General features: G+C 37.0%; 2 protein-coding genes across 6 annotated transcripts; both read right to left on the bottom strand.

The window, feature by feature from the left end:
- Positions 1-3,968: 3,968 nt before the first annotated feature.
- On the bottom strand, positions 3,969-11,145 carry LOC105056688 (3-oxoacyl-[acyl-carrier-protein] synthase II, chloroplastic). 5 transcript variants are annotated; one of them, XM_010938982.4, is made up of 13 exons: positions 10,521-11,145; positions 9,234-9,448; positions 8,870-9,073; positions 8,646-8,756; positions 8,436-8,531; positions 8,311-8,356; positions 8,110-8,189; positions 7,641-7,709; positions 7,461-7,545; positions 7,190-7,344; positions 7,042-7,122; positions 4,626-4,685; positions 3,969-4,365 (listed from the first exon to the last, which is right to left on the bottom strand). In XM_010938982.4, exons 1-13 carry the CDS (start codon positions 10,879-10,881, stop codon positions 4,249-4,251), a joined length of 1,680 nt encoding a protein of 559 aa, XP_010937284.1. In that variant the 5' UTR covers positions 10,882-11,145; the 3' UTR covers positions 3,969-4,248. The 5 variants fall into 5 exon arrangements, with proteins under 5 accessions (XP_010937284.1, XP_029123834.1, XP_010937286.1 ...); XM_029268001.2 differs by having other exon boundaries at positions 7,190-7,338; XM_010938984.4 differs by having other exon boundaries at positions 9,234-9,442.
- Positions 11,146-31,868: 20,723 nt separating this feature from the next.
- Positions 31,869-45,647, bottom strand: LOC105056687 (protein PHYTOCHROME-DEPENDENT LATE-FLOWERING). Its single transcript, XM_010938981.4, has 12 exons — positions 45,282-45,647; positions 42,699-42,777; positions 42,536-42,600; positions 42,309-42,386; positions 40,581-40,661; positions 36,656-36,817; positions 36,459-36,557; positions 34,975-36,368; positions 34,139-34,359; positions 33,910-34,043; positions 33,791-33,829; positions 31,869-33,672 (listed from the first exon to the last, which is right to left on the bottom strand). The coding sequence occupies exons 1-12, from the start codon at positions 45,408-45,410 to the stop codon at positions 32,227-32,229; spliced, it is 3,927 nt and encodes a 1,308-aa protein (XP_010937283.1). The 5' UTR covers positions 45,411-45,647; the 3' UTR covers positions 31,869-32,226.
- Positions 45,648-72,089: the final 26,442 nt, after the last annotated feature.

Raw genomic sequence — 72,089 nt, 5'->3', positions numbered from 1 at the left:
TTCTGATGATGATCCATACTAAATGAATATTGAAGAGATTGGGTCCATAGATTGCTATAGCCTCTTTTTTTTCTATCCATATGATGTGTTAAAGTTGATGGATATCGATGGATTTTACTTGCTATATTCTTATAGTTGCTTTTTTATTTTTTCTGATGATAATTTAAACTTAATTAATAAATATTGAAGGGAATGGCTCCACAGATTATTATGGGCTTTTTTTTCTTGTTCCTATATGATGTCTCAAATTTGATAGGTGCAATAGATTTTGGTTACTATATTGTTATGGTTGTCTTTTTATTTTTTCTGATGATGATCCATACTAAATAGATATTAAAGAGACTGACTTCACTGATTGCTATGACCTCTTTTTTTTCTACCCATATGATGTCTTAAAGCTGATGGATGTCGATAGATTTTGCTTGCTATATTATTATGATTGCCTTCTTATTTTTTCTGATGATGATTCAAACTTAAGTAATGGATATTGAAGAGAATAATTCCACAGATTGTTATGGATTCTTTTCTTGTTCCCATGTGATGTCTTAAAGCCGATGGGTGCCAATGGATTTTGCTTGCTACATTCTTATGCTTGTCTTCCTATTTTTTCTAATAATAATCTAAACTTAATTAATGAATATTGAAAGGAGTAGCTCTACAGATTGCTATGGCCTCTTTTTTATGGTCTCTTTTTTTTATTCTCATATGATATATTAAAGCTAATGGGTATCGTTGGGTTTTGCTTTTAGCTTACAGCAGTGAAGTTCTTTATAATCAAAAGCAAAAATAGTACTATCTTATTACCTCATTGGTTCTATATATTATATTCATATCACTTCCATTGCAGCAGATAATACTTTGAAAGATATGTCGGCTAAGCTGTCTAACAAATTTGAAGACAGCCCATGATTATGATACATTTGGCATGAGGTATGCTAAACAAATGATACATTTAGCACGAGATATACTATGGGTTCTTTTTTTCTGTTTCCATATGATGTCTTAAAGCTGATAGATGTCAATGGATTTTGCTTGCTATATTCTTATGGTTGCCTTTTCATTTTCTCTGATGATGATCCAAACTTAATTAATAAATATTGAAGGAAATGGCTCTACAGATTGCTATGGGTTCTTTTTCTTGTTCCTATTTGATGTCTAAATGCTGATGGGTGCCGATGGATTTTGATTGCTATATCCTTATGGTTGTCTTTTTATTTTTCTTAATGATGATCCAAACTAAATGGATATTGATGGGACTGGCTCCACTGATTGCTATGGTCTTTTTTTCTTCTTTCATATGATGTCTTAAAGCTGATGGGTGCTGATGGATTTTAATTGCTATATTCTTAAGGTTGTCTTTTTATTTTTCATAATAATGATCCATATTTTGGCCTATTATACTTTTGTTGCTTTTTGTTTCAAATCTATGTTATTTATCTTTAGCATTTGTAGGCTGTGTGATTATTGCTCTTGTATTTTACATTCATCACGACGAGATTTGAGTACATTTTGACTTTTTTCATATTGGACTCTGCTATTTAGGATATTGCTTGGTTTGGTATGATAGATGCTTAATGACATTGCTTGATTCTTTTATTTTTTAATAAATTTATAGATATTGTAACAGAAAAAAAATTAATAACTTTGATTTTTTTTTGTTTATTCAACTTGAGCGATCCATTTTGCGATCGATATTCATGCCAATTTTAATTTAATAATTTTTAATAAACTTTAGTGATCAATATTTTAATTAAAAAATTTAAAAATAATTAGCAATCGATTTTGCGATCGATTTTATTAATAAAAAATATTTTAATAAAATTAGCGATCGATTTTTCGATCAATTTTCTACCTGATTTTAATTTAATAATTTTTAATAAATTTTAACGATTGATTTTGCTATCGATATTTTAATTTAAAAAATTTAAAAATAATTAGCAATAGATTTTCAAATCGATTTTAAGTTGATATATTTTAATAAATTTAGCGACCGATTTTGCAACCAATTTTGAGAATTAAAATATTATAAAAATTAAATTACGACTGCTTTTGAGATCAATTTTTTAAATAAAAAATATTTTTAAACAGTTAGTAATCAAATTTTTTAATTTTCGATTGGTAGATCAGTTGTAAGATTGAAAATAGTATTTTACTTTCGATTGCTAAATCAATTATAAAATTTTAAAATATTTTTTTTATCGATTATAAAATTTTAATTAAATTTTTTTTCGATCGCTAAATCGTTCGCAAAATATTACGATCGAAAAAATCATTCGCAAAATATTTGTGATCAAAATTTTTATAACCAACTTTAATCGATCATAAAAAATATTAACGATCAATTTTTACTATTTAGCAATCGATTTTTCAGCCACTAAATCCCTGTTTTCTTGCTGCGCATCCGAATCAACCCCTATCTGACTCAACCGGCTCCGGTTGCCATCCCCACTGAACACCCGATCGACAAAGGGTGCAAGTGGGTCAAGTTGACCCACTAGGCATGCCGCCCGGCTCAGGACAGACCCAAAACAGTGCAACTGGAAGGCTAGACAACTCATTTTACTGCTCTAATAGAACCAGCGAGAATGTTGATACAAGCTTGCCTTCAATAACCATTAGCAGCTCTGGGAAGTTGACCCAATCCGGACTCAAACCCAACCAGACAATGACTTGGTTAGGCACAGGTCCAAATTTAGATGAATAGATGCATTGAAAATTCTTGGATTTGGATTTAATGCTTTTAGACCCCGACAATCTAGTTTATTTTATATATAATATTAGTTTTATTCGTATATTCTTCAATTTCTAGATTGTTGATATATAAAATTTGTTCTATAAGTTAATGGTGTAGAAATAATAATTAGAACATATCTGGATATTTCAAACATCTCTTAATAGTATTTTTGTTTTAAAAAAAAAAAAGTAGTCGATCATTTTTGGATGTTAATTGTCAAGTATTTGTTGGCCATGATTGACTTTTGGATCATGTAACTGGTTTTTTATTGGTAAGTTCACAGCATAAATGCTTTTAGTTTGATTAATTATTCAAGATGTATAGTTTATTATCCAAAAGGAAACTAGAACAAACCAGAAGACTCGATAGGTTTTATCATTTTCTATTACTTAAATCCACATCCCATCGATGTTTGGAATACAATGTAGACCCAAAACCATAATAATACTATGTCTGGGCTTATTGAAAACCAAATTACCGAAGAGGATAGTACTCCTAAGTGCCGTAAACAAAAAGTATTATAGAGATTATCTGCTTTCCGATCCGATCTTTTTCCTCCTCAGTAATGATTGAGCATTCACTGATGACTCATCAAGACTATCATGAAAAGTCAAGAGCCAAGACCGAACAACCTCATGCCATTGATTTTTGTCTGAACTTTAGCTCGAACAATTATCGACTTCAAGATCAAGATCCAACCAACGATAGCAAAGAGACCAAATAATCTACATAGGCACCGACACATCCAAGACAAAGTCTTGACTTTGTACCGATCTCAAGCCACCAACCTACTGAACAACATGAACAATCCTTAAAACCACCCAAACAACCCTTAGGATGTAAGTATGATCTACATCTAATATCCACGACTAATAATTTTAACCCTCAAATTAGTGGACAAATTTTTCATCCCAACGATTTGTCAAATCGTAGCCTAGCAATCTAAAGAATTTGATCTAACGGCCTACAAATTTTGGCTAATGGCCTGTGGCTCCATCTTTATATAAAAAAATACCAAGACAACAGGAGAAAAGAATAGCACCCCATTACTCTCTCCCTCTTCAACTCTCTTTTCTCTACTGTTCTTAAGCTTCAACTAACTAAGGCATTGAAAGATCCTTCATCGAAAAACCTCCGACAAATATGGACTTTTCTTGAAAGTTTTCTTCCAGATGACGTCCAACTCCAACATTGAACTGGAGACTTGCAGCAATAAAAAAAATGACTTATACTATTCTATAAGCTTATATATAAATTAAGATCCAGTTCCATATAATCAAGATGCTAATGTTGAAGAAAAACACAAGTGCCGGACGGAGCCATTTCAGATACAAATTATCAAACAAGCATGAGAATGAGCTTGATGCTTTTGTTGGCTTGCTCTAAAAAAAAAAAAAAAAAGGGCTAAGATCCTATGAAGAATCAAGCAAATGAACATAAATAAACCAGGGGTACAAGGCCTATCCATAGCTGATCAGCCATTGAGCCATGTCTTCTGAAACTTCGAGGTGTCATTACTGGTAAGGTGCAAACAGGATGGAAGAGTTGTGGCCACCAAAGCCAAAGGAGTTTGATAGCGCCACCTTCACATCCAATCTTTCCTTTTTCGAGCCCACCAGCTTATTCACATCCTGAAACAACATCTTTAAGTCAGACAGCTTCCAAGACATTCCAATTATGACACATAGCTTTTAGGCCTAGTATCATTACACATGGTACCAGAATTTGTCCAAACGATGGTAAAACTTATCATAACATGAGGGGTGATGTCTAAAAAGCAATACAATGTTTGTTTTTCGGATGCTTGTAAGTGAGATTCAAAACTATTTTTGAGTACCAGCTAACAAATGCTACTAGATGATCGAAGGATCCAAAGATTAAGAGAGCATACCACATTCTCTTCTGGATTGTCTAGATTAATGTTTGGGTGGACCCACCCTGTTCGAATAGCCTACATGCAAAGGGCATGACCCAGAAAAAAGTCAGAAGAACAAAGCACAGCAGGAGGGATATACGGCACAGAATGTCACAATAAAATAATCTTAAGATCGCATTTACAATTTGTGATATACTTATAGTACTCATGTTTCTTAAGTTAGCTACTGGAAAAGATCCTCACCACATACAAGATAACAAACCCTAAAAAAGGGGTACCTCACTACCTTGTACATTTTATGTAAAGTTCCATGTCTGCAGGCATAGTACAGCTTACAAACCGAAACATCTTACCAGTGGTAGAGCAGAAAAGAGCAGGCAAATAACTTTGCTCACCAAATATAATATAAAGGAATTGGTTTTGAACATTTTTAATGTATTAACCACCATCCTGCTCTTGTGCATTTGCAAGGAAATTACATAAGCTGCATCAATAATAGACGGTAAAGCTTATCCAGCACCAGGCCAGTCTCATGCAATTTTTTGTGAAAGCATAAGCAATGCACAGAAGATGAGTAAATGCACTAGATGAACTAACTTCAAGTTCGAAAAATTATGAAAAAATGATTTCAAGAGATCAAGATCTGGGTTATGCAGCAAAGATGATGGTCTTTTTAAGGATTCATAGAATTTGGATATTAAAAATCAAGAGGGAATTAGATTACAATAACATATATTGATGGGAACTTCGATAATTTTATTATTAAAGATTACGCAATCATTTCATTAAGTTGCTTTTAACCACATTATTTCAGGACTATTACACAAGGAAGATTCATCTTGACAACAAGAATAACATAGGGGAGTTGATATCCAAAACCAAATCATCTGTAATGGCACAAAGATTTTGTCAAAGAATGGTTTAATGAGCTATAATCGACCAATTGCAAAGCAAATTGATCACAGTAATAGAACAAGTGAAATCAAAGGCAGCGTGTACTCATTTCAAGATAGTGTTTGTGTTTCAATTTAAAATTGATCATAAAAGAGCATCTGTTGGTGAAAATACATCAAGTTATTTAGAAGGACAAGTAGCAGGAAAATATTAATTGTGTCAGCTGTGAACTCAGGAAAAGTTCCTAAAATTTTTTTTTGGTAGGACAAGTTCATAAATAGTTACAAGGAAGGTATTGCTCCAGCAGACTGCTATCTCACTATGGGAGAGAAATGGATGTGCCTAAGGTTTGGATATTCCCTAAATTGAACCTGTTACCCATTGATTTTAGAAGTTCTGTTTTTGCTGATCAGACTTGCATTAGACAAAAAAGAAAAAAAAAAAAAGAAGATCTCTAGAAGTGGAAGTGAATGACACAAGAGCAGAACTTCGCACTTATTTCAGACCCTTTTTTATAAAGACTGAAGTATGTTCGCCTTACCTTTCCTAGTTCTACCACAGCTAACACCAGCATCTCATGCACCCTCTGTATTGCCCAAATTGTTTCCAGTCTCAACCATTTTCTTATGGGTTTGCTTGGCTGAAGAATCAAAAGCATGTGAGTCAAACAGCACATTAAAGGCACTGCCCGATTTCATCCACCATATTCCAAACTCTATCTTTCACTCAAGATAATGGATTGAAGCTTTCAAAAGTGATCAAGCAAGGTGGTCTCTTCTATCAGTTTTATTCCAACACTCAGTTCTATAATCTATTTCCACAAACTAGTAGCTTTATATGTACCCCTTTTGTAAGTTTTGATTGGTTTCAGATACTTATTATCTGAAGTTTTCCTACATTCTTTTAAAAATTTATAAAGAAAAAACTTGCTCATGCACATGGTATTTTCAATCTTCTTATTCCATTGTTCTACCCCTATCTCTAAATAACCTGTCTCAAGACAATTACTACATTGAATAAAAAAAACTTCAAGTCACTTTGATGGTTCAAAAATCAAGCTTTGTTCCCCTGACATAGTAAGTAAACCTGGAATTCTGTTATACACTTCCATACGTATGATGAATCAACTTGTTCTCACTTGGCTGCGGCCAAATTCTCCAAATGTTCTTTCCAATTACTTTTAGCAAGCTTTCATCTCATTTTATGAGAACAATAATGCTCTTGAAACTAAGGAGAAGTCTTTGCAATATGAGAAACTAAAGAGAAGAAATTACACCCTTGAAAAAGCAACAAAAACAATGGAATCACAAAGTTGACTACAAACATACAAGAAAACTTAAAACCTTCTGAATAATAATATATATTGATTGCTGAACTGGCAGATACATAAGTCAATTGAAAATTTGGCACTTAAGTAGAACCCCCAAAAAATTATACAAAGGGAACCATAACAACAGAGCCTTGATGAAGAGGAGGAATTCTGAGAAGGTATTAAAACAATTAAGAGAATTCATGGTTTGAGACACCCAAAGCATACCTGTACTGCAGCAATGGCTTCCACAGCACCAGCAGCTCCTAAGAGGTGACCAATCATAGATTTTGTTGAGTTCAATTTCAGCTGCAGAACTTTATTTGTGAGCCTGCTAGATGAAAGAAATACAACATTCCTAAAGTTACTCACATACCTCTGGATTCTGGCCAAAACAATGGATTAGAGCTTGATATTCTTTTAAATCACCAGAGGGTGTTGAAGTTGCATGAGCATTTACATAATTGACATCCTCTCTGGCTACTCCTGATTCTGCCAGCGCCTTCTCAATGCAAAGAATGATGCCTGTTCCTGATTCCCATGTCATCAAAATGAAAATACCAGCATGACTGAGATTGTCAACAAAATATTTTGAAAAAAGGAATCACAAATTTTGTATGTCATTAGTTTCTGTCATGATTCCTTACCTTCAGGATGTGGCTCTGTCATGTGGTAAGCATCACATGTGAAGCTTCCTCCTAGAAACTCAGCATAGATTTCTGCTCCTCTTTGCTGTAACATGGGGGGGAAAAGAAATCAGAAAAAAAAATAAACTGTGAACTAACAAAGACAAGAACCAATCAACTAATTCCATCATCTATCTGGACCTTAGCATGCTCCAGCTCTTCTAACAAAAGCACACCGGCCCCTTCCCCCATAACAAATCCATCGCGACCCTGGCATATGATTGTGGTAAATAAACTTAGATACACCATTTAATACTGCAGCAATATTTAATATCTGCAGATGCTGCTACAAGAAAATCCAACTTTTGAAAATGGCCAACATGCCTCAAGGCACATTTAAACTACCTTTTTCCACTTATGCATTACATTCTATCAGAACTTGATTTTTATCTTACAGATCTTATATTTCAGTTTTAACAACAAATATTAGTAGAAATTTCCAACATGATCACTATCACCTAACCGCATTCAGAGAGGTTTTCATGCTAATATCTTAACCCCGGTCAGCATCAGAACATAGGGCAAGAACTGTCCCATCCAGAACCAAGGTACTGAATCGTTTAGGAAGAATTTAAAGATAGAATTAAGAGGGAACGTGACTGAAACATACAACATCCCAGGGGCGAGAAGCTTTAGTTGGATCAGCATTCCTTTGTGAAAGTGCTCTGCATGCCACGAAACCTCCCAATCCTGCAAATATGCAAGTCCAACACTCAGAAAATTTATGCTTCAGATACAATTCTGACAAAAAAACAATGATTGCAGTGATGAAAGATCGATTCGTTCAGATAATCAAGAACAATGGGACTACCAATTGGTATAATTGCGGCATCAGAGCCACCACAAAGCATCACATCCTGCAAGACTGAAGCAATAAGCAAAATATATCTGTTTAAATTGTTACAAGCCAACAAAGGATTAAAGTGAGTGACTTACGGTTTCACCTCTTAAAATATGATGTGCTGCATTCAGAATACAGAAGTTGCTAGTTGCACATGCAGTAGAAATCGAATAATTTGGACCCATCCAACCCTAAAGTCCACGGAAAAGATTTATACATTGGTAAGGGCTTGATAAAAGGTAATCCAAAATTGTTGAAGCAGCAAGCTCTACAAAAAAGTAAAATTGTGCTTTGCTTTGGCCCACCAGATCCATTGCAAGCATTGCAGAACCCATATTTGTAGCTGCAAATGGTACACAAAAGGGGTTCATCTTTTTGTATGAGATCCTTAAAGCCTCAACTGCATCATTAAAGATCTGTTTGACATAGCACCACAATTAAAATGAAACTTGTTAAATATTTCCAGCAATTACTTGCTTCAGGCATTGATAACCTACTACAGATTTGTGATCAAGCACATAACACCTACCGTCATTCCACCCATTGCAGACCCAATAAGAACTCCACATCTTGCCTTGTCCAACTGACTCATGACATCTTCTGTAACTCCACCATTTTCGAGAGCTTTCTTGCCAGCAGTAAGCATGTAAAGCATAAACTTGTCTATTCTTTTGGAAAATTTTGGTGCCACCCATCCATCTGAGGAAAAAGATTTAATTTCCCCTGCAATCCTCTACAAAAGAGTCTGGTATCAAGACTGGTGAAAATATTTGCATGCACAATCAGTTCAACTGATACTGCTTGCTAGTGGGTCCACTAAATGATTAAATTAACTTTAATCAAAATTTTGATCAAAACATGGAAGGCAGCAAGATGGTCTGAAGAAAGCCTACTGTTGGATAACTTGAACAGTCAAATGTTTCTATTTCACTTATGCCGCTGACACCCTCAAGGAGCTTTTCATAGAAAATATCTGGATCATGGCTGAGTGGAGTCACCACACCCATCCCCGTCACAGCAACCCGCCGCTGTTTAGTTTGCATTCTCTTCTTCTGTGCACCTTCCGTTTCAGGCTGCATGGCAATGGACATGACTTTTTTTCCTGCAACTATAAGCCATATTAGATCAACACCCACAGGTTTCATATAGCGGTATCAGTAGAAATTGTCACTGAATTTATGAGTTCGCAAATCTTCCTGTTCCTGGTTACCATTAGGGTTACAATTACCGGAATAATGAAATCAACAACCTCATGTGATGACAATAACTTCTTGGAAACGACTCGAGGGGTTTGCATGTTGACTTAGCATCAAGTAGAAACAAGATTCCATCAAATGTGGAACATGTGATAATGTGAAGAGAAACAACTCAACCCTGATATTTGGTTCATCAAGATCAAGATACAAAGAATATCAGGAAACCAACCAATAGGAAATTCATAATCTTAACAATTGGATTTTCTTTATGAATTCTGCCATCACTAACCAAAATAAGAAACCTAATCTAGGAGCACCAAGGTTAAAGTTTTTGCACTGGTAACCAAACCAAAACCCTAGACCATTCTCCCTTCTTGGCACCAACTGCAGGGCACTTTTATGTCCATTTGGCAGTCCATTGGATTCCAAACTGTATGGAGCTAAAAAATGGTAGTGTTTAGTTTATTGAGATTGAAGTACAAAGAAACAAAGTCTGGTAAGCCAACCAGACGAATCTTCATAATCTAGAAGGCAGAAAATTCCATCATGAGCTCTTCTACCACGGACAAAAACGAGAAACCAAGCCAAGAAGCATCAAGGTTCCTTGCTCTCGCACTGATTACCATACCAACCACTTAAAACAGCTAGAATTCAAAAGGTCATTGTTTGATGAAAAATTCTTCCGCAATTGGTGAATCTTTGCAAAACATGCGAACAAAACGATACAATCCGAACCACCAAACACTTTTTCTTTAATTATTAAAAAACTGTAAAAAGAAGCAAACACAATATAAATTCAACAACAGACAAAGAGGAGGGAGAAGTCAGTGAGAATCACACAGAGAAAAATTTCACAATTTTTAAGAAACACGGACTAATTTTACTGAATGCATTAAACCATACCTATCAGTATTTAACAAAACAGAATCATTTTTTAATGCTTAAAAAGATATCAAGAACTAAAGAGTTTGTTCAATTGATTACCGGATGAGGGAGAAGAATGGGCAGCCCTTCGCTGCCTTCGAGTACTCTCGGCGTTCCACTGCCCGAACGGAGAGAAGCCATTCTTCCCAACGAACGCCAACCCATTTCTCGAACTGTAGAACTCGGCGCAGGGCTCCAGGGCCAAGAACGAGCTCATCAGCCCCTGGATCCCCGATCCACGTAAGGCCGAGATCAGCCGCCTGGGCAAGCCCCGGCCCTCGCCGCCGGAAAGTGGCACCCGCCGCCGCCACCCGGGGAACGAGCTCCGGCGCCCCAGCGGCCGCTCCTCGTCGCACGCCACAGACATGCAGGCTGCAACCAGCCACGTGCAGAGAGGCGAGGCCACGGTGGCGCCCGCCATTGGAGGAGAACAGAGCAGGGCCGAAACAGAGGAAGTGAGAAGAGCTCCAAGAAGAAGCCAAAAGACGAGCGGCAAGAAGCTAGAAGTAGAGAAAGTTTCGATCGAATTCGAGAGAAAAGAGGAGGCCAGGAAGGGACTCGACGTCCTCGGAGAGAGGAGGAAAGAAGAAGAAGAAGAAGAAGAAACGGGGAAGCGAAAAAGGAGCGATTTTTTAACGAGAAAAGATGCGATTTTGGGAGGGAGGGGAAGGGTTATGGAAGGGGAGAAGAGAGGAGGAAGGGAATGAGAGGTGGTATCGAACTCAGAGGAAAAGGCGCAAGCTTTCGCGAATCGGAGGGGAGGTGGCGGGAGCCATTGCCAACGGCCAAGCGCGCGCGCGCGAGAGGGAGAGAGAGGTGATAACAGCTCCTGCAAACTAAATAAAGAGAGGCCGAGAAGAGGGGGGAAAGAACAAAAGAAATCAGGGCCTTAAAAAATATTAAAAGAATTTTTGAAAAAAATAATCTAAAGAGGGGGAGAAGGAAAGAAATTAGGATACCAAGACTTAGTAGGAAATGAAGATAGTTAGATTATTTAGGGATGATAAAATTAATTCGATCTGATGGGTATACATCTTACTCAAATTTGATCAAATTTGAAAAATAAAATTTGATCGGATTTGGATTCAGATTATAAAATTTGAAAACTGTAGCGCGAATATAGATAGGATATGGATAGTACTGCTTTTTATCCAAATCCGAATCTGAACTCGATCCGAACCTACGGATATGGATAATACTCAAATCCATATCCGAATATATATATTTATAATTCTATTTTGATAATTCTGTTTTGGTTGATGATATGCACAAAATTATTTTGATTATTTATATGTTTTACGTTGAATATGTAATTTTATTTCTATATTTGATTTCTATAATTCTGAACTTATAAATTATATTTTATATTGAATTGATAATTTTATTTTGATTGATAATATGCATAAAATTATTTTAGTTATTTTTTTTTGGATATGGGATAGGCATGTAGCGGGTATAGGTTGGATATGAAGAAATGGATTATCCGTAGGTATCTCCGAATCCATTGGGTATGGAGATGGGTATCTCTTTTCTTATCTGATCGGATATCGGATAGGATTTGAGTATAGAATATTAAGTTCAAATTTGGGGATGGATTGTACAATACCCGACCCAAACCCTACCCATTGCCATCCCTAGGATTATCTATAGGGATGGCAAAATCGACTCGATCCGATGGGTATGCACCCTACTCAAGCCAGTCAAATCTGAAAAATAGAATTTGATCGGGTTTGGGTTCAAGTTCGGATAAAATCCGAAAACTGTAGTACAGATATGGGTAGGATATAGGTAGTGTTATTTTCTATCCAAATTCAAATCCGAATCTGAACCCGACCTTAACCTACGGATATAGATAATATCTGAACCCATATATGAATATATATATTTATAATTCTGTTTTGATAATTCTGTTTTGGTTGATAATATATATATAATTATTTTTATTATTTATATATTCTATGTTGAATTGTAATTCTATTTCTATGTTTGATTTCTATAAATTTGAATTTATAAATTATATTCTATGTTGAATTGATAATTTTGTTTTGATTGATAATATGTATAAAATTATTTTGATTGTTTTTTTTTCTGGATATGGGATAGGTATGAGGTGGGTATGGATTGGGTATGGAGAAATGGATTATCCGTGGGTATCTCTGAACCCATTGTGTATGGGGATGGATATCTCTTTTTTTATCCGATCAGATATCAGGTAGGATATGGGTATATAGTATTAAGTTCGGATTTGGAGATGAATAGTACAATATCTGACCCAAATCCTATCCATTGCCATCCTTAATTATCTGATAGATGGTTATATTTTTCATAATTTAATTATTCAAATATAACTTTTAAATATTTTTTTAATATCTTAATCTTTTATATTATTTATTAAAGAGTGACCACGAATGATGTATTTCAGCAATTATTAAGGGAAGAAAAGAAGTTGTATCAAAAAAAGGAGGGAAAAAAAAAAGGAAAGAAAAGAAAAACAAAACATGGAGTGAAGAGAGGATACGTGGAACTAAGAAAGTTGTTAGGACAATGGCTGTATCCTTTTCTCATCAATTATATAAAGAGATTTGAATTATCCAACTGATATTGCTAATACCTCAATTGGTTATGCTATTCAAAAAAAATCATGCAGAAGAATTTGATTATAAGAATTTTCCCAACTAAATATGATAGATAAGTATGAAACTTTAAATTAAAAAGAACTGGATTGATGGGGATGATAATAATACTTTAAATTAACTAAAAAATAAAATAATTTTGATTAAAATGTAAGTAGAAGAAAAGAAAATTCTGACAGGGGTCTATAGCTACAGTATTTTTTTCCATCGAGTCATCCGGCTGATTTTACTTTAGAAATAAAAATATATAATTTTTTTATATTATCCCATCTAATTTATTTTATTTTTTTTAACAAATTAAAATTACTTATGTAAATCTTTTAAATCCTTTATGACTTTTAAACAAGTACATCAAATAGCAGCACTTGCATGCAGTTTATTTTTTAAGAACTATGGCGCTACATGAAATCTAATAATCATAGTTTACATGATATAATAACCTAACACCATCTTGGAATTCAATTGTTCTATACAAATGATAGGCTAAGAAAATAATTAGATTTAAAAAGGTCATATAAGCATAACAGCAAAAAGACCAATATCTATGCTGGATAACCGTTTAGATAGGCTACTAAAATGTAGTACGAAAAGAAGAAAGGAAGTTCTAAGCTTTCCATTTGGTATTTGATTGCTTCCAATTTGCTACCATTTGAAAGTTAGCATTTAATTTTTTCTCTTCTTTTTGTAAGAAAAGTACATAGATATGGATAAGATCATAATAAGTGAGAAGTATTCTCTATGATATATATATATAGATTATTTCAATTAAGTACATGGAGATTAATCATGATGGTAGAATTCTCCCTCCTCTCTTATATTCGTTTTTATTTCTGTTTCATCTTGACTTTTTACTATTATAATAGAAATTCTTCTTTTCAACTCCATCTCAATTTCAATTTTATTTTTTAATAGCTTTTAGATGCTCTGATTCATTTTATTTTAAAAATAAATATATATTTTTTATATTATGTCATCTAGTTTATTATATTTTTTAACAAAATAAAAATAGTTATGCAAATCTTTTGAATCCTTTATGACTTTTTAACAAGTATACCAGAGAGCAAGACTTACATGAATTTTATTATTAAGAACAAAGGCATTGCATAAATTCTAATATGTATAGTTTACATGATATAATAACCTAAGACCATCTGGGAATTGAATTGTGCTATACAAATGATAGGCTAAGAAAATAATTAGATTTAAAAAGGTCATATAGCAAAAAGGTGGATATCTATAATGGATAACCAATTAGACAGGCTGCTAAAATGTAGCACAAAAAGAAAAATGAGAAATACTAAGCTTTCCGTTCGGTATTTGATTGCTTCCAATTTGCTACTATTTGAAAGTTGGCATTTAATTTCTCCATCTGCTTTGTATAAGAAAAATACATAGATAGGGATAAGATCATAATAAGTAAGAAATATACTCTATGATGTATATAAATTATTGCAATTAAGTATATGGAGATTGATCATGATGGTAGAATTCTTTCTCCTCTCTTATTTTTGTTTTTATTTCATAGCTTGTTTCATCTTAGCTTCTTACTATTGTAATGGAAACTCTCCCTTTCAACTCCATCCCAATTTCAACTTTATTTTTTAATAGTTTTTAGATGCTCTGATTAATTTTATTTAAAAATAAAAAATATATGATTTTTTATATTATGTCATCTAGTTTATTTTTTAATATAATAAAATTAGTTATGTAAATCTTTTGAACCCTTTACAATTTTTTAATTAACAAGTATACCAAATAGCAAGACTTGTATGAATTTTATAATTAAGAACTAAGGCATTGCATGAATTCTAATATACAAAGTTTACATTATACAATAACCTAATACCATCTAGGAATTCAATTGTTCCGTACCAATGATAAACTGAGAGAATAATTAGATTTAAAAAGGTCATGTGAGCATGATAACAAAAAGGCCGACATCTATAATGAACAATTATATAAATATGCTACTAAAATATAGTATGAGAAAAAATGGATTTTTTTTTTTTTTTTTGTGATGAAAAGGGAGGTTAGACCATCCAAAATTTTGCTATAAAAGAGTTAAGATATGCATGTAAGAGGTCTCATCATCGTTGAGTGCTCCAGAAACCCAGAGAACAGGGAAAACACTAGTAAGACACGGATAGTGAAGAGGGAGGAGACGATCTCACTCAAAATAATGTAGTAATATCAAGAGTTCCCATAGAATAGTATGCCTATCTACTAAGAAGATTGGAAAACCGGGGGATGCTAAATAAAGTAAAAATGAAGCTGTCACTTGTGGATGTTGTTCCTTGCTACCATTTGAATGTTGGCATTTAATCTTTTGTTGCGCCCAAGATCCAGTACCCCACACGGTGCAGCAAAAAAAAAAAAGAAATAAAATACAATACAAATATGTAGATCGATCTTAAATCTATTTCTACGGGACGTGCAAGCTTTACTATGAGAGAATAAAACAAAATTAATACAAGAGGAACTCATCACTCAATCATTGTACAAAAGTCTCTCAAGAAAAAGTTTCAAAATCCTCACAAAAATTCTCTGAAACCTTTGTTGAAGTTTGATTTGACTCCTTCTACTGTTGTTGTGAAGGATCTCAGAACGGGGATGGAGATTGCTAGAAGGCGAAAGTTGTTGGCAACTAGCGAACCCGGCAGTTCAGTCGGGTGAGAGGTAGATCTTCCCATAGAAAATAAAGGAATTGCTTCGAAAATAGCTAAAAAGTATTTTCATGAAGCATTTCTATACCTCCAAAATGTCACCAGCTTCCCAACGCAACTAACGGCTCGTCAATTGGAGTTATATAGACTCCAGAAACTCCAAAATACTATAACACTAAGAAACAGAGTTCCAATCAAGTCTAGAATCATCCGTGGCCGTCCGATTGTGACCGGCTAGCACTAGAGCCATCCGATCGCACACATGAGGGCTACTGATCATCTGATCAAACTTGAAATCAACTTCAGTCATCCAATAGTGATCGACTGCGATTTGAACCATCGGATCGGGCAAAAAATAGCCTGAACTATGCACGGACCGCATGTCCGATCCACGTGGCTCTCATGGACCGCCAGCGCCCCGCGGTCCACGGTGGACCGCGTGGGGATGCTGGCTTGGGCGCCCACATGTGCTGGGCCGGCCCATGCATGCCTGCACTGGGCTCGCCCGTGCGCTGGGCCATGCATGCCTGCACGTGCGCGCATCTCCACTGGGCCCGACGGCGCCACCACCGGCCGCCACTGCCTTGTGCACTGTGTCACCATTCTGAACCTTCTTTTACACGTATCTTTTCCATTTGGATTTCGTTTGGACTATTTTTGGGCTCGTTGGACTCCATTCGTCGTCTTGGATCTCGCTGTTGGCTCAATATGGACCGAATCTTAAGACGTATTTTCTAACAATCTCCATCTCGACTAGATATTCGGTCTCCATCTGTCTTTGAGAACCTGTGATCCATCTCACCCCCATACCCTGGGGCATGCTTGCTGTCTCATGGATGGGCAAATATGGAAGTCGAGCCAGGTCGCTCGATCCCACCTCTGTCATGAGCTGTGTCCACTCTGACCAAAGATCTGCTCGGGGTATCATCCTGTAGTAATAGAAATCTCACCCTACGACGTCGTCTCTCGTCCTCCTAAGTCTCTTGTCTAGTGCCCGATCCATCTCCACCTGGAGCCCCACCTCACTTTGGACTCTTCCTAGTTGCTGAAGCTCCACTTCGCACTGAGCTCCCCGCTAGATAGTAATATCTTCTCGTCCTCTTCTTTTCCTCCAGAATAATCCCATCGTTGTACAACACTTTCAAGATTCCTCCACCAGCTACCGTCCTGTAGCCTCTCGAATCCAGTTTGCTTAGTGAAATAAAATTCTGCCTGACATCGAGTATATATCGGACCTCCCCCAATCTCCTCATTATATCATCATGTGTCCTCCAGCTGACCGTCACAATGCCTTTGATCGCACAGCTCGATCCATCCGACAGATAAACAGTGCCCTCACTACTCTTTAGGGAGTCAAACTGCTCCTCTCTGCAATATACATGATAGGTGCATGTAAAATCTAAAATTCACTACTGGGAAGAAGTAGATACCTCATCAGATATCTTCAGAATATCATCCTCTAACTCGTTACTAGCCGTCACTGCAGTAGCCCTCGTCCGATCCCTGAATTGAGGGTAATCTCTGGCTAGATGCCCCAACTCGTGACACCGATAATATCTGATCTTGCTCAAGTCTCTCATCTTGGACTTGGACCGTCCTCGTCATAATCTTTTGTCACTCTATCTACCGCCTCCTGCTCTTTTAGAAACCACCAAAGCTGAGCTGCCGCCTGAGCTCGAAGCTGGGTTCTTCCTCCTGAGAACTTCGTTCTGAAAAATCACCGTGATGATCTCGTCCATCTTGATGATACTTCTCCACTAAAAAAATAGTTACCAAGGACTCATATGAAGGGGGAAGCGACACTGGCAAGACCAACGCCTTGATCTTCTCCTCAACTTTCTCACCAATGTTGAGGAGATCGGTGAGGATCTTCTGAAAGTGGCTGAGATGCTCCTGCACACTCTGTCCCTCAGTCATCTGCAATTGGTAAAACTGCCTCCAGAGGAAGATGGTGTTGGTGAGAGATTTTGTCATGTATAACTCCTCGAGCTTGGATCATAATATCGTCGGAGAAGTCTCGCCAAGCACATAGATCACCACCTCATCCGGTAGATACAAGCGGATCATACTCACCGCCTGCATCTGGAGCCGCCTCCAATCCTGCACTTCTATGGTGGTCGGCTTCTCCTCGCACAAAAGAGCATCGATGGATGAGCACATCCTTCACCCTTGCCTGTCACAAGGAGAAATTGCTCTTTCCATTAAACTTGTTGATCTCCATCTTGATTGTGTTTGTTTTCTCCATCTTCTATCTCAACCACCACCGCTGCAACCTATACTCTGGCACCACCTTGCTCTGATACCAATTGTTGCACCCCGGATCCAGTACCACACGGTGCAGCAGAAAGAAAAAAAAATAAAATACAATACAAATATGTAGATCGGCCTCAAGCCTATCTCCATGAAGCGTGCAAGCTTTACTATGAGAGAATAAAACAAAATCAATATAAGAGGAACTCCCACTCAATCCTTATACAAGAGTCTTTCAAAAAAAAATCTCAAAATCCTCACAAAAGCTCTCTGAAACCTCTGTTGAAGCCTTTTTACACCTCCAAGACGTCACCAGCTTCTCAACGCAACTAATGGCTCATCAATCGGAGTTATATAGACTCCAGAAACTCCAAAACATTGTTACACTAGGAAACAGAGTCCCAATCAAATCTAAAATCATCTGTGGCCATCCGATCGTGATCAGCTTGCACTAGAGCCATCCGGTCGCACACATCAAGGCCACTGATCATCTGATCAAATTCGAAATCAACCTCAGCTGTCCGATCGTGATTGGCTACGATCTAGACCGTCAGATCGTGCAAAAAATAGCCTAAACTGTGCGTGGACTACGTGTCCGATCCACGCGGCTCCCATGGACCGCCAGCGTCCCATGGTCCATGGTGGACCTAACGGGGATGCTGGCCTGGGCACCCATGCGTGCGCTCGTGCTAGGATGTGTGCGTCTTTGCCGGGCCCGATGGTGCCACTATCGGCCTCCACCGGCCACCGTCGCTTCGTGCATCGTGCCACCGCTCTGAACCTTCTTTTGTACGTATCTTCTCCTTTTGGACTCTATTCGTACTGTTCTTGAGCTCGTTGGACTCCGTTCGTCGTCTTGGACCTCGCTGTGGACTCAATATGAACCGAATCTTGAGGCGTATTTTCTAACATCTTTCTTTCTTTTTTTTTGTTAGAGAAGTACGATAAGATCGTAATAATGAGAAACATGCTTTACGAGATGCATAGATTATTGCAATTGAGCACATGGAGATTACAAGTGGAAATAGAGCTGCTTAATATCAAAGAAGAAAGCTGCAACCTCTCAAAGGCTGAGCTAAAGGCTAGGAGAATTCTCAAGACTTCCAGTTCATGACATACATGATAAAGAGCAGTTTTATTAGCATCAGAAGTCAAGGAGACAAGGAAACGACATTCTTTTATGAAGCAGCAGGTACAAGAAAGAGAAAGGAATCATGTTCAATGCTCCATCATGATGACATTAAATTCTATTCGCTGGAGTCCATCTCTTCTTGCTTGCATGATTACTTCAGGAATCTCTTCTTATAAATTGTAAGCTAGAATGCTTCCCTTTCACGTATTTGTGATTGCCTTCGAGTGACAGGAATCTTCAAAAAAAAAAAAAGGTACTGGGCTACCATTACCTCACAAGATAGACAAAAGCTAGCTCGCTGGAAAGGTCGCTATCTGTTTTAGCTCTCCCATCTCACCATATAACAATGTTCAAGCTCTCAAAATGGGTCTTCAATATAATGGATAAGCAAAGGAAAGCCCTGTCCATAGAACGACATCGCAACTGGCTTCCAGTATTTGGGTGTAGAGATGGCAATGAGTTGGATATGGACCGACTCAGCCAATACCTATAGCTATCCTATTATTAAAAACTTCATATCTATGTTGCCAAAAAAAAACTCCATATATATATATCTATCTTAAGTCAGATCAAGCAGAGATCAAGTCGGATCGGATAAAAAACTCATCATATAAATATTATAAAATAATTATAATATTTTAAAAAAATTTAGATTAAGATTATATTGATTCAATTCAGGATAGAGCATATCATTATTCGTACCTGATTTAGACCTCCTTCGCTTTTTTTTTTTTTGTAAAAGTTTTTTTTTTTTTTTTGTAAAGAATCCATACCCGCCTCAAGTTATAATTGAATCGGATAAAATCCATTCCGTTCGGATCTAATCAAATATCCAGTGGGTCGGTTAAAATTATCATCCCTATTTTAGTGAGTTGAAACAATCGCCATAGAACTAAGATGGAAGGGGGATTGGCTGTGCAAAACTTTGGAGGATTACAGGGTCTTATGCGGAGTTCAGAATTTATCTTGAAGATAGAAGAAAACCCTCACTTGAGTTCCTCAAAGTTAACCCACATTTCTTCAAGAAGACTTAATTTTGAGATTATAGAAGTACATGTAGATGAGCCATAATAATTTGGAAAATTGTTTCTCATAGATTGTCTATGATCCAATATTTGATCAATGAAGGTGCTTCTAGCATTCACTTTGTACACATGTCCCACTCCTTTGTTTGACCAAGTACCAAATTTTTGGTGATGACGTAGAACCTGGAGATCCAAAATTATTAGAAATCTTGCTCACATAGTCCACATCATAAGCAACGTCCTACCAACAAAGAAATGGACCGGAATATCTTTACCTATACTATACTAGCGATGGCCCCGACATTAATAATGTTTGAGAGGTGCCTTAGTGTCTATAAGCATAGCATTGCATTAGTTAGTTTCCACATGGATATTGGGTAGTCATTTACCAAACCCAGCTAGCTTCATGCATTCTAAGTAAATAGATAGTCTCAATTGGAGAAGATTGGCTTTGAGGAATTGAGTTCTATCAATCTCTTTTAATGCATATGTATTGTGTAATGACTTAAGCAGCCTAGTGACCCAATAATTTATTCAAATCTGGATCACGTGGCCCAAAAATGCTTTAGCCTAAGTTGTTAGTAGTAGACTATTAAAGTCATTATATACCGATCATTCATTAGTTTCACAACCAATATGGGATATCACAATCTCCCCCAATTAAATTCTCAACGTCCTCGTCAGGGCCCACTTAGCCTCGATATCTCCTCCCACTGCACATCTATGTGAGATTCAGAGGTAAGCCCACCACGTTACTGTCACCGTCCTTGGTGGTCAACCTCCTCCGGCCGGATTGAGGACACATCACCAGGATGCACAGTATGTTCCAATGTGACCCCACACGATAGTATCTCTGGGAGTGGCTCTAATACTATTATGTAATGACCTAAGCAATCTATTGACCCAATAACTTATTCAGACCTGGACCACATGGTCCAAAAATACTTAAGCCCAAGTTGTTAGTAGCAGACTAATAAAGTTATTATATATCGGTCATTTATTAGTTCCACAATCAATGTGGAATATCACAGTCTCCTTCACTTAAATTCCTGACGTCCTTGTCAGGGCCCACTTAATCCCAGTACCTCCTCCCAGTACACATCCATGTGAGACTCTAGAGGCAAGCCCACCACACCGCTGTCACCATCCTTGATGGTCAACATCCTTCCATCGGATCGAGGATACATCACTGGGATTCACAGTCTGTTTCAACGTGGCCCTTTACGATAGTATCCGCAGAAGTGATTCTGATACCATTTTATAACGTCCCAAACAGTCTACTGATCCAACAACCTATTCAGACCTGAAACATGCGGCCTAAAAATGCTTAAGTCCAATTGTTAGTAGTAGACTATTAAAGTCATTATATACCGGTCATTCATTAGTTCTACAATCGATGTGGAATATCACATATAGCAACATAAATCCACTCCTACCCATAACTTCGAAATTAATTATTATTGAGTTGCAATAACCAGGATACGTGCATTGTTGAAAGATTTCTGCCATAGCCCTGTTGGAACTGCAGCTGACATTATTTTCTTGTACTGCCAAAGAAACTAAGTAATTTGTTGTGGTATAGAGAGAGCTTCTTTAGTTCCACATCGATTATGAGTCAAGAAAGAATATAGCTTATATGGATTGAAACCTTCTCTGCCAACATAAGGCACTTTTTAAAGGACAAAACTGTGAGGCTCTAAATGATCAAGGCCTATTGAAGCCTAAAGGCCCATTGAAGCCTAAAGGCCCACTGAAGCCTAAAGATGGTCATGAATCAAAGCGGACAATACCTCACGTATGCAAAAGCGAAGACATAAGTCAACCATCTGAGCCATTCAACCCCTTGACCCATAACCACAACATTAGCGCCGTTTGTGGGAAAGCCTCCTTTCCACACATACTCCTTCTTGACTGGAGGGCTATATTGTGGTGTAGAGATGACTTTTTTAGTCCGACATCGATGATGAGTTAAGAGAGAATATGGTTTATATGGATTAGAACCTTCTCTCCCAACGTGAGGTGCTTTTTAAAGAACAAAACCGTGAGGCTCTAAATGATCAAGACCCATTGAAGCCTAAAGATGGTTATGAGTCAAAACGGACAATACCTCACGTATGCGGAGGCGAAGGCATAAGCCAACCATCTGAGCCATTCGACTCCTTGATCCATGACCACAGCATTATTATTGCGGACAAGAGCTCGGCCTGTCACGTGAGGTATTGTCCGCTCTAGTCCATGGGCCTCACAGTTTTGCCTTTTAAAAGGTGTCTCACGTGAAAAAAAATTTTTCCTCCTTATAAGCACAAGTCCTCTTTGACTCACAACCGATGTGAGACTATTGGTGCCCTCTACATTATTAGAACCACAACAAAGTCTTCCAGTCAAAGGAGACTCTGATGTATACAGTCCGAAGAGCCTCACAGTCAGTCGAAGTGGACCTCAGTCCCAAAAAATTGAGGCGGATCTCGATCCCTATCTGGTGCGTCATTATTGCGAACAAAAGTTCGATCCGTCACGTGAAGTATTGTTTGTTCTGGTCTGTGGATCTCACGATTTTATTTTTTAAAAGATGTCTCATGTAGAAAAAAAAAAAATTTCTTATAAATATAAGTCTTTCTTGACTCATAATCGATATAAAATTATTAATATCCCCTATATTATTAGAACCACAACGTAACCTAACTTTGTTGTGGTCCTACAAAATATGAAGCCAAGGAAATAAAGGCGTAGCACTGATGGCCTGCCATATCAAGTATCAGTTATGCTTGTCTTTAAGTTTCAGTGATTCTTTTCGGGACAAGTTGGACCTTTTTTTCTGAAAAAAAAAAAAAAACAAAAGATACAGGATCTAGAAGAACACCACAAAAAGCAAAAAGTATTTATGAACAGATCGAATATTTTTTAACTAACCAGTTAAAATATTTTGGGAAGTCTGAAGATTTAAGAAAAGGGGGATGCAACATAATGACATGAATGAATATCACTGTTAGGAACTTATACCATTAATTTTTCAGCTATTTATTAATACTTTTTCCTTTGAACAAAATTATTTACTAATGCTTTGCGTTTTCATTTAGTCAATTTCATAAGTTATCACATGTTTGATATAAACTCCAATATTGTTTAATTGAGTTTGTGAGTGGAGAATCTTTGTTTCTCATATCCCAATCACAGGTACATGTACATCAATATAAAGCCTGAGAATATGACTATATAAGAAAAATATATTAAAAAAAATATTAATCATATTAGATAATGATAAATATGCTTAAAAAAGTTGAAGCAGAGTTTAAGCTTGAACAAAATGAGCATTCTATTAAAATTGTAAGGCAAAGCACTTTCTGATCGTAATTCTACCACATTAGAATGAGAAAAAAATATACTTTATATTAGCTTAGACCGAGTTTAGTCCTTTTTTTTTTTCTTTCTTTCTCTCATCACATCATTATTTCAACAAGGTTTATCAAATAAAACTATGAATAAACAAACAGAAAGTATATATATATATATATAGGTTAACTGAAGAAATAGGTAAAGTCTACCAGAGGCGTTAGATTCGCGGTGGTTGCTGTTTTAATGCTACTGAAACCTTCACATGATGATAATGAGAAGGAACGCGTCGACAGCACGATTCGAACCCGGAAGCTTCACGTGGAGGGCAGGGAGGAGGGTTTACGATGCTTCTGTACAGGTAGCAGACCATTAACCTGGGATGGCCCATGCAAGTACGTACCATGCATCTTCAATACCTCGCCTTTAATTGGTCTCAGATGGTTGGTGGTAACTCAACTATTTGTCCAGAGCACTGACCATCTTCATCAAGCCATTAAGACGAATTATGATTTGAAAAAAAGAAAAAACAAAAAACAAAAAGAAACTCTATTCTTGACTCTTTTCTTTTCTTTTGTGAATTCTGACTCTTTCTCATCGACATAAAAATAAGTTATTCTATAAATTTTAGCCTAACAAGAAAAGAACAACTATTGTCGTATTATTATTTATTTTAAATCATGGACGTAATATAGTTATAAGATTTCCCATGAGAGTTCCAACAAGTAAGGTGTTAGTTAAACTTTGCCAATGGAGCCACTGAGGAGACAAGGGACAATCGATGACCAACAAACAAATAGTTCAATTTTTTTTTTTTAATGAACGATTTATTGACCAACAAATATTTCGATTGGTTGTGGCTGTTTTGGATAGGATTTTTCGGTGCGGTTTAGGTACAACTGCAAAGTAGAAACTAACAGTCTCTGCTCCATGTGGTTTCTAATAAGTGGTATCCTTTGGGATTTGATTTTTCTCATCATAGTTTGTGGTGCATTAGAAAACCATAGTGTTGTGCATTGGAAAATCATAATGAAAACTTGATGTCTGTTTTGCAATGGGTTTTGTCGAGTTATTATTTGGTATCTTCTATGTGTTTTAATTGGTTGTGTTAATTTGTTTCCATTTTGTATCTAGCCTTCTCCATTGGTTTCATATATAGCCAAGGTCCTTTGGCCTTCACCTTCACTTCACCAAATAATAAAGCTATCCTTACGGAAAATAAGATAGATTTATGAATAACAGCCCAAGCAATGCCATGATATATTGTAAGCAAAAGGAGAGATAAAACACACACACACAAACACACATATAATATATATATATATATATATATATATATATATATATATATATATATATATATATATATATATATATATATATATATATATATATATATATATATATATATATATATATACATATATGTATGTATGTATGTGTGTGTATGTATGTATATGTATATGTATGTATGTATGTATGTGTGTGTATCTACATATACATACATACATATATATATATATATATATATATATATATATGTGTGTGTGTGTGTAGATGGGGCTCATTTACCCAATGCATAGTTGAATTATTTTCACATAAACAAAGTTCGAACTGTAAAATAAGTGTGAAGGTGTCACATCTATTGGAGCGACGTGGTCCCATACTTAGACCACAACACATTTTATTTCTGTTATTTTAAATAAGTGTGATTTCTATTGAGGTGAGACAAGAGAGGGGATGCAGGTGGACCGAACGCGAGTTTTTTTTCTAATTAATATAAAAAAAATTATTTATTTAAATAATTTAGTGTTTAATTTATTTATCAAAATAATATAAAATCGATAAAATGTCCACGTCACTTCATATTTTTCACATAGACCACATAAAAAAAAATTAAAAAATAAAAATACCAAAAAATATGGCATTTTTAAAAACACCATATTTTTTAACTTTTTTTCTCCCAAAAAAATAAAAAAATGATAAAAAATAAAAAAAAATAAATTTATAAAAAAATAAAAATTTTAATTTTGATAAAAATAAAAATTATCATTTAAAATTAGTATCTTCATTTCAAATTATATTTTTAAAAAAATATCTGAAAAAAATAGGTGTAAAAAAATAAAAATACCATTAAAAAAAGAATCGAAAAGAAATAGAAATTATAATTCTAAAATTATTTAAAAATTAATTTTTTAAAAAAATATCTCAAAAAAGATCTTAAAAATAGCATAAAATAAAAAATACCATAAAATTAATTTTTTTCAAATTAATTTTTTTAAAAAAATATCATTAAAGAAGAAAAAAATTGAGCAAAAAATAAAAATTATAATTTTGAATGAATTTTAAAAAATAAAAATTCTAATTCTAATTCAAATAAAAAAGATAATTTTAAATTCTAATTCGAATTCTACATGGCTTAATTTTTTAGCATTACAGTGCGAGTCATTGGACAACCTCGGTATGCAGTTTCCAGATACGAGGGCGAGAGTTCTGCTGTGCGTCTTTTGATAAGACTATGAAAATTAATTTTTTTTATTTGTGTTATATTTTTATTTTATATTTTACAGTATATTGACTGTTTTATTTTTATTTGTAGACTGATTCTATGTCGAATCTTGTGTTGGACGCTCGTCGTGCTTTATCTACGACTAATGAGGACGAACGGATTCGGATACTGCGTGAGATAGAGAGAACAAGTTTCGGAATATTGATGGCGATTGGTGTTGATCCATATAGCTGTGCGCCTTGGTATGGAGCAGTCGATGCACCAGATATGAGATATACGCCGTCACCATATGTTCCACATATGTCATCACCGCATATTCTGCAGATGTCATCACTAGATGCTGCACAAATGCCACCGCCTTTTGATCCACAGATGGCAGCACCTTCTTCTTCCTACATCCCTCATATGACATCACCGGATACCAGTTGGCCACATGAGTATGATACTTTCTTTTCAGGCCCATCCGTGTATCCAGATGAGAGGGTTAAGCGGGTCGCTCAGTCCATAAATGATCCGACAGCATCCATTATTCCTGAGTAGCATAACCAACAGACCTCCTCCACTGATATAGGGGAGGAGTCATCACAGCAGGAGCAGGAGCAGCCGTTGAGGACCTTCCTGAGAAGGTCCAAGTGACCACGGGCACCACGACGTCCTTGTGGGACTTAGTCTTTTTTAGATTTGTACTTAGTATTTTTGAAACTTTTATTGTACTATTTTTTGTACACTTAATATTTTTATTCTATTTAATATTATTAATTATTGATTTTATTTTATATTATTTAATTTTAAGTGATCGGATATTATGCTTTGTGAATATGGTTACACACTCTAATATGTCTCAGAACATTAGGAGAGAAAAAGTTATGCTACAAGGACTATAAAAATTATAATATAAATAATAATAGTATATTGGATAATTTAATTATGAGATGAATCGGACCGCACTGATACATCTTAATCTGATACGGACACAAACAGCTATGTACGGTGCGGTATTGAAAAAAAATTTAAATTAAATTTTTTATTTTTTTAAATTTAAAATTATAATTTTTATTTTTTTCTCATTTTTTTGATATTTTTTTTATGATATTTTTTATTTTTTAACCCCCATAAATTTTTTTAAGATATTTTTTTTAAAAAATTAATTTTAAATGAAAAAAATAATTTGAATTTATGTTTTTTATTTGAGTTAACATTTGAATTTTTATTTTTTTCTCATTTTTTTTTCTTTTTTTACTTCTTTGAAATATTTTTTAAAAAAAATAATTTGAAATGGAAAAAATAATTTGAAATGATATTTTTTATTTTAATTAAAATTAAAAAAATTAAATTAAAAATTATAATTTTTATTTTTTCATAATTTTTAAATATTTTGCTCTTTTATGGCACTTTTTTTTATTTTTTATTTTTTTGATATATTTTTTTTAAAAAAATTAATTTGAAATGGAGAAAGTAATTTGAAATGATGGTTTTTATTTGAATTAAAATTAAAATTTTTATTTTTTTTAATTTAAAATTATAATTTTTATTTGGCTCTCATTTTTTCTCATTTTTCTTTTTTATGATATTTTTTATTTTTTTAATTTTTTAAGATATTTTTGAGATATTTTTTTTAAAAATAAATTTTAAATGGATAAAATAATGTAAAATTATTTTTTTTATTTGAATTAAAATTAAAATTTTTATTTTTTAAAATTCATTCAAAATTATAATTATAATTATTTCTTTTTTTTTATGATTTTTTTAAAAAATGAATTTGAAAAGGAGATTGTAATTTGAAATGATGATTTTTATTTGAATGAAAATTAAAATTTTTATTTTCTTAAATTTTAGAATTATAATTTTTATTTTTTAAAATTTTTAATGATATTTTAAATTTTTTTTTACATAAATTTGTTTCAGATATTTTTTTAAAAAGATAATTTGAAATGGAGATACTAATTTTAAATGATAATTTTTATTTTTAGTAAAATTAAAATTTTTATTTTTTTATAAATTTAAATTTTTTATTTTTTATCTTTTTTTTGGATAAAAAATATCAAAAAATATAGTATTTTTAAAAATACCATTTGGAATGACGTTTTTAAAAACGCCATTTCAAATGACATTTTTAAAAATACTATATTTTTTGATATTTTTATTTTTTAATTTTTTTTATGTGGTCTATGTGAAAAATAGGGGATGATGTGGTCATGATAAAATGTCATTCAAAATGACGTTTTATCAATTTTATATTATTTTGATAAATAAATTTAAAATTATATTATTTAGATAAATAATTTTTTTTATATTAATTAGAAAAAAAACTCGACCGAATGCAGATTTTGCTGACCAAATCTATCGCTTGTACGGATTTGCTTTTGTTCCCGGAGTGACCCCATGCATCCCTCTTCCTCTTTCCCCCTCACAATAATTGTACTTTTTTTTTTTTTTTACTTAAACCATGTAAAGAAGAAGGAAAGATGAGTGAGACATGTAACTCACACGGTGTTCAGCTCTCTATCAACTGCCTGATCAGTATCATGTGATAAATATGTTTTTTGCTTCCTCGGTCAGGCAAGAGATATGAGGCATGGTAATCAAAATAGCAAAATATTTGTTTTTGAGTATATAAATATTTGTTGTACATCAGATGCTGATCATATACTCACGTTCGTGATGAGATGAGGCATGGTGAACAAAAATATAATTTTAAAAATAAAATCTTCTGCAGTATTCAAAGAGTATTGTATGGTACTATATATATATTGAAAAGTTCATAAAAAAAATGAAAATAATATGATATTTATTTAAATTATTTAAATATTTTAAAATTTATTTTTTTTAATATTTTAACACGCATGCGGTCACTCATATTTTGATGGATGTCTTTGAAGCATACACAATATCTTACGGTATTTTTTTGAGTATCGCAGAGGATCCATTGCCATAATTTTGATGATAACTTTTGGAGGAGCCAAATTTAGAACGGAATCATTTTTCTTCGGTGATAAATTAATAGACTAATTTTACGAACCATACATTCAATTTTGATTTTGATTTTGTATAATATAGTATTTTGTATACAAAAATTAGAGTTAAATAGAAAAATCTTCAAATTAGATACTATTAATTGTCAGTCGAAAAATAAAAAAATCCACCTAGAGGGTGATATCTCTAACCCCAATGGAGAGAATGTTTGCCATCCGACATGGGCTTTGAAGTCATTTTCACATGGTTGGAGTTCCCTCTAAGAAATAAGAAGGTACAAGCTCTCAAAGTATCTAACTAGCACCGACAATTATAGAACACAGACAATCAAAATGCTTGCGTCTACCAAGATGACTTTCCAAGCTTTATTGTTCACACAAGTTGATAACAGAATTCAAGATTCGTTACGGAATCATTAGCCTCCACGTCCATGAGACATTTGATGGAGCTCTCTTTTTAAAGTAATTATTATACTTTGTTTTCTTAAACTATAAGAAAAAAAAAAAAAGGGCTGTAGCATGTCCAATCCTTTTTAATTGTCTCTCCAAGCCATTCTAACAAGTCTTCTAACATCTTCTAAAAAGAAGACCCTAAGTTACATCTTCGAACAAGTCTTTGTGATTTATTGGATTATGACAAAAGTGGTGAGAAAATTATGAAGACCCCTAGTTAATATAGTATTTCATGCAGAAGAGTGGGCTTTTGAAACCTCTATAACAACTTATGAGTTTTTCAAAAAAAATACTTTTACATTAATTGCCCAGCATATATATATATATATACATGACATTTGTTATGGCTGACATAAATTAGTGATTTGGTTATCTGTGATTTTCTTTCAATGATCATAAAATATAACTTTTTGCAAAACGAGTATCATGAAAACAAGAAGACGGCAACGACGACGACGACGACTTATTCTTCGACTAAAACTTTCAGGATTTATGTCCTCTTTTTCATTAACATCTTTCTAAAACTTCTCATTTCAGGTTTTTGAATAATAGATGTCAATTGAACAGTGTGTCAAATTAGATTTTGGGGGCCAAATTGGATGACCTTGGTTGGACAAAAGTATTGTGATACCAAACAAAAAATTGGTATGACGCTCACAAGTTGAACTAAGGAAGACGCAAGTGGGTGGTTGATTAGATGTGAAATTTAGCTCAGGGATTCCTGGTGACTGTAACAACCATAAGGAAATGGATAGTATGGTTGATCCACTGACCTTGCCCACTGCTGAAGCTAAAGATTTCGTGCCGTCATAGAGTGTTGGTATGGTGCTTCATATGGTCCAATACGCAATTTATTTTAGGTCCAGTAAACTCCCATTGTGGTTGGGCCATCTTCACTGGATCTGATCCACTAGAAGAAGGGACAGACAGACCCCCAAGTTTTGGACGCATGGTGTAGGATTGGAGCTTCGGATTGGCATATTCTTCTATTTGCAGGCCTTCGTTTGTAATGCTTCATAAATATTTGGCAAACTATGAGCCGGATTAAATTCAGGCATATTGTAGAGATTAAGCAAGAAACATTTACAATTTTTTTTCATCGGTCGTAACATCAACAGCTTTATGATTGCTGATTTATATCAAGGTTTTTTTTCTTGTGTGATGATTTTGTTGAGTGATAAGGCATGGAATGCACATCTTTACTACTATTGCAGATAGAGACGTTTTTATCAACTTCACCTCCATTTCACACCCAACCCTCCCTCATTGCTGCTTGGCTACGCATATTTTAAAAATTTTAACTTTTTTTTGCACAAGCAAGTGGTCACATCACTGTAGTGTGAGTATAATCCATCAAATCAGAATACAAAAGATCCGCACGGCCAGCAGACACGTCTCATCCTGTTATCAGATCTGATCTCCAAAATACTCCGCAGAACAGGCATTACGATAAAATCACAAAAGACAATTCAAATATCACAGAGAAATGAATGGACTTCCAACTACTCCAACCGATAATGACACAGATAATGCCCTTCCAGACGACACAAGCTTGGCTCCTAAAACAAAAAGCTCCAAAAAAATATGAGCCTCTGCTGCTAACAATGTGGCATTCGAATTCAAAATGACAAAATCCGCACCGCTCCTGCCATTTTTATATCCATTTTTTAATTTTTTATTCGAAAAAAAAAAAGTGAATTCCATCACCCTATATCCATTTTTTAGAGCAAACTCGCCTTTTCTTCTCCCATTCGGCCAATTTGTCTCCGTCCCTCAACTTCTTTGCAAAAAATTACATACATTGCCCATGCCAAACATTATTGAATGTAAAATCAAATATAAGCATCAATTCAATTCCAAGAAAAAAAATTCACCACCATTTTTTTATGTAGATCCAAGGCTAAATATGTTTATCTCCACTACAAAAAATACATATGATGGAAAATGGACCAACACATATTTCCATCATTCTAGGCATACTTGATATGCAACATAATTATCAGCAGGAGGTACATATACCTGATAAGTAACATAATTATCAGCAAGAGGAATACAAAATGACTCGATGATACGTAGACAAGTCATGTTCAGGTCCAAACTACCCTGGGCCAAACACAAGAAATGAGGTCCAGGATGGATCCCATGTTCCATGTTGTTGAGGTTACTAAAAAGAAGAGCGTGGAGGTAATAATTTCTCCTCCAATATACCTATGCATTTACATTACATCTGCTTACACGTATAACCAAACCAACAAGCTCAAAACTGATTTAAGAACAACTCAAAACAAACTTAAAATAGAAAATACTAAAAATCTGTAAACATAACAATCCAATCGAAAAGATGTCTCACGATGTAGCGGTGCCATCCACACGCTGCCAAAGCCAGCAACTCTTCAGACCGGCAGTTCGTGTGAACAAATAAATGTATTTTAAACATATCATATATAATCGACTGCATTAACGTGCCAAGGATCCTTATTAACAAGTATAATCCTTGAAACATAAAGCATCTATTCAATTTACATAACAAACAAGGTTTGCGACATCAGCCAAATCAATAAATAACCTGGAATCTACGTCATACAAAACTAGTTAGATGTTGTGGCTACAAAACTAGATAATGATTTCTTCCATTTTCTACAGATGAAGACACATGCACAGGAACTCACAGACAACTGTTAATGTCAATCACCCACCTTGAAGGACATTCACCTTTGCCCTGGGATAGTGATGCAGGATAGAACTGAATTCAGAGGCCTGGGGTTTCCAACCAAATGTATCTTCCTACCATATCCCAACTTAAACATTGCTGACAGACCCACCTTTGTTTGCACCTTGCAGCTGTTCCATGGGTGAACTCGTGATGCTACCAACTGAACCATGTGTCTGTGAACTCAGCTGAGGGCTAGCTGGCCCAGCCCCTGCATTACCACAGTTGTTAATCTGCTGCAACGCACCAGAGCTCAACTGCTGAGGGCTCATTGCAGGCTGCTGGCCCATTTGAGGACTGATCTGCTGCTGTTGCATTATCATTGCCGGGGGAGAGCCCACCACCGGTGGGGATCCCACCTGCGCCTGCTGCAGCGGAGAGCTTATCTGTTGCTGCTGCTGCTGCTGCTGCTGCATTTGTTGCTGGTGGTGTTGTAACTGCTGCTGCTGAAGCTGTTGTTGCTGCTGCAACTGCTGTTGATGCTGCTGCTGCTGTAGTTGTAGTTGCTGAGGATTCGGGTAAAAGTTCGGCCCAGGGATCTTAGGTGGACCCATAGGCGACATTACATTCCTATGTAAAGGGCTCATGTTGGCCCGGTTCAGTGCATGGCCCAACATAGACAGGCCTGCCGAGCTAGGAAGCATCTGATTATTATTTCCCGCCATACCAGCAATCCCAGATTGAGGACCATACATACCAGCCGTGTTTTGTTGTACCATCCTCAGCTTACTTATTGCAGCAGCTTGCGATATCGAACCTGGACGAAGTGCTGCACCAAAATTGGATGCAGATCCCAGGTTCATCTGGTTCGGGCTAATGTTGCCTAATCCTGGCATGCCCCCCATAGAGGAGGATATTCCCCGAACTCCTCCCATGCCCATGATATTGCTCAGACCACTCAGGCCCATCATGTTATTGCCCATGTTTCCCATGTTCACAGCTGGTCCGAGACCCATCATCACCTTCCTGGGGAGTTGTGATTGTTGTTGCTGCTGCTGTGCTTGTTGCTGCAGCATCTGAAGCTGAAAAGCAGTCGGCTTGCTGTTGACCATGGAATTATTACCAATCTGCAGGTTTGAGTTCTGCCCCATTAAATGAGAGAGCGGATTGGTTGAGAGAAGTGAGGATGATCTCTGGATGTGAGGCAATTGAAGTTGTTGCTGTTGCATCTGTGATTGCACATTTTGCTGCTGCTGCTGCTGCTGAAGCAGAGTTTGATCAAGCTGCTGGGTCCTAGCAGGCATTGCAGCCCCCGGCAAGTATCCTTGCAATGCCTGGCTATTATTTCCAGAAGCCAGCATCTGTGCACCATTGGGAAGATTCTGTGGAGCGTTCAGAGGTCCCATAACATTTGCGTTAGCTTGAGCTGCTACATGAGATGGTGGACCAGGAGCTACTTCTGGGTGTTTCACTTCAGCTGCAGCATTATCTGATGCCATTCCTGAAACTGTGGTCATGCTACTGGAAGGAGCAACCATGCGCGTCGGTATAGGTTGGATGCGAACTTCAGCTGTCCGATATCCATCACGCTCCATCTTCAAAACATAGAACACATAGAGTTCAAAACCTAGATAATGGAATACGATTCAACAGTTTTCTTTTTCCTTTTTTTTTTTTTTTTAAGATTCAAGTGTTATGGAGAACAACACTTACCAGTGCAGAAAACTGAGCTGCAAGCAGATCAGCATAGTGCTGCAAATACACATTCAAGAGGTTAATGAATAGATTCAACTCATTGCAAGAGGTAATGGACCAAGCATTAAGGAACTCACTGTTGTGGGTAACGTGACAAATTCCTGAGTATTGGTGAAATCAGACTCATCAATATCTCCATAGTGCATTGCTACTGTGCCATCGTGCGGCTTCTCGGTCAAGGTCATTCGATAGTGAGCTTTAGGAGGAACAACTGTTAAAAGGTACATTGAAATCAGCAGACTGGAGTTGCCTATCTTCAGTTTAAATATGGCGCATTTAGCTGTGTTTCAGAGAAAAACGACAAACCTGAATACATGCGGTCCACACGCACAAAACTTATTGTTCTGGTCTTACAGGTATTAATAGTTCCACCAAGAACAGACCTGGACATTGGTCTTATTGGGTCTGTGAAATCCTCAGCATTTAATGAATCAGAAGGACATACTGCAAGTTTTTGATTTACATGTGTTACAGGCTTCCTTGCAGGGTAATCATCAACCTTGTTCTTCTTAAGATGGAGGTGGTGTCTGTCAAGTTTCAATGCAATGTACAACAAATGAGATTAAAAACACATGCACACATAACTATGACTAGAAAAAGAGTAAGTTGTTGATAACATATAACTGACATTTTCACAAATCTCACTCATGTAAAATCCTATGAAGTGCCAAAATATCAAAGTTTATTGTATCATGGAAGGAAGTAATGGGCAATGATTAAATGAAAGTACTGCAAATTCAAAGAGTCCAAGTGAAGATTAATAGGAATGAAAATGAAAGCACTTGGAGGCATATGATAGGGTCCCTAGGTGTTGATTTGTATCGACCAAACTGTTTCTTGTAGGATTCTATTATATATTACACAATGTGTCTTCTCAATTAGCTCTGTGCTCACACTATCAACCTTTTCCCTTAATATGTTACACTAATGTGGTTTAGTTTATAATTGCTGAGAAGGAATAACAAGAAACACAAATCATGGACACTTCCGCTTAAAGAATTAGATGGCCCATGTAATTTGTATGTTAAAAAAAGATAAATAAATAATATATAATTGATAATAGCATGTGATACCAAAATGAAGGAAAAAAGCATCAAAGGATTATATTTTCCCTAAAGTGATATTTGTGAATATAAACATACCTCTGTGTTATTATTTCAATCTTTGCAAATCTCTCAAGGATTGCTTGATCGCCCAGAGGTGCAGTCCCAATTGATGGGCTATTAGCATTCAGCGGAACATTCATATTACTAACACTGGCAGGAGATCCAACTCCACTCATAGCTTGTGTTTTGGGGACAGAATTTGTTTTACATTTTCCAGCCACTGAAGCTTGGTGTTGCCAATGCACAGAACCACTGGGACTGGAAGTCACAGAAGGGGCCCCAACTGCAGGATTAGAATTTGCAGCTACTTTATCCTTTTGGGAACCTAGTGCAGAAGTTGTTGCAACAGCACTAAACTGGCCACCTACTGAACCACTAGAAATCTCTCCTGATTTTGATGACACGGGTGACTGAACCATTGGTGCAGAAGAGACTCGTGGACTGGGCACCGATTTCCTCTTCTGATGCATATCATCCTTCCTCATATCCTTCTCAGCTAATTGTCGGGCATTATTCCACTGCGTAAGGGCTGGAAGATGGTTTCTCATGGATTCTTGCTGCAGTAGATGCTGAGATCGTGATTGATGCTGGTCCCCTGTACTGTTGTGTGATACCAGGGTCTGTAGAGCATCTTTAGACCTCTCCAGCTCTTGTCTATCCCTCTTTTCTGTGTCAATCTGCTCTTCTTTAGCACCATATCTCATAGCCTGCTGGTTAAAATAAAAGGATGGCCCTGCCTCTTGATTAGGAATATTATTTATCATCGGAGAAGCATATCTTTGACCACCCAAGGTAGAAGAGTACTGCATTCCCTTGACCACATCTAATTGAGGATGTAACGGTTGGTTTTTCCACTGCATATCAGGCCCATTAAGGCCAACTAACTGAGGCCCTGGTTGCTGCTGCTGAATACCATCTAATCCTACTGGTGTCTGTTTTGGTCTCTTCATGTCTAGTAAGGATGTTGACTGGGCATCTTGGTTCTCCCTCTTCATGGAAAAGGGTGCATTACTATTGATATTGTCAGTATAAGAACCCATCAAGTTTTGAGATGAAGGCATGGTGGTGTTAACTCCTGCAAAACTCACAGGAGGTCCAGAGCCACGATCATGCATAACAGCAGGGTAGTTTCCAGCTGGCTGAAACTTAGATTGAGAGGGCAGAGATAGAGCTGGTCTGCCAGTTTCTTGTGCAAAATTGTTAGATCTTAAGGATGTAAAGCTGCTTGGTACATTTTGTTTGGCCATGTTCTCATGAATTTGCTGCATTGTTGCATTGCCTAACAGGGTTCCTTGGTCTCCTGGTCTGCAATTAGCATTCTCTTGTAACCTATCAATGCAGACCTTCTTTCCATGAGTTTGATTATTGGATGTGACTGTCACTTCAGGAGTTTGCCGTACTCTCTTTCTTCTTCCAATACCAAGATCAAGCTGCAGATAAAATATGTGAATCAATAGCGGACAAATTGCATTAGGAAGGTGGTTTTCCTTTTGTTCATAATCCTAGCAAATATTCAATACCTTACTAGAAGTAGGGTTTTTACAAAGCCTGTCCAGCCTTGGCGTAGGGTCCAAACAAAGTTGTGGTTGCAGTGCCTTCACTATGCGTGACTCAACTTCCTATAGCACAAAATCATAAATTATATGAGTTGAAATCTCAATTACAAAAAGATGCTTTAGCAGGAGATATTTAGACTTTAGAGAATTGGAATGCTGACCATTAGATCACTGTAGGTCCAAGAATCATCAGATATCAATGAGATGTCTTTAACAACATTTTCAAGAGACATTCGCAACTGCACTTTATGTACAATAGGAAACCCATCCACCGCAGAAACAGCAGATCCTGGTTCGGATATGCATTTTCTATAGTCACGCACCTGCATAGAGTAATCAAAACTTAACAAAAGCATAGAGATAATGAAATCGACTTTTCAATAAATATTCCACAACCAACTTGCAACAAGTTTTACATAAATCTGTACATTGTTCAGCTAGCAGACTAGGAAAAATATGACAAACCAATTTCAGGGTGTGGAGAAAAACAATAGAGAATGTATCAATAAACAAGAGAATCTTTACATTACTAACTTATATATAACAGAGAGTGTACAAATCAAACCAAAATTTTGCCTAGGCTTTTATTTTTAGAAGGGAATTAGCCCCCATCCACTGCCAGCTGCTGAAATTCCAGAGCATATAAGATAAACTAACAAATGTTTTCAGGAAAGTAAGGGCATTCCTTGTTGATGAAAATTATTTGTTTACAGAATTATTTGAAAATTACTATACTTGCCAACCAAGGATGGAAGTACCAGGTGCAATGGCCCCCATACTGGTGGGAAGCCGATACAGGGGAGCCTTGATACACCACACTTTTGGTGAATCAGGTCCGAACCTTCATGCCAGATCAGAGTGGATCCAACCAAAACTGAGCATGAATATAGTTTGTATCACTGGGTACCAAGCACCTCAAGACTCCTTCCTCCTTGTTTTCCACATATTTCAAGGTGTGAGCAGGAATCAGAGGCAGTGGGGGCATTTCATCGCTGAGCCTTTGGAGCTCTGATCGTGGGAAAGTTTGTAACGCACAAATATAGTTGTTTGATGTATTTTTTTATGATTTATGTCATGATAAAATACAATATGCATAGCAAAGGAAATCTTCAGTGCACATAAGACAAGAATATTTGAGAATTTAAATCACTAACTTACCATATTTTGATGAAAGATAAGCATCAAAAAACAAGAATTTTAAATAAAAATAAAAAAAAAGGAAAAAAGAAGAAATGGAGGCCAAAAATGGTCCTAACAAGGATTTACTGGCCCAAGCCATGTTGACTAGGACAGGGCAATACAGAACATAGTCCATAGTGTACCAAGTCCAGACTAATATGGTCCACACCTTAGTTTTTAATCATGTTACCAACAAACTCATGTCCAGCCCTGAAAATCCTTTCTGGATGTGCATCCAAGTCAGATATATACTAAACACTTGGATACATATGAAGTTTTATGATCGTCACTTCTAAAGATTAAAGAGTTGAACTCTTCCAACAACGAGTTTGGCTCTCCATTTTCATGTTAGAAGTATTCATTTCTTTTAGCTATTGACCAAGGATATAGGTATTTTGAAATAACATTGCAAAATATTATTTTTCTTATAGTCTTAACTTAATTGGAAAGTTTGAATAAGAATCATGTTTATCGGAAAACCTCGACAAACAATATCTTATTTATATATCTTCTTAATGTTTCAACAAACAATATTTAAAGGCATAAAAATATAGCATAGTTAAAATTACAACTTATCCTACATATCCCGTGCCTACTTTTTCCCCCTTACCAAGTCAAACACCTGGACATCCAAATCCATGTCTTGTATCCATGTTTTGATGCTGGCCCCTGTATTGTTTTGTATCCATGTTCATGCAATAACGATATTGAAACATTGAACAAACTTACTTATGCATATTCTCCATACAAATTATGTTCCTTTGTACTTACGAGTTTACACTTTCAATACTTGGATACTTTACAAGACCATCAATCAATTCCTAAAGGAAAGCAAAGAACAAAACGGAAAAGAGCAGTATATTCTTCATAATTTAGTGCATAAATGAATTTAATGAATTTTTTTTCTTGTACACTTTGGAAATAAGCAGTGTCCAGACTTAAAGCAAGTATGCAGAACCTAGAGATATTATTCAAACATTGTGACCCCTTTGGCTTGATTTCATCTATAAATATCTTTCTCTTACTAAATGTGTAGTTTAGGATTTTGTCCTTTCTTACTAACCACTAGCCATCAGCTAGCTGCTGGAGGAGCAACAACTTTCTTCAGTTGAAATCTTAATTTTTCCCACCAACTTCTTTCAGTTGCAAAATCTTAGTTCTTTCCAATTATAAGATCTAGCCAACCCTTGTCTACATGCACAGGTTTCTCCCGTTATTCAATGCTTTGAAATCTCACTTTGCCACTTTATGGCTTTTTATTGTTGTCTTGGTTGTTATAGCTTATTTTGCTGGATTTTTCCCCTTCAGTTCTAATTCCCTTGTCACCTTTTTCCCCCTTGATATTTCTTCAGAATCTCATCGATCTTTTCAAGCTATTTCCTTTCTATTTTTGGCTTGTCAGAAGACCATCATCCTCCTACTGCATTTAAGAGAGCGCGCACACGAGAGAGAGAGAGAGAGAGAGAGAGAGAGAGAGAGGTCATTGCTCGTTAGATTATTGGTTTATTCTGTAATTCTCTTTTATTGCGCTCTCCGATCCCCAAGGCATCACCAAGATACAAATAAACACCATCACCCACTTATAGATGTATACCAACATACAACCCAACCTTTGTTACCAGTAGCAAGTCAGATATGGGTACAAGGTAGTGTCTCTTAAAAAAATTAATAATAAAACACTTAGGAAGTAGGTGGAGGGACAAAGTTTCCGAGGAGATTCGGAAGTGGGTCCACAACCATAAGGCCCTGTTTGGATGGAGAATAAATGGGGGGTTATCCCTCCAAAATGGGGAAATAACCGAACAAGCAAAAAAGGAGGGGGAACAGGCTTTTACCATGGGAGGGGATAAGTGCGTGGTCAAAGGTATAGGTCTATTCCACCATTTTGATGGAATAGAATTATACCATGGGAGGGGATAAGTGGGCGGTCAAAGGTATAAGTTTATTCCACCATTTTCGTGGAATAGAATTATACCTTTGAAAAGGAGAGAATTGTTCTCTCCAATTACTTTTTTTACCTTTATCCACTTACTGAACACACAAAAAAGTAGGAAGGCAATTTCGTCCTTGTGATAAAATCTAAATCATCGCAAAATCCCATGCGCATTAAATGCACTTTTTTTCCTGCATTTATCCCTCCAACCTGACTCCACAAGCACCTATCTAGCAGAAGAATTCCTATCCCTCTGATGATGTCCAGATAAGTTTTCCTTATTTCCTCTTTTTTTCTTTTTCCTTTTTTTTTTTTTTTTTTTTTTTGCAACCAAATGCAAGTTAAATGAACTCAACCTATAAAAACCAATGTATAAAGTGATTTTTGGATTAAGCACAGGTCACTTCCAACACCAACAATCAAAAGGAACGTGTGCTCCCCAAGGCCACATGAGATGGGTTTGCTACATAGTGGCAGATGTTCCCAAAATCTTGTTTAGGCATAATGTAACTACAAGATTCATATTGAACATAATGAGATTATATATATGGCACTTGGTAGTAGGCCTTATAAAGGTCATAGGATTCTGCCAGTGTTAAGTGTCAATAGACTGATTGATTGTTCAATTGGTGGCATTGGTCCACAACTCTAGCACCACCTCATACAAACCCATTAGCAAGTATATGCATCAACCCAACAATAATCTCTAGTGAGCAACCTTAAGTTGGACAACTAAACTTCACCTGGCATATTGCTACTTTATTTGAAACATAAGGATAATGGTTCCGATTGGTCCTGCCTGTAGCATCATTGACATTTAGACAACCACCACAAAAAAAAAAAGGGAAAAAAATATTGAGCGCAGCTTGCAAGTTGATAGGAAGATCACAATTTTCTTAACCAATAAAATCACTTACATAATACACATTACAGAGAAATTAAGAGCTCCAGTCAATGAAAGAAGAGTAGCTAACCTCACAAACAAGGGTCCCATCAATATACTTGCTAGGTATATCATCAAGAAGATCTCCTGGCAACCACCCTGACTCAATTGCCTGTAGGCACATAAATGAACATACAGAAAAAAATGATGACTACAGCAATTTTTAAGGAATGATGGAAGAGGCTACAAGAATTTTCTATTTGTCTATGACATGAAGGGCAGATGCGGCATAATCTTGGTAAGCATTTAATAGCAGGTGGTGTAGAAATTCAATTTCGTTTTAGAAATCTTTCTAGGAAGTGCAAAAGGTTAGTTTTTCGCCAATATCATGCATCACATACAAACACTCAAAAGTTTCTGCATTCCAAGTCTGATATTAGCAAGACCAGGTAGACCACAAATCCTTATAAATCTTCGGGCATAGATTACTACATGCAGTTAACCGACATTAAAATGTTGAATAAGCTCAGAACATTTGATGATTTTGTAGTTTTATATAAAAATTTAATTCTTGGTGATTATATGTGAGCCAGTTTGTATGTATGGGCTGTATTACCTAGACATTCTACTCCAACTCCTAGAATCCCCATTAGATACATACCCAAATTTGATTTGCACCAGACACCTGGACACCATAACAATTTTTTGGTTGCAGATCTAGAAATTGGGAAAGTTGGACTCTTCTAATAATTAGTTTGACCCACAATAACAATGTTAAAAATGAGCTTTTGTTCTTTTTAGAGATTGATAAAGAAGGTAAATATTAAAATAACTTTGCAAAATGTGTTTTTCTCAAATCCTTAAGCTACTTGGGATGTTTGCATGAGAACCATGTTGTTGAAAAATATTAAAAAATAATATGTTTATATTTACTTTTTATCAACTACCTAAATCATGCATGCTTTAGTTAAATTATGTTATCTACGTATCTGTGAATCTCCATTTTTCCTCTTGCTGTGTTAGAGACTTGAAAGCATGTCCGAATCCAATTCTCATGCCCATATAACACTTTGATAGGAATATGAGCATGCAATACATATGTATATGGAGTGTGTGCGGGTGGCATTGATGCATACATTTTATGAAACCCCATTTTTATGAAATTCCAAGAGAAACAGAAATCTTTCCACTGTTATATTCAGGTCAAAGGTGTGGTATGTTTATCATTAAGTTGATTAAAAAAAAGGATGGCATAATGCACAAAGCTTCCACCATTGCAGGGTCTAGGGAGGGTCAGATGTACACAACCTTACCTCTGCATGCAGAGAGGCTATTTCCATGTTTCACACCCATGCACCTAGGTCACAATAGAGAAACCTCACCATTGCACCAAGGCACACCCTCTTATTTATTATAAAGTTAATAAATAGAAATATGGTGCGGGTTACTGAGGTGAAATCCAGGATCGCTACTTGACCAGAGTAACTCATTTCTAAGGGTATCCTCCACAAGTCAAGATCACATAATTGCTTGATGAGCAATTAATTGATAAAGTAATGAAACAATACCAGCTACTAGAAAGTTCACCAGACATCTTAAATTTAGCTTTATGTCAAAAAAAAAAGCAAGATTAAAGTCACTATTAGGTAAATTATTTACATCATCATCATCATCCAAACAACATTTTGACAATAGTCTTCAAGTAAATCCATGTTCGATAAATTAAAAAATAAAAAAAAAAAACCTTGGACCATGTTGAAAAAGCTTCATGACAAATGCAAATTATAATAAAGGGAAGTGAGGAGAGTATGGTACTTACAGAAAATAGGGTCTCTGAAGCCCTATCATATGGATGCAGTGATTTAGCATCTTGAAGCAGAGGTTGAAAATTCTCCGCCTGACAAGTTTCAGTCTACATTAGAATAGCATCCATACTATGAAATGCTTGAGCTTATCATGGTCAAGCACACTTTAAAACATCAGGAACACACTATAAACTAGAAAATGTTGAGAATCTTCAATTTCAGACTTTTATTTCAGACAGACCTCATTAGGCTTCCCGATGATATACCCACTCTGATAAAGGTTCAATGTGAAAGAAACTTCATGTTCTGCCAAAATTCAGAAAAAGATGAAAAACAAAGATAAATATTTAAGTAGGATAATGTGTATGTAAAGAAAATTGACCGAAAGTACTTAAAACACTTACCTGGCAATACAAGCCCCCCCAAGCAAGCAGATGAAACAGAGGCACCATTAGCATCATTTACTGCCTCGGCAACATCAACCTGTACAAAGATTGTTTAAACTATGATTAGCATTCATATTTCCTTCTCAGAAGCAGCAGCATGAATGCAGATTCATAAAGGAGTCATGCTACAGGGCTCCCATTATGTCACTCAAACAGCTCTCTGGCCATGTGGCAAGAGGGGATTGGGCAACTCAAAGGATTCACTTCCATACCCGGCATTTCTACTGTTTATGGAATTGCCAAATCAAAAGCTGTGGGCCAATGACCTTTTAACGTGTGCATATTGGGCACCAAAACAAAAGGCGATGATTTTATTTAGAAAAGTCAGAGCTGATTATCAAATCAACAGAGTATTGTGTCCCTAAAAGCTAAGATTGCATGTGAAAGTTAAGGATGTTTTAAATGAGACATACCAGTAAAAGAAGGGAAAGTTTCATAATTATATATAGAGATAATTGATGACTTCTCAATGGAAACTTGATATCTTCCCACAAATGAGGACAGTCATTTCAGTTGTTTCAAGTCCAAAATATCCAAGAAAACATGAAAATGGAAATCATAATATATTAGTCTCCTGTATTCCAAATGTGGCAGGGGCAAAACAGGTAATGAACTAAGCAAGATTAAGACCACACAGTGAAATGTGAATCGCGCAATATTAATGCAAGAAAAAATTGAAAATAATAGAAATATCTGGAAACCATCCAAAAGAACAATGATGATAGTAGGGGAAATCACATAAGTACAATAAAAGCTGTGTTACCTACGCACTTAAGCCAAGCTCCAAGAATTCGTGTCAAATACATGCCCAAATTGGATAGGCATCAGACACTTGGATACTTATAACACTTTTCTAGGTGAAGCTTTTAGAAATCGGGAGAGTTTGACTCTTCTAACAATAAGTTCGACACGATATGATAACATTAAGAGTGACCTTTTCAAGACCAATTAAGAACATAAGCGTAAAACAACTTGCAAAATATCATTTTTCTAAAATTCTTCGGCCAATCAGGAGTTTGCATGAGAAACATGTATACCAAAAAAGTCTTAACATATCACCTTTTTTTATTTTAAACAATATTTAAATTATATAATTTATTATTTTATGTATCCATGAATCTCCTTGTTTCCTCTTGTCATGTTAGACACTTGGATGCATGTCTGGATCCAACTCTCATGTCTATGTCCAAGTAACACTGAATAAAATTACACATCAAATAATTAAATTATGGTAATTCTTAGCTACAAGGGAACAAATGGCAAAAATTGAGAAGTTTTCTGAGCATTGAAAAGTTTTCAAAGAGCACTAACATTAGAACAGGAAGGAAATGTGCTTGTGTAGTCAAGGGTGAACCGATGGTCATCCAAACACGGATAAGGAAAAAAGGCAGGGATGGCATTAACATAAAATGAAAGTCATATCTATTATACTACTACAAGCAAGCTCCCCAGCAGCACGTGAGGGTCCGCTCAGGCATATCTCCAAACCATACAAACAATGCACGTGGTATGTTCTAGTCTTCTAGTACAGTTTAATGATTTGTTGACAGAACCCTTGATCTACCTTAATAGCTTAACAGTTTGCAAATGCAGGAGAGACAATTACACTAAAACAGGATGGTTGCCTCGTACCCTTTTCAAGACTAGGAAGCTAATTACACAGAAGGAAAATGAAAGCCCTTTAAGGAAGACCCAAGAATGAAGTGAACTGAACATTGCATCAACTAAGAAAAATTGAAGAGCATTAGCTTTAAAATGTTCATCTCTTTATAATTTAACAGTCAACAATCAAAATTCTTTCCCACTGGGGCTTGTGTCTGCCAGTTGGCAACATTTTTCGCAGGGCATGCATTGGGCGTTGGGGAGAGGTTTCAGCTTGGAACCCTGAAGATAGCATTCTCCCCATATTTTTTTTAATTAAAAAAGGGCAATTCTTAGTTTTAAGTTCCTATCATTCTCTTCAACGGTTAGATATTTGTCTGTCAAATATGATAAATAATTCATTTTTCAGTTTATATTTTTTTTTTCTTTTACATAAGGAATAAACTGAGAGGGCAAGAAGCATAAGCAATATAAAAGAGAATAAAAAAGAAAAGACACCAAGACCCCAGTACCTCACAAGATATAGCTTGAATACAGAAAACTATTCAAAACCCTATGCAGAACATCAAGCATAAAATGGACAGGATCCAAATAAAAACAGTCTAAGGACAAAGGCTGCCCTAGAACCCTAATCCCATGCTAAATCCCACCAAAAAATGCATGAATTTTAGCCTGATACACTCTCCCAATCATTCCCAGTCCAGAAAGTTTAATAGACTAGAAGAAATCAACCCTTAAAACTTGAATTTTGTAAAATAACTACCACGATATAGCATAAAAAAATAAACTTATATCAAAAAAAAACTTATTTTCTCTCCAGATTCCTTGCATATAAGGTGAATTCGCCATCAGAATCTAAAACGATCGCTTGAAGAACTCAAAAACATGTATATTAAGATAAAAGTCAAGAAGCTAGAGACAAAAGGAAAATTGAGCAACCTCGCGCTTCGATCCAGCTCCGACGAGATCGCGGGAGCTCTCACTGGAGAGGCCCGGCTCTTCAGGCACGGTTCTTGGCTTGGGCCGATACCTGGTCCCAATATTCGAGACTTTGAAGGAGACCCTCATCCCCTCCCTTCCCTCGACCTCCTCTCCGGAGAAGGATCCGGACCGCCCGGAACCCTCGATGAACCCTAGAACCGGCGAGCTCTCTCTCCGATTGGGCGGATCGAGGAAAGGAAATCTACGGCGGCGTCGTCTTCTCCTCCTTCACCTCCTCCGCCGCGAAGGACGAAAACCTCGTCGCAAGTGGTTTTTTTTTTTTTCCTTTTTTTCCCTCCGCTTCAGGATTTGTGCGTTTGTTTTGGGGGCCAAGCTTCCGTACGCTAACTGCGCAGTAGCAGTGGAGTGCGGTGGATATACCACCATCTAAAAAACGCCCGCTGGAAAGCAAGCCAGAAGCGACGGCTGCATAACGGAGGTAACGGTTGTTATTTCAGTTTTGATTTTCTGTTTTTTCAGTTTTTTCTCGGCTGCCTGGATTTTGCAAAAAGTTTTTATCAAAAAAAAAAACTGAAATAATACTCCAATTTGTGGTTGGTAATTTTGTCCTATAATATTTAATTATTTTTATATTAGATTATTTGTTTCATTAAAATGGCAAGTAGTGAATATTGTGATAATATTATTTTATTCTAAAAAATAAATTTAAAATAATAAATAATTATTATATTTTGACAGACGGGTGCAATTATATCATTAAAATTTTTTTCAAAAGTAGGATAGTCATATTGTTTTAAACAAGTAATTTTATGAACTAAGATGTCGAAACTCCGTAATCATTAAGATAAAGATCTATAAATTATGCCATATTTGTTTTGGGGCTAAAATTTTTTTCTCCAATAGTCATTTTTTTAAGTACCAACAATACCAAAGGCTTTATTTGATAAGCAGTATCAGTCAATTTTTGGTCAATAAACAGCATCGAACAAGATTCTTACTGATAAATTTATTTGATAGCTTTTGGATAATAAGCAATGTATGAGAAGGCTCTCCTTGACAAAAGGCATTAGTTGGTCTTCGGCCAATAGGAATGGTTTGGAGTTCAACAAATTTTTACTATATCCAATATTTTAGATGCATTAAATTTAAAGAAATGCTTTTGCAAGCTCATTTATAATACTGCAAATTTAAAAAAATACATAAGATAATCATTCTCTTGCCTTTATTTTGAAATATTCTATCTTCATATAATGTCATATTGATGAGAAATTTAACATAACAATAATCATCTTATATTCTTTTCTCATGCATATTTTAGTATTTTACTTGTTTAAATATTTTAATTTATATTAAAATATAGGTGATATATAGTTATATGACTTGCTTTTTCTTGGGTATATTTGTCCCAAATGAAGCACATGATCAACCAATTTTATTTGTTACTCATGAAAACATCCTTTTGGAAATAAACAATGATTTTATCTAAAGTCCATTTTTTAATAAGATTGATAATGAAGGATTTTAGATTTCTTTGAAAGTGGAATAAAAAATTTCTAAAAATAATTGATTAATAGAAAAATTGGAGGGACAAGAGAGGGCTAGCTTATTTTATTTTTTTATCAAGATAAGTTATTCTTGGATTAAGTGGGGCATATTCGTACGGAGCACTTGATCAACTAATTTTTATGATAGCCTCAATAACATGCTTCTTGAAATAAATTATGTTTCCTATCCTAGATATATTTAGTAAGTTTGATAATAAAATGTTTAAGCATTTGAAGGTGCGAAAAAATGCATTGTAATTAGATTGATAGAGCAAGTTGGAGCAAAAAGCCGAAAAAGAAGATCTAAATTATTGCATCATTTTTTAAAGTAAGTTATTTTCAATAATTATATTGGATTAACTAACTCCCTATAGAGTACATGATCAACAAATTTTATGGCAGCCTTCATAATATCCTTCTCAAAATAAATCATATTTCTTATCCAACGTCTATTTAAGATTTATGATAAAGAGTTGAGATTGCACTTGAGAGTGGAATAAAAAAAATCCAAAATAGTTGGGTTAATAGAGTAAGTTGGAGGGAAAGCAAAAAGGAAACATAAGGTAAGTTATTTACGAGTTACTAAAAGGTAAGTTATTTACGAGTTACTTAGGGTTATTTCACCCAAAAAGAAATACATGATCAACCATTTTTTATGGTAGCCTCAACAATATCCTTCTTAAAATAAGCCATGTTTTCAATCAAAATCCATTTTTAGTAAGATTGATAACAAAGATTTCATATTGCATTTGGAGGCTAAATAAAAAATATCATAATAGTCATGTAAATAGAGTAAGTTGGAGGGATAAAGGAGGGCTAAATTACTTCCATATTTATTAAGATATATAAGTTATTCTTTGAAAATTAAGGTTAATTCATCCTATATGGAATATATGACCAACCAATTTTTCTTTTAGCCTTGATAATATGCTTCTCAATATAAGCCACATTTTCTATCCAAAGTCTTATTTATAGATTACTTATAAATATTTGAAGATCTTTAATTAGTAAAATATATATAATATATCAAATATAATGATCTTAGATGGCGTCGGAATAAAGAACAATTATTAGGGCGTATACTAGCAATATGATATCATCATATGTGATAAACAGGGCACATACCCTGTCATATCCTAACAGTCCTCTCAATCATCATCTCCATGTCTCTTTTTTTTTTTGTTCTACTATCTTTGCTTCTTTCTTCTTAATCTTACTTTTTTTTTTTTCTCCCTTCTTTTATTTCAATCTTTCCCTTTCTTCTTTATTAATTCCTTCTTTCCTTCTTCTTTTTTTTTTTCCTTTTTAATGAAAACCTTCCTTTCTTTTATCATTCTTCTTTTTCTTTCTTCTTTTCTTTCTCGCTTTTACTTTTTTTTTCTTTTCTTTGCCTTCATGTTATTCTATTTTGGGATTCCACCCCTATCCCACCCCAACCATTTCACTTGTTTGGTAAGTCCACTGAATGAATTGTTTTCTGCTCTCATTTCACACACTTGTTAATTTCCTGGAGGCTTCTTGGTTTGGCAACCATATGTTGAAACATTCAATGTTCATGACTTGTAAAAAGCACAAATCTTTCCATCATCATTATTTTTTGATGAAACAGGAGGCTAGGGACCTACCCACCTGTCCTTTATTGAAGGTGCAAAGAATTTGCAGATGTTGAGTAGAGAAAAAGAGATAAGTTACAGTCATATAGAGAAGAAACATCAAACAGGAAGCATAAAACTATTGTCACATCTGAAGCTTTCCATCATCATTATTGTAATTAAACCTTGCCATGGGTGGTCACAGAGGCTGCCCAACCCATCAACTTACCTTGATTGGTGGAGGGTTGTAGTGGCACTGATTGGTTTTCTAGCTTAAGTTATGCTGCTATATTCTTTTCGTATTCATCATCCATTCTCACAGTCTGACCTCACCTTGTGGGTGTTTTATATTATATCCTTGATCTCCTTCATATTTATACAACTCCAAAAATGCAATGTCTGGTGACCATGACTACTGTTTAACTACGTGTTTATTGCATTTTAATTATGTAAATAACTCATGTAAAAAGTCTAAATTATCAATGCTTGACTTGTCCAGTTCAGCCGTCATATCTCTTATGCTTCACTTATTGTTGACATTTATGGTGAACTCAGCAGGTGAATTCTGAAAAAAAAAAACAGTTTAAGTCATTTCACATTCAACAAAAAATGGCAACGATGAAGAAAAGATGGTGAAGAGACAACTTGGCGACTAGAAAAATTCCGGTGATGGGAATCGGTTGTTCGGTGCATACTTTGTGCAAAATAGTTTTGTTGGAAGGGTGATTGAGGGGGAGCTAACACGTGGTATAACCCTATAAACTCATATACGTTTTTTTTCTCAGACCCCCAACTGCAACCCCCCAGCGCTGAGAAAGAAGAAAATAACTAATGTAACATAAGTAATTCTTTATGCACCGCATGCGGTGCAATAATACTGCACCACTTTTTTTTATTAGATTATATAGCATATTTTTTATTATAAATTAAATATGTTGATTTAAAATTTTGAATGATTAAAATATTTTTTTATTTTAAAAAAATTATGACATTTCGTAGTCTGTTACGACATCTGGTGGCTTGTTATGATATTGTTATGATATCTTTAAGTCATATTATGACTTTCTGAAAATAAGAAGTTATAAGGGGAAAACTGTAAGCATTTAATGAGCATCGAAAAATAGAGGCTATATGGTATAAAAGAATGTGATGTATTTTATGTCAATTTTATTGTATCATATGTGGTGCACAAAATACTTCTTGTAACACTAAAGGACAAGGCTCATTGCTCCCCAATGAGGGCTGGCCCATGACAAGCCTCACTTTGTGCGGTGGTCTGGGTTGGGCTTCTGAATCGGGCCTATAAGGTGGTTCTGAAACAGAGATTCTATGTACCAACGTAGCAGATTTTAAACAAATAAAAAAATAAATAAAACCGTTTGTGGACTCAGAGTTTCGCGGAGTTCTTTTTCCAAATAATACGAAAAAAAAATTTTTTTACCAAAATATATCAAAACGAAACTTATTTACCAAACTAATGCAAATAGAAAAAACGCCATTTTGAATGGCATTTTTTTCCCTTCCACGTCAGCCCCTATTTCCACGCTGGCATCGTCCGAAAAAAAAAAAAAAAACATCAAGAAACGCCATTTGGAATGGCGTCTTTAAAAACGCTATTTTGAATGGCGTTTTTAAAAACGCCATTCAAAATGGCGTTTTTCAATTTTTCCACCGGAAAAAATCGTGGGTAAATGGAAAATTTTATTTTTTAAACTTTGGAATTAGTAAATAAATTAAAAAATTAATTTGGATTGAAATTTAAAATATAAAGATTTTAATTTGTAATTAATTTAAAAAATCATAAGAAAAAAAAATGATCATAGAAAATAAAAAAAAGAGAAAGAAATATGAAAGAAATAAAAATTTGAAATTTAATTGAAAAACATCATTCGAAATATTTGTGTTAATAAATTTTTTTAAAAAAATTTGAAATAATCAAAGAAAAAGAATTTTAATTGAAAATTAAAAAAAAAATAAATTTTAAAGATTAATTGAAATAAAAATATTATTTCAAATTACTTTTCGAAATTAGTAATAATTTTTTTAAAAAAAATTAAAAAAATTTGTAAAAATAGGGTTAAAAAATTTTATAAAAACATAAAGAATTGAAAAAAATAGAAATTATAATTGTAATTGAAGAACAAAGTTTATATTTTTAATTTTAAGAAATAAGAATTATAATTATAAATGAAATCAAAAATTATATTTTAAATAACTAAATTAATTTAAATATAAAACGCCATTTTGAATGGAAAATTAGAAAATTTTGTTTTTTAAAATTTGAAATTAGTAAATAAATTAAAATTTTAATTTTGAATGAAATTTAAAATATAAAGATTTGAATTTGTAATTCATTAGAAAAATTAATTTAGATTTTTTATTTCAATTTTTTTTAAAAGTTGTAAAAAAAAATCTTAAGAAATAAAAAAAAAATTATCATAGAAAATAAAAAAAAGGAGAGAAAGAAATATGAAAGAAATGAAAATATTATTTCAAATTACTTTCAGAAATTAAAATAAATTTATTTTAAAAAGATTCAAAAAAAATTTTTCATATTTGTTGTATTTTTTAGTATTTTTTTCAAAGAAATGAAAATTTTTTTGAATCTTTTTAAAATAAATTTATTTTAATTTTTGAAAGTAATTTGAAATAATATTTTCATTTCTTTCATATTTCTTTCTCTCCTTTTTTTTATTTTCTATGATAATTTTTTTTTTATTTCTTAAGATTTTTTTTTACATCTTTTAAAAAAAATTTGAAATAAAAAATCTAAATTAATTTTTCTAATGAATTACAAATTCAAATCTTTATATTTTAAATTTCATTCAAAATTAAAATTTTAATTTATTTACTAATTTCAAATTTTAAAAAATAAAATTTACTAATTTTCCATTCAAAATGGTGTTTTATATTTAAATTAATTTAGTTATTTAAAATATAATTTTTGATTTCATTTATAATTATAATTCTTATTTCTTAAAATTAAAAATATAAACTTTGTTCTTCAATTACAATTATAATTTCTATTTTTTTCAATTCTTTATGTTTTAATAAAATTTTTTAACCCTATTTTTACAAATTTTTTTAATTTTTTTTAAAAAAATTATTACTAATTTCGAAAAGTAATTTGAAATAATATTTTTATTTCAATTAATCTTTAAAATTTAATTTTTTTTTTAATTTTCAATTAAAATTCTTTTTCTTTGATTATTTCAAATTTTTTTAAAAAAAATTATTAAGACAAATATTTCGAATGATGTTTTTCAATTAAATTTCAAATTTTTATTTCTTTCATATTTCTTTCTCTTTTTTTTATTTTCTATGATAATTTTTTTTTCTTATAATTTTTTAAATTAATTACAAATTAAAATCTTTATATTTTAAATTTCAATCCAAATTAATTTTTTAATTTATTTACTAATTCCAAAGTTTAAAAAATAAAATTTTCCATTTTTCCACGATTTTTTTCGGTGGGAAAATTGAAAAACGCCATTTTGAATGGCGTTTTTAAAAACGCCATTCAAAATGGCGTTTTTAAAGACGCCATTCCAAATGGCGTTTCTTGATGTTTTTTTTTTTTTCTGACGATGCCAGCGTGGAAATAGGGGCTGACGTGGAAGGGAAAAAAACGCCATTCAAAATGGCGTTTTTTCCATTTGCATTAGTTTGGTAAATAAGTTTCGTTTTGATATATTTTGGTAAAAAAGTTTTTTTTTCGTATTATTTGGGAAAAGAACTCGAGTTTCGCGGTAGCAGAGAAAAAAACGATGGAGACGCATGGAATCAAACCCAGTGCCTCTCGCATGCGAAGCTACGCCCCCGTCTACGGCCGTATTTTGTTCCGGTTATTCTGATCCAGCAGAACAACTCGTAAACAAATTAGATCAGAAAATAATCAATTTAAATTCAATATATTTATTAAATAAATTAAAATTTTAAATTTAAAACTGATCTGTTTATTAAAAAGATAATCTGATCCGATTCGTTTAACTTATTTATTAAATAAATCAAATTAAATTAAATAAATTAAACAGATTAAATGAGTTAAACAGGTTAAATGGATTAAGTTAAATGGATCAGAAACAGGTTAAAAAAATTTTAAACAGATTAAACGGATCTTAAATGAGTTAAACAGGTTAAATAGGTCGGATTAAATAGATCAGAAATAGATTAAAATGGTTAAATTAGCTATCTGATTCAACCCAATCTAAATATTAAATAGGTTAAATAGATAAAACGGATCAGATATCTAAAATCTATATCCGACCCACTTATTAGACAGGTTAAACGGATCGATCCGTTTATGATCTGAATTCGTTTCGCCTAAATCCAAACCTATTTATGACGGATCGAATACGGATCGGATTGATGGATCGGATCATATTTTGTCAGCCCTAATTACAAGCTAACTAGCAACCAAAACAATAATTATAGATTAATTGCTTAGCTACAAGAATATCCCTGCCGCATGGATCTTTTGCTGTACACCGCATCACAGGCACCATCTATCATGCTACACACGGGCATGCATCCATGCATGGCCATCCATCACGCAATGGATGGTGCACTGTGCACCATACTTTGCACTTAACTATAAGAATATCACTGCCGCATGGATCTTTTACTGTGCACCGCATCGCGGGCTCTGTCCATCGCATGATGGACAGTTATATACGAACATATATCCGTGCACGGTTATCTATCATACGATAGATAATGCACTATACATCCTATCGTTTGGTGTACGCTAGAGAATTCGAATCCATCTCTTCGAACCCCACCCTTTCTCTTTCTCTCTCCTTCCTTTTTCTCCCAAGATGAGAGAGGTGAGGCATCTACATATAAACAACAAATGTAGATTCATTACTAAGCTACAAGAAAATATCGCCGAGCTACAATAGTCTACATACAAGGCTCCATATCTAAAACCAAGATACCTTCTTGCAGCACAGGATCCAATTAGTGAGCAATGGGCACATGGCGACGAGACATCCCTCTCTCTCTTTTGGCCCCGCCACACCCATCGCTGCCTCCCTCCCACCAGTTTAGAGCCCATTCTTTTCTCGCTCCCTCGTCATTCATTCCTCTCCCATCTCTTCTTTAAAGGTACAATGCATGCATGCATGCAATGATTACGTCTCGAAAGAAGTAATGATCAGATCGTGTGATTTGATGCATCCCACGAGGGGTTCCTTTACAAAATCCTCTCCCCCCCACACCTCCGAGGCATGGGACCATCGACCAAAGGACATAGCATGTGGTTGTGTGAAGCCCCATAGCCACCAGCACACCATGTGTCACAACCCTCCACTAAGCATAGCAAATAGCAATGTTGCAAAATAAACTTAATGGCGTTCCTTACATGGTCTAGATTTCAACTTTTAAGCTATATTACAATTCATATTCAATTATAATAACTTTGGTAATCAGCTTTTAAATGGTGATAAGATAAATAAAGAAGAGCCAATCGATGTTGATAGTGATCCTTCCTGGGTTATAAAATTTCAAACTAACCCTTGCATTCTAACAAGCTTTGGTCTTTGGCATGAGAATAAAAGGAGGATTATCTTTACAAGGAAAGTGTTTGGTTTTCACCCTTAACCTTCAACATTGTTTGAAGGATCTTTGATGGGAGCTTGTCTCAAGGAAAGGTCAAAATGTATTTACTATGTTGGTTTTTTCATTCAAACGGTTCCCCTGATAAAAATTACCTAGCTACATGATTGTTATATGCAAGTCGGAATATTTTGGATTATGTCTCTGCTTTCATGAAACAGAGGGTTGTTCTATAGCTCTATCTTTAGAATTAATAGAGATTATGCCAAATGATTTGATCCATTTATTTTCAAAGAGAAAGATGATTATAGCCTAGTTTGTAGTTACCGTAGCTCCTTGATAAAGCTAATGCTCCACTACTTTCTCACTAGTATCGGTTTAGATTTGCACTTTGGTTAAAAGAGAGTGCATAATATTCTTTTTTCTTGTATGTTCATCATCATTTTTTGAGAAGACTAGGAAGATTCAATTCCTAATTTTTAGAGTACAATCATTTTACTATCGCACATGGCAATCCCCCCCTCAACCTCTTATCTGTCAATCTTAAAACTCTTTGTGAGGACCACTTTTTTTTTCTATCTTTTTTTTATTTTTATTTTTTAAAAATAGAGAGCATTAGATCCATCTAAGATTCGTTGAGATAATGAAAGACTAATAGTTATAAGAGGAGCAAAAGATTTGTAGGCTCGGCTATAAAGTCTAAACTCATAGTAGCTATTGCTGTTCGATTCGATCAAGATCGGAGAGAGGCGACTGAGCCTCGCATAGGGATATTGGTGCTAGAGTAATCTACAAAATAAATCCAAACTGGAGATTTTCACTTCGGTGAGAACCCTCCGATATTCAAATCAGATTTAAAGAATAACAGGATCAACAACGAGTTCTCTAAGAATAATTGATTGACTTACCTTGATCCTCGGGGCTTTGATTGCTTATATAGAAGGCTGTCGAACAGCTGATCGAACTGCTATGAGATTGTACAATCCCGAAATTACGGAATAGTTGGACATGCCATTGTAGGCGAGATAATTCAGCCCTTAATCACTCCCATAAAATCAGAAGAGTTGGTTACGCACGAATCTATCCACTTTGGATGGACAGCTATCGCGTATATCAGGAAGTGGATCAACTGTGATAACAAAGACAACCCACATGCCAAGGCATTAGTCCTGCTGAGGCAACGAAAGTAGCCAATGCGCCGGACAGACCACGTGGTAGATCAGACGCAAGCAGTTCGGCTCTGCATATGGCTCTATTCTTAAGTCAGCAGTCCTGGTGATAGCTTGAAGATCTGAGGTATCCCATAGTTGTCACACTGATCCGAAGTACTCACGGTAACCACCGTAACACTATCCCCCTAATCCTGAGTCTGAGAATCAAATGAAAGAAGTATTTCGAAAGTCGTACCTCGGATCTGGAGATGCATACTTTCATGCCTTTGCGGATATCTGGTATTTAAAGTTGCTGACGTCATCTTGGCACGATCGTTTGCAAATGATCGCAATTGATGGAACCCTACAGCTGGTGGTTTTCTTAAGAATTTTGATTTTCAATTTTTTTTTTTTGACGGTGGCCTTTTGTTTTCATCTTTACCCTCTTTTAAATCTACCCTTTGAGGCGTATAGGGAAGACGATTGCAAGGCTTCTTTTCTTCTTTTTTTTTTGTTCCAGATTTTCATCACGACTCTTGGAGACAAGATGAATCCAGATTTTATGAAGAAGCTGGAGCTGATATCTGTCTGGAGAAGGCAAGCCAAGATTTTGATTGTCAAATTAGCGCCCGTAACCATGAGGGATGAGAATTCGATCCTGACCATTGAGCCAACAGCTCTACTATCGGCGGCTATAACGAAGACTCTACTGGCAACTGAGAAGGTATCGGTGGAGAGGACACAAGCAGTGGGCATAGCCGATCGGCCTGAGGAGGTTCCAACAGTGGAGACACAGGCGGAGGATGCAGCTAGTAACCCCAAGGGAGTTCTAGCGATGGTGACAGAAACTAGAAAGTCCCTGGAGCAGATGACACCCATCAGATGTCTTCCGTCAGTTGTTTCTCAAGCAGGCCCCTCGAAACTGGTGTCTTATGTCCCGTCTGTGGTGGAGAATCTACAATTAGCAGTAGATTTTTTGAGAAATTTTCTGCCGCCTACATAAAAGTTGTATATGGATGAGCAAGGAGCTCAGGAACGGATGGCTAGTGCCCTGAGGTCACTCACGTATGTAAAAAAATTTTAGATCTTCTTATTGATCTCCAGTAATGTACAGTATTTTGATGCTTGTTTGTAAATTTTTGCACAGGTGGGATACTACTTGACCAGCTTCATCAGTGCCACTTCAGACACCTCATCGTTGGAGCTTGCAACAGTGAAGGAAGAGGTTGATTTACTGAAGTATCAATTGGAGCAAGTAGAGAGAAAAATAGTGAACTAGCCAAAGAGCTCGACTTCTCTAAGGAAGCCTGTCAGAAAGCTCAGGAGATAATCAATCATCGAGATGACGAGTTAAGGAGGGCTGAAAGAAGAATTAAAGACCTCGAGAGGTAGGGATCTAGGCTCGAAAGAGACTGGCATGATGCTCGGGATGACTTAGAGCACCTTAGGAGGACACTCGAAGAGAAAAAAAGTCGAGACCATGCTTCCCCTGAGGCTCATTCTTGGAGGAGTCCTAGCAGAAGCTCAGCTAAAAGGGCTAAATCCTCGAAAAAAGTAAGTCGCAGTGAGAGAACATCTCAGAGGGGGGGAAGGCTCCACTTTCGGAAGGGTTTAAACAACTTCGGAGCCACCCGTCGAGCTTCAAGAAGCTTCGCCAGAGATAGAGTACTGGAAAAAGGAACTGGAGGAGGCAAAAGAAAGTCATGATCACCTCTGGCATCAATTTAGAGAGTAGGAGTTTTTGATCATATATGTCGAAAAAAAGGTGGATCAGCTGGCAAAAAAAGGGGCTGAATTATAAATCAGGCCTGAAGAACGACATTCTTAGCAGGCTTTGAGAGGTGAAAAGAATGATCCAGATGCACCTCCCTACTGATAGCATTGGATTTTTTCAAGCTGACATTGTAGATAAAAGTCTGATTCCCATAGCAGCGGATAGCATGAAAAAATTCGTCAGGGCATCTCGCCACTCCACTAAGGTGAACAAGATCAATGTGGCCGTCCAAACTGAAAAAGTTACTGACACTAAAGGAGGCCATTCTGAAGCAAGCCATCTTAGTGGTGCTTCGAGGCGATAACCTGTATCTTCTTTCTTTTTATTCTACAATCCAAATTTTGTAATTACTTTGATCAAAATGAATGAAATTCATCTTTGTTAATATCCAATGTTTGGATGTCTGAGTGCAAATTTTGGACCATAATAGTTAAATTTCGAGCTAAATCGAGAGTTTAATAATAAATATGATATGAACCATAAATCAAGTTCTGATCTGAACTATATGATCTGTACCTATCACGCAGACCTTAAAAGAATAGAAATTTGAATCGCATCCGCACGACAGGTATTGATCCGAGCAATATGACTCACACCTATTGCGCAAGCCTTGAAAGGACAGAAATTTGAACCACATTCACACAGCAAGTACTACCACACATCTATTCGAAAGTGATGCAGAATATAATTTGCCCACCACTGGCATTAACTAACAAATCGACGACAGAAATCATATCCATCAAGAGTTGCCATGCGTTGAACGCCTGTTCGCTCCTTATCGATTCTCACCTCCTGCAATTAATGTCATGATGGGAGGTATCTTTTAAAGGCTCAGTTGAACCTGAAACTATTTAAAGCCCTAGACAAGCCCAGACGTAGGTCTCTTTGGGTTTCAGATTGTCCTCTCTTCTTTTCCGTAGGTTCTCCTTCTCCCATTGTTTTTCACTTTCACGATTTTCTTTTCGAGTGAGAGAAATGACCTCCAGAGATCCTAACTTCGTGCCGCTGATGTTCCGATCCGAGCTGACTGAGAGAGATATAGTACTACATGAGCAATTTCAAATCCCTTCGATGTTTCAGTTGAAAGTTTCAGGATCAGATGATCGAGTCTTCCAACCACCCCCAAGCCGGATGAGTCTCTACGAGGAGTGCTTCCAGACTAGATTGCGACTTCCTCTTCATCCTTTTTTCATAGCTCTCCTTGAATATCTCGAGATGTCGCCATGCTCAGTAGTTCTGAACTCATGGCGATATATCTGTGGCTCTACTGCAGTATGCGTGTGGGTGGGGATTGACCCCAGCATCATGCTCTTCCATACCCTTTTCAACCTCAAAAGGCATATGGAGTCCTGCAGCTGGTGGGATGTGATGCCATGGAGGAAGAAGAACGTCCGTCCACTATCTTTTCTGGGGATCCCCACCACCATTCATGGTTGGAAACTATGATTCTTCTTTGTCTCTCAGACATCTGACGAAGATTGGAGATTCGTTGCTTGGGGTGAACCTCAAGAGGCCGCACTAAAAGAGTCTTCCATGAACGAATGCCTGAGGCAGGAGTTAGCAACCGTGCGTAGCTTCAAAATCCTGAAGCTGAAGGAGCTGCTATCAGTCCAGATGCTATTCAATGTCGGCATCATCAGATCGCTCCTTAAGGTGCGTATCGTCCGCCCTCAAGATTTTATATTCTTTGATTTCCATCATGCTCTTGCCAACAACTTACTTTCCCTAGTTGCAGAGGTGGTCATAGAGAAGGATACGAGCTCATCGGATAAGCCAGATAAGAAGGTCCGTCGAAAAAAACAGCTGAGCTTGCGGGCCGCTGGAGCATCCGCATCAGGATTGGATGTCCCCCAGTGTCATCGGCTTCTAGATCAGGAGGTCTTGAACCTCCCCGCGCCAGCGACCTCAAAATAGTAAGGGTTGGCTCGACCTCTCCGACCTCCAATGGAGATCGAAGGAGCCAAACAAATCGGGCCTCTGAAGACAGTTCTGAGCTTGCCGGCTCATCTTGTCGTCACATTCCCCCCAATCGAAAAGTCAATCGAGGAGGCTAAGACTTTTGGGGCCACACCTGGTGTCTTTAGAACTGCACCGATCGATTTGAGGCTCAAGGCCTCGACCTTGAGGGACTACGAACTGATGAACGAGCTTTTCTTTGGGATGCTCCTTTCGATCGATGCAAACGAACTACTGAGTGTACTACAAAAGCAAATGAGGAAAGCACTCGTGGGATACATCATCTGGATAAGTTAGGGCTCCTACAATTTTATTCATTTCGCATATACGTTTATGGCGCTTACTGATAAGAACTGTCTCTTACCAGTTTTTTCATTATTTAAATCGATACATTGAGAGCTGTCGCGACCTCTCGACTGAGGCAAAAAGGTACCAGCTCGAAGTCGAGATGCTCAAGGATGCCAAAAACAAGACAGTAGGGGAGGCTGGAGAGGCCTTCCTGAGAGCCAACGTCGTCAGAAGAAGAGCCAAAAATGCTGAGGCAGTGTTGAGAGGGGCCGTCGAGGAGAACTCCTGGTTGTTGGAGAGCTTGACACTCAGCTCGAGAGGAGCGCGACCATAGTCAAAGAGAACTCTCGATTATAAGGACTAATAAAGGAGCTTGAAGCTCAGCTGGGGGCAGCCGAAAAGAAGACAACGGAGGCCACTTTTAAGATCATTGTGGATTTTCGGACATCAGTGGAGTATGAGGATGAGAAAATCAAATTTTTTGCTGATGCCTATGATGCTGGGAAGCAGTCAATCCGTGACAGGGTTGGCACCAAGTATCCAGAATTGGATCTGAACTTCTTAGATGAGGTCTGGGACCCTACTGCAGTGGATGCCTCTGCGATCGGTGCCTCAGCTCCGAATGTTACCTCATAGGCTCTTGTTTTATTTTTTTTTTTGTACCTTGGACCTCTCGAGATTATTGTAAAAGCTTTTGAAAGAATGAATAAAATTTATTTTCTTTCATACCTTGTCTTTACTTGTGGTGCGGATGCTGATTTGAGATAACTTTCCATGCCTGCCAATCTGGGGTAATTATTTGAGTATGTCGACCTTAGGTAAATATTTAGTGATGCTTTCATTCTGTTTTCATTCTGCATTAGTGCAATCGTTCATGGGGAAAGACAGCCGCTAACTCTTTCAATAGGACAATGTTTGAGGGAGCGTAAGTCCTGTGAGAGCACGCCACGTAGTTATGCTCCAGTTCGCAAAGTGTCGCTTGAATTTATTTTTGATAGTGAAAAGGTACGTCATTAATTATCTGATGGATGGGTACATCCTTTCCGACCATCGATTGGTGATTGGTGTGAATGATGGCGCCTATAAATAGGGGCCAATAGGTGGAGAAAGCCAATCTCTCATCTCCTTCCTCCACAGAAATTCCTCCCTTCTGTCATGATGGCATCACCCTCGAGCCCCCCTTTGCATCCTCCTTTACCGACGGTGAAGGCCAGGGTGAAGGAGAGGTGGGCCTTTATAAGAGAGGTCTAGAGAAGAGCGACAGCCAGAGGTGCTGGTCCATCTTCCTCTCGCTGAGCATCTTCGACCTCATAGTCTCTGCCAAGGCTCAGGGGTCATCACACCTTCCAGTTCGAGCAGATTCCTCTTGACATTCGGATCCACTGTATTCAGGAGTATCGAGACTCTGCAAAATTTAGGAGAGAGGCCATCGATATTGTTGCCGATGGATTTATCAATGGTTTCGAGAACTGTAAGATCTGCCTACTACGAATGATGTCGTATTTGAAGCTTCAATCCCTCCAACTTGGAAGCAGCGATGAGGAGGCTTCCTCGTCAGATAAGGACTAATCTTCCTCATCCTTGAGCTGAGGACCAAGGAGAGCATCTATTATCTGATCATTGCCATCATCTATGATGACGAGAGCTCTGAATCAGGTCTGCTGACCGATGGGGAGCTTCTGGACCGGCATGATCTCCGTGGCTTTCTTCTATTTTTTTTTTGTAAGGTGGTGCTGAGGATGCCATCTTTCTTCTTATAAATATCAAAATAAATGAATAAAAGATTATCTTTTATAAGCTTGCGTGTTTTAACTTAACACGTAGAGACTAACATCGACCCAAGGCACTTAGAATTATTTTGATATGGGTCATTCCAAATCTTAGAAATTTAAACGAACTCATTTTGATCCAAGATAAAATCACTTCGAATGAACTTTGTTGAAGGTGGTTCTGATCAAAGGGCCACTGGTTCTGCTCGATAAGCGACATCTGGGCCTTGATCCACAAACCGTAACTTGGCTTTATCCTGCGGATGATGGCTTGGCTCTGTCCTACAAGGAAGAGACAACATGTGCTCAGCTCATCTTATGAGCGGAGCAGCATGTGCACTCCTCATTTTTATGTGAGAGATAATATGTGTCCATAGGCAGCATGTGCATTTCTCGTCTTTGTGCGAGAGGCAGCGTGTACCTGCAGATAGTGTGTGCACTTCTCGTCTTCACGCGAGAGGCAATGTGTGCCCGTAGGTAGCGTGGCACTTCTCCTTTTTACACGAGAGATAGCATATGCCCATAGGCAGTGTGTGTACTACTTGTCTTCATATGAGAGGCAGCATGTGCCCGTAGGTAGCATGTGCACTTCTCATCTTCACGCAAAAGACAGCATGCGCCCATAGACAGCGTGTGCACTCCTTGTCTTCATGCAAGAGACAGTGTGTGCACTCTTCGTCTTTACATGAGAGGCAGCATATGTCCGTAGGCAATGTGTGCACTTCTTATCTTCACGTGAGAGACAGCATGTGCTCATAGGCAGTGTATACACTTCTCACGATCATAGCCTGAGGATCTTATAAGTTAGCCCTTCAAAGGTCCCTTGGGGTTGCCCTCCGCCTCTCACACGACTTGGACTCTGATGGGATCTTATAAGTTAGCCCTGCCTCTAAGTTACCGAAGATTGATCGTCGATCATCGAGGATCCTTATGGTTAGCCCTCATTTGTTGGACATAGTTTCAGTCAGAAGAATTCTTCATAGTAAAAAAAGTTTAGGCCATTCATGATACTCAAGCAAGCAGAGATTAGGGAATCTGAGTATTTATATTGATATATGATGATATAATATTACAACATCATCAATGATATATGCGCAAGTTGGCCGAGTTCTATGATCTAAGGAGTAGAGTCCCGTCGAGTTGCTTGATCCAATAAGTCTCCGGACGTACTACCTCATCTATCTAATAAGGATCTTTTCAGTTGGATGATAGCTTTTCCTACTCAGTGGGCTGTGAATTTTGGCTCGCCACAATACCAGATCACCAACTCGAAACTTTTTGGTTTTGATCCGGGCATTGTAGTACTTGACCACCCTCTAACGATAGGCAGCCATTCTGACAACGGCATGCTTCCTGCTTTCTTCAATCAGGTCGAGATTGGTTCGGAGCCATACAGAGTTGGTATCTTCATTATATTCCTCGACTCTAAGAAAGAGAAGCTCAAATTTCACAGGGATGACTGCTTCAGTTTCGAATGCTAGGTTGAAAGGAGTTTCGTCCGTTGGGAGCCTCTAAGTGGATCAATAGGCCCACAGCATATGATGAAGCTCGTCCACCCAGAACCTCCTAGTTAGATCTATTCTGGCCTTCAAGCCTTGCAAGAGAGTTCTGTTAGTCACCTCCATCTCTCCATTCACCTGTAGATGATCAATCGAGATAAAGCGATGCTGTATTCCATATTCTCTGTAGAATTCATGAAGTCGGGCTTCACTAAACTGCCTGTCATTATCGATGATCAGTATTCGGGAAAGACCATAATGGTAGATGATTGATTTTCAAACAAAATCTTTCACTTTCATCTTGGATATATGAGCTAGGGGCTCGGCCTCAACCCACTTTATGAAATAGTCGATGGCCATCAGTAGGAACTTGCATTGACTGGATGCAAGGAAAAAAGAACCAAGAATATCCATCACCCATGATGCTGATGGGAGTTACGAGTGCCACCGATTGATGTTGAATATTGGAGATCCTCTGACACCGATCGTATTTTCTGATAAAGGTGCCTACATCCTGCTACATAGTGGACCAGTAGTAGTCTTACTGAAGAATTTTGTACGAGAGGGACCTACCCCCCAAGTAGCTTCCACAGATTTCTTCATGGACCTTCCGTAGTGCATAATCTACCTCGGATGGGTGTAGACATTTCAGGAGAGGTAGGGAGAATGACTGCTTGTATAGCTTGTTATCATACAAGACATAATAGACGACCTGTTTCCTTATCTTCCAAACCTCCTTACTGTCAGTGGATAGCTCATCTGACCTAAGGTACTTAAGCAGGAGATCAATCCAACATGGTTTATCATCAACTTGCTAGACAACGAGAGGCTCCTCAAGGATCGAGGCTTTGAGCACCTCGAAGTAGATCCCATTCTCCAAATCAATGGGCAACAAGACTGCTAGCTTTGATAATGCATCTGCCCTGGCGTTGTTTGCTCTGGGGACCTGTTGAATGTCAAAGCTTAGAAAGGCTGAGATTAAATCTTTTACTTTCTAGAGATACTTCTTCATATTCTCCTCTCATGCCTCGTATCTACCCTTTATGTGTCCCACCACTTGCTGAGAGTCGCTGAAGACCTTCAGGTGCTAAACTCCAGCTTCTCTTGCCACCTTGAGACTGACAAGTAGAGCTTCATATTCTGCCCCATTATTGATGGCTAAAAATTCAAAGCATAGTGCATATCCCACGACATCACCTTCAGGACCGATCAAGATCAGCTCGGCCCCAGCTCTAAAAGCATTCGATGAGCCATCGACGTGCAGTGTCTATAACTCCTCAGGATCAGATCTTACATCTGTCTCCTCATCCTTTGAGCTTTCACCAGCTTCTGAACACCCCCCAGCTCCCAAGCCTTCTCCATCTTGTGAGCTTTGCCCATTCGGGATGGTACATTTTAGGATGAAGTATGCCAGTACTTGGGTCTTGATAGCAGGCTTCGGATGATACTATACGTCCAACTTGACAAGTTCCAGCACCCATTTTGCAATCCATCCTGAGATATTCAGACGATGGAGAATGGCCTTGATCGATTGATCGTGAGCAGCACCACTGTATAAGCTTGGAAATAAGGCCGCAGCTTCCTCACCATGACAACCAGTGCAAAAATCAGTATTTCAAGCTTAGAGTATCTGATCTCCGCATCATAAAGGACTTTGCTAATGTAGTATATCAGCCTTAGAATTCATCCTTCTTTCCGAATGAGAACTACGCTGATCACCACTGAAGAAACAATGAGGTATAGCAGCAGCTCCTCACCAGCTGAGGCTTTGTAAGCAACAGTGGAGAACAGAAATATTGCTTTAACTCCTTAAATGTCTTTTGGTATTCAATAGTTTATTGGAAGTCTTTTGACTGCCTAAGGGTCTGAGAAAATGAGAGACACCACTCGGTCGATCTGGAGACGAAGCAGTTGAGCGAAGTGATCTGTCAGTGAGACGTTGCACCTCTCCCATTATTTTTGATGGAGTCTTCTCAAGAATTGCCTGGATCTTCTTGGGATTCACTTCAATACCTCTTCATGAGATCATGAATCCCAAAAACTTTCCGACAGTAACTCTGAAGGCACACTTCGCTAGATTCAACCTCATCTGGAATCGATGGAGGGTGTCGAAGGTCTCTTGGAGGTCTGCAATGTGGTCTGAGATTGTACAGCTTTTGACCAGCATATCATCTACGTACACCTTTATAATACGATCGAGTTGATTTTTAAACATCTTATCCACCAGCTGCTGATAGGTAGCTCCTGTATTTTTCAAGCCAGAAGGCATCATCGGATAACAATAAAGCCCACGATTAGTAATAAAGACTATTTTTTTCTCATCTTTAAGCACCATCCAAATCTGATTATTGCCAAAAAAGATATCCATGAAGCTGAAAAGCTCATGTCCACAAGTAGCATCCACCATCTGGTCTATTCGAGACAACAGATAGCTATCCTTTGGACAGACCTTATTCAGATCGATGAAGTCGATGCACATGCACTACTTTCCGTTCATCTTTTTGACTAGGATAACATTTGCCAGTCAATCCAGATATATTATTTCTCTGATGAAGCTAACTTTGAGTAGTTTGTCTACTTCCTCGGATATAGCCTTCTAACATTCTGGAGCAAAGCTTCGCTTCTTCTATTTAATCGGACGACAGGTTAGATCCATCTTCAGATGGTGGGACATCATCTCAAGGTCAATATCGGGCATGTCTGCAGCTGACTAGACAAAATGATCTATATTTTTTTGTAAAAGAGTAGTTAGTCGATCCTTCGTTACCTCATCTAGGTGTGAGCTGATCTTCACAGTTTGTTAAAAATTCTCTTTTCTCAGTGGAATATCTAGGAGGTCCTCGGATGGCTGGACTCGTTCCTTAGATAGATCATCTCAGATATCCAACCTAATAGGAAGTTCAAGTTGGGCCCTTGCTTAGGATGGCTGGCCTTCTGCTTGAAGTTTGGTAGCAAAATACTATTGAGCCACGATCTGGTTGCCTCTGATTTGCCCTACTCCATTCGGTGTTGGAAACTTCACTATCAAGTGGTAGCTCAACACCACGGTCTTTAGAGTCTATAAGCTTGGACGGCTAAGAATTGCATTATAAATTGAAGAGAGCTTGACCACCAGAAAGTTGACTTGGATCGTCATTCGCTTTGATGTAGTGCCCACTGTGACGGACAGGCTAATCATTTTCTCTGAGATTACGGAATCCCCAGAGAAATCTTGAATCAAGATAGCAAATCTATTTAGTTGACTTAGTGTAAACCTCATTTGGGTACATACAGAAAAATATAAAATATTGATCGAGCTTTCATTATCAATAAAGATACGATGTACATTAAAATCGATAATATTTACCGTTACAACCACCGCATCATTATGTCAGATAAGTACACCTTCGGCATCTCGCTCGATGAAGATAATGGCATCCTCGCCCTCATCTTCAAGTCTTGACTTCTTCATCTTCAGAGGCTCCGTCGATCCAAATGGCCCCCCCCAGTTATCATGTGGATTTCGCCTCGGATGGGTCGGTCTTCTACTACCGTTGGTCCATCTGCTTTCTGTCTCGCCAGCTACACTGATGCTGGGTATGGTTGAGGTAAAGGAAATGGCTGCTAAGGTAGAGGAGGTGGCCGCTGAGCTTCCAAAAGAGGTCGCCATAGAGGCACTCTCCCTCAAATGAAATGATTCAATCTCTCCTGCCTGATGAGCCTCTCAATTTCATCATAGAGCTGCAGGTAGTCTTCAGTGTCATGACCGTGGTTAAGATATAGAGGCAATACTTATTTGGGTCGCGACAGCGCTCTGACTTCATCCTCATCTGTAGAGGTTGGGGCAGCTCGGCCCAAATTTTCATCAACGCCTCCCCTTGGAAACAGTTAAGGATGTGTAACTATTATAATGCTCAGGGGGTGAGGGTTGCCGATCTCTTCTCTGAGGACTTCGAGATTGATGGTTTCGGCCTCCGTTCCTCTACCTCCGAAATAGGGATCGGGAGCACTGGTGGTTTCTCCCCTCCCACTTTGGAGAGCGCTCCTTATTCTGTCCTGCCGCAACAGAACTGACAGGGATCTCCTCTACAAAGGTTTCTTCCATGCAGGCATACTTCTCTGCATAAGCAAGCATGTCTGAAAAATCTCGGGGATAAATCTTGATCAATGATTTCTTCAAGTCGTTCTTCAATAGACCGTCCATCATCACGGCCATCACGGTCGACTAATCCAGATCATGGACCTTCAGAGTCACCATTTTAAAATGATTAACAAAAGCACGGATCAACCCACCCCCCTTCTACTTGATGGTGTGGAGGTAGTCGGACCTCTTCTCCTATCGTCGACTGCTGATAAAGTGGCCGACGAACAACTGACATAGATCCTCGAAGGAGTGGATAGATGCCGACTTCATACTTGAATGCCACTGTCGAGCCACCCCTTTGAGAGTCAGAGGAAATGCTCGATAGAAGATCGCATCAGATGCTCCCTGAAGGAGCATGGCCATCTTGAAAGTTTTTAAGTGGTTGACTGGATCGACGGTCCCATCGTAGACCTCTAGTTGAGATAGCTTGAAGTGCTGAGGGAGTGGCTCCTGCACTATCCTCAGGATAAAGGGCGCCTCACTATTAAACCTCTTGTAGGGTTGCACCGATGAGTGGTTATTGTTGGATACATTTTCAAATTTTTTTTCACTTATTTATCGAGAGCCTGGAACCACCATTCGATATCAAGATCTCAGACGATACAGACCTCAGAATACTGTGGAGAATGATGATTGGGGGTTAATCATGCCCCAATCACGGACTAGAAAATCTCCATCTGGCCGGCTGCTAAACCCTTGAACGGCTCTGATGAATGTGTCTCTTCTCCAAGCTCTGAGGAGGCACATGCAACTCTGGCTGTGGCGGTGGTTGAGGAGCCGAGGGTGGAATCGGATTCAGTGGGGGCACCATCGTGGGAGGCACCGATGGTGCCGTCGAGAAGGCTATCGATTACACCGTTGAAGGAGATGTAGGAGCAGCCTGAGTAGGCTGCGGCGCCATTGGAAAAAGCATTAGAACGGTCTGGACCGTCTGAACAGTGGCCGTCAAATTTGGATCTGTTAGAAAAGCAGACTGAATTGATCCACCGTGACCAATGCTAGCTGGACTAGTGGGAAAGTCTCAATCATCAGTTGCTGTGCCCGATTGTTGGCTTGGCTTTCCATCCGATGAGAGGCAGCAGTGTCGGATAACTGAGATGATATTCGTTTTGAAGGCATAATGGAGATTACACCCTTCCTCCATCTGTTACTGCTCAATTTGGTCGAGGTCAGAGAGAAGATGACTGAGTCTCGCACAGAGATGCTAGTGCTGGAGTGACATATAAAATAAGTCTAAACCGAAGATTTTTGCTTCGGCAAAGATCCTCTAATGGTTAAATCAGATTCAGAGAACAATATGAGCAACAATGAGTTCTCTGAGAGGGATTGATTGACTTACTTTGATCCTCAAGTCTTTGATTACTTATATAGGAGGTTATCGAATAGCTAGTTGAATAGCTGTGAGATCGTGCGATCTCGAGATTGTAGGGTTGTTGGACATGTTATTGTAGGCGAGATAATTTAGCCCTTAATCGCTCCTGTGAAGTCAGAAAAGTTGGTTAAGCACGAGTCTATCTACTTGGAGTGGACAGCTATTGTGCACATCAGGAAGTGGATCGACTGTGATAACAAAGGCAACCCATGTGCCAAGGCATTAGTCCTGCTGAGACAACATAGGTAGCCAATATGCCAGACAGGCCATGCAGCAGACCAGATGCAAGCAGTTTTACTCTGCATATAGCTCTGCTCTTAAGTCAGTAGTCCCGATGATAGCTTAAAAATCTGAGGTGTCCCATGGTTGTCACGCTGATCCGAGGTGCTCACAGTAACCACTGTAACAGTAGCGAATGAAGTTTATGACGGTAATTTACAACCTAAAGAGGAGAGAGAGTGCCAACCCCAGGCTAATTAGTTTGCTTTTCAATGTATTAATATAATCCAACCTTGGTAGCTCCGGCGGAGGTTCCAAATACCAAATATTCTTTGCATGTGCTTGAAGATGCAAGAGTTAGGTCCGATCCAAATTGTGCAGCACATAGCCATTCACCATTGATGCCAGACATTCTAAGTAGACTACCTTCAATCTAGCAAGTTAGGCTTTGCCCATCCATCTGCAAGAAAAGACTTCACCAACAGACTAGCTAGCATCTTCTGGATCCTTTGTTGTATATCATCCAATATAATCTATAGGCCTCCTTTTTGCCCACTAAACATGCTTGTTGATATCTTTTTCAAGCAAGAATTTTCTCCTGATTACCCCCAATGAAATAAGGCTGGTGCCAGAAGAATCATGTGGGTTTATATTGGCTCATCGCTTCCGTTGGGTAGAAGACTAGTAGACCAACCACCACTTACTAAATCGAAGACATAATTATTTCTTACGGCCCTCAAGATATCGAGTTATCGACCCACAAGCTCCACAAAGTTTTCTGATGAAAAGATCGTTGGGTCTAATTTTGGGGGCTGCTTTGTGGGTCCCACGAGTAAAGCTACCGTTGGATGGATGATGGACGATGGATGCAGCCCGGTTTACCTGCTAATCTCACATGGGTGGTCCATGTGCCGGAAGGTGATCGTGCAGCAAATGTCACCATCCCGCATAATAAAAGGATGGGTTCTGCACTCGTTTGTTTTTTTTTTTCGGTTGACTGAAAGGATAATTTAGTTATTATAAAAAATAAAAAGTTTCGTGAAATGTCCTCTTCCCATTGTTACAGTCACCGATTAGCTCCGTCCTCACCTCGCTGCTTCTATACTTCGTATCTTTGTTTAGATTGCCTATTTAGATCACAAAGATGATCGACTCTTATAGACGATCATTTCTCTGAGTCAGATCCTTTTCTACCGACGGCTTATCCTGCAAGATTAGTTGGAGCACCATCTGCTTAACAAAAGATGATGGCCTCGAGGTCAAGGACATTTACTAACTTAATACATCTCTTCTTGCTAAGTAGGGATGGAGACTGCTCTCAAATGACTTTAGTCTGTGGAAGAAGCAAGTCCAATAGGCATCTTACCATAAGAAAGTTAGGCTTGATAATATCCACAGGCTACCTAGAAGGTGCTCCTCCTTACGACGAGACGTAATCCAAAGCCTACCTGGAATCACACTTACTTTTGCTATGGCAACGATCTTTGCACCCTCTTCTGGAAGGACAATTGGATCACCGATACCTGCTTTAAACTCTATTCTCTGACTATTCAAGCTCTGCAAGAACATGAATAGCACAGTGGCAAGTTAGTTCAACCATAGATCAAGAATTTGATGTCTCAAACTGCCTTTAAATCCTTTCTCTGAGGTACGCACCCAATTTGATCACATCTCTAGTCTTTTGAACTCTGTCAAGCTCTGTAGTGATGAAGATTGGCTTATTTGGAAGGCTTCTTATAACGGTGAGTTCTCTACCGCCTCTGTTGCTCCTAGATTGATTTTGATGATTACAAAGCAGATTGAAGGGATACAAACAATTGAAAAAGTCCTTATGCTCTTCAAGGGCAAAATCGTAGAAACCCAATTCACCCCCCCCTCTTGGGTTGCATAGCTGGGCAACAGCCTCTTTCTATCAATTCCTTAACTCCTCTGGGACTGTCTATAGGTTTGTATCCACCTTGTGGAGTTTACCCATTCCTTTGAAAATTCGATATTTCTTGTGGTTATGTTGGAAGCATAAATTGAATACAAGGGATGCTATTGAAAAAAAGCTCGATTAATCTTTGGATAGTTGTGCTATATGCAGCACGTCACTGGAAATAGTGGATCATCTCTTCTCCTACTACGCTCCTCTTCTCCATGATTTGAAAATCCATGTACGTGGCTTTAGACATCTTCTCCGACCTTCAGCTACTTGTGCATGGATTGGATGCGGTCGAAATTTCCGAAGTCTGCCCAACCTATAACACTGATGCTCTTCGCTGCCATCGTCTAGAGATACTAGAGGAAACACAACTCCAGACTCTTCCTAAAAAGAGCCACCTCGATGCAGGTAGTTGCATGCGATGCTTTGTCTCTCTTCAAAGATTGATCAATCTTCTACGGCTCCAATCAACTCAAAAACTTTGGTACAATCTGGTCAAAGACAAGGCAAGTAACCTTCTCCTTGTCTAGCACCTAATTCCCACTCTCTCGCTTCCCTATCCTATTTTTGTTGTATTGTACCCTCTTTATCTTCCAATAGTCTTCTTTCTCACCGTTGAGAGTTTGCACTTACCTGAGTCTATAACCTTTGCTCTGTTTCCCTTTAATAAATTTTTCTAATGGCCCTAACAGCCTCCAACTTTCATAAATAAAAATATATATATTATATAATTAAAATAATAGAAAAAATTATACACGATAAACATTGGAAAAGCATCTCTCAAAATTTGGAATGAGACCTCCTTCTAATGAAAGAGGCTTGCAACAACTAGGTTATAGGATTTATAATCTTCCTTACATCATGTTACTTGTCCTTTTTTATTTTTTCAAGGATTGTATTTGAATGTTGCTATTTAGTTTAATTTAACCTCCCCCTAATGCAGATACTAAGGAAAGTGGTGCAAGCACTAACCAACATGCTCAAGCTATATTGGCATGTGCCAAATTTTCTTTGGTCTCCGTTAGGGGTGGCAATAGACCGAGTATAGGTCGGGTCGATTGATATTCATATCCATCTCGACAGAAAAAAAATCATATCTATATCCGTCCTGTACCCATCTGAAGTTAATTGGATCGGACTCTAAGTATGGGTCGGATCAGATATATCCAAATCGATCTCTCCTCTTTTTCCATCTCTGCCGCCATCCCACCAGCACCTGCAGCCTCGCTGGTATCGCCAAACCCTAAAAAATATCATGTTTCCACCAAAATTAAGCTGTCAAAATCTCAAGGGACCAACTCACACCACTACAACTCATACAAAATCCCATATGCTTGAGAAAAAATCCCAATCGAAACCTAAAAATCCCTTCAATCTTCTTCAGGTGCTCTCCTTCCTCAATCAAGACAAACCCCAATTGGAACCTAAAAACCACTTTGATCTCCCTCAGGTGCTCTCCTTCCCCAATCAGGACAACTCACACGGTGACAACTTGCACAAAATCCCATATGCTTGAGAAAAAAACCCCAACTGGAACCTAAAGAACCCCTCCGTTCTTCCTCGGGTGTTCTCCTTCCCCACAAATCTTGAAAAAAGAGAATGAAATGAAATGAAAAAAAAAATTGAAGAGCAAAAAAAAATGATCGATCTTTGTGGAAAAGGTCTCACCTATTCATTTTTTCCATCTTTCCTTTGTTTTTATTGATTTTCCTCTTGTTTTTCTATCCTTAGAAGTCTCGATCAGATGGGAGGCTTGGAGCGATCGAATAGGGAAGCTTAGATGATGGCTAGGGTTTCGACTTTCACCACTAGGCCACCTCTGCTAGGGGTGGGGGGAGTGAGGACCCATCGACCGTCAAGCAAAAGCAAGAGAGAAAGAGAGAGAGGGTGGGGGGGTGCAGGGTTTTGCATGATCTAAATGAGAGAGAGGGGGGCAGCTTTCGCTTTGATGTAAACGAGATAGAGAGAGGGGGGCGGCATAAATGAGATAGAGAGAGAGGAGGGAGGGAGAGGGATTTTGAAATTTAAATAAAAATTA

This window comes from Elaeis guineensis, chromosome 13, assembly GCF_000442705.2.
Source record: "Elaeis guineensis isolate ETL-2024a chromosome 13, EG11, whole genome shotgun sequence".
NCBI lineage: Eukaryota > Viridiplantae > Streptophyta > Magnoliopsida > Arecales > Arecaceae > Elaeis > Elaeis guineensis.
This window is presented reverse-complemented; position numbering and strand designations above follow the sequence as displayed.

Bases quoted from the DNA above. Each gene is read 5' to 3' on its own strand.
- LOC105056688 (XM_010938982.4), bottom strand. From the start codon at position 10,881: ATGGCGGGCGCCACCGTGGCCTCGCCTCTCTGCACGTGGCTGGTTGCA. The intron at 8,757-8,869 runs GTAGGTGTTATG...TATGTCAAACAG, and splicing joins CTGCAATGGGTGGAATGACG to ATCTTTAATGATGCAGTTGA. The intron at 7,345-7,460 runs GTAAGGAATCAT...CATGGGAATCAG, and splicing joins GACAGAGCCACATCCTGAAG to GAACAGGCATCATTCTTTGC.
- LOC105056687 (XM_010938981.4), bottom strand. From the start codon at position 45,410: ATGAGGGTCTCCTTCAAAGTCTCGAATATTGGGACCAGGTATCGGCCC. The intron at 42,387-42,535 runs GTCTGTCTGAAA...GAAACTTGTCAG, and splicing joins TCATCGGGAAGCCTAATGAG to GCGGAGAATTTTCAACCTCT. The intron at 36,818-40,580 runs GTTAGCTACTCT...TACTCTATGCAG, and splicing joins ATGGGACCCTTGTTTGTGAG to GTGCGTGACTATAGAAAATG.